At 46.2% G+C, this 53,710-nt stretch overlaps 2 protein-coding genes and 1 pseudogene across 4 annotated transcripts; 2 read left to right on the plus strand and 1 right to left on the minus strand.

The window, feature by feature from the left end:
- Positions 1-5,813: 5,813 nt before the first annotated feature.
- LOC149502757 (uncharacterized) lies at positions 5,814-10,568 on the plus strand. Its single transcript, XM_089728218.1, has one exon. It carries the CDS (start codon positions 7,925-7,927, stop codon positions 9,449-9,451), a length of 1,527 nt encoding a protein of 508 aa, XP_089584344.1. The 5' UTR covers positions 5,814-7,924; the 3' UTR covers positions 9,452-10,568.
- LOC149502758 (uncharacterized) lies at positions 10,267-11,401 on the plus strand (annotated as a pseudogene).
- Positions 11,402-19,543: 8,142 nt separating this feature from the next.
- On the minus strand, positions 19,544-44,697 carry LOC114249943 (synaptic vesicle glycoprotein 2A). Of its 3 annotated transcripts, XM_028183668.2 has the most exons (12): positions 44,280-44,697; positions 37,428-37,481; positions 22,128-22,289; positions 21,889-22,033; positions 21,618-21,757; positions 20,994-21,241; positions 20,699-20,898; positions 20,467-20,599; positions 20,247-20,376; positions 20,013-20,172; positions 19,801-19,928; positions 19,544-19,721 (listed from the first exon to the last, which is right to left on the minus strand). In XM_028183668.2, exons 1-12 carry the CDS (start codon positions 44,293-44,295, stop codon positions 19,663-19,665), a joined length of 1,575 nt encoding a protein of 524 aa, XP_028039469.1. In that variant the 5' UTR covers positions 44,296-44,697; the 3' UTR covers positions 19,544-19,662. The 3 variants fall into 3 exon arrangements, with proteins under 3 accessions (XP_028039469.1, XP_089584345.1, XP_089584346.1); XM_089728219.1 differs by having other exon boundaries at positions 19,544-19,928; XM_089728220.1 differs by lacking the exon at positions 37,428-37,481 and having other exon boundaries at positions 44,280-44,559.
- Positions 44,698-53,710: the final 9,013 nt, after the last annotated feature.

Genomic DNA, 53,710 nt, shown 5'->3' on the forward strand with positions numbered 1-53,710 from the left:
CTACTTTAGTTGTAAGTTTAATTATTACAAGTGATTATTTTTATTTTTACATTATATATAAGTTGACTAATCCCCCCTTTACAGGGATTTAGTGACCGTATCCCCTGACAAAATGTTTGGCATGCGAACTCCGGTGGCAAGAAAGGCCAAGCTCGCAGTAGAGAACGTGGAATCTGAGAGTATACATGCAGTGGAGGCGGGCCCTTCAGTTAGACATAATGAAGAAGAACGGGAGGTTGAGAATGTCAGTGATGCCCAAACCTACAAAACACCCTCACCCCTCAAAAATGCCCCAAGGCAATCTCCTCCAAGGATTAAGTCAAAGGCCAAAATAAATATTCTACAGGAGGCCAGCCCTGACGCTGCAGAAACTTGCTCTTCGCCACTCGGTTCGCGGATAACTCAACCAACTCGGTACATTAACAGAATTTATGAAGCAAAAGCCTGCCTCCAAAAGGTCAAAATGCAGGTGGTGAGCTCTCGCAACCTCAAAAAGGAGATCGCCTATGAGATCACGAAAGCGACAGAGAGGCTTTACCACCTTGTAAAGGAGGCAGAGACAGACGAAAAGAGTCGTGCTGAGCTGAGGAGTACCGCGCAATCAACCAAAACGCTGACCCCATCCCCAGTGGTTCCGACAGACCTTGTGGCGCAGCTTGTGGATTCTCTCCAGAGTCATCACAGCGCTCTGGAGGACTGCAAGCGGCACACGCAGGCTCTGACGGAGCAACTAAAAGAAGCGCCACGCTATGTTGCTGGCCAGGGAGCGACGTTCGCCGAGATCGCCGCAACCTCGAAAAGGCAAATCCGGGAGCCTCTTCACTCGGTGATCGTATCATCTACCAGCGATCAGGACACCGGCGAAGGGGTTATCGAGAAGCTGAGGACGGCGGTCGATGCCAGAAACGAAGGCACGCGCGTCGAGAGGATTAGGAAAGCCAGAGACCAGAAGGTAGTTGTCGGCTTTGGGATCTCGGGAGGAGATGATGAAGGCGACGGAGAGGATCAAGAGGCGGGAAACCTGGTGGTAGAGGAGATAAAGAATAAGGACCCGCTCGTCATCATCAAGGACGTCCTCTCCTGTCACTCGGACGAGGAGATCATCCAGGCTCTGAAACGCCAAAACTACCACCTGATTGGGGATGTGCCTGCGGGAGATGTCAGAATAGCCATCAAATACCGTCGAAGGACGAGGAACACTCACACTTGCCACATCATCCTGCAGGTATCCCCAGCATTATGGCAGAGGCTGACGACGGCGGGAAGACTGCACATTGACCTGCAGAGGGTCCGTGTACTGGACCAGTCACCGCTGGTGCAGTGCACTCGCTGTCTGCGCTACGGTCACACTCGCAAACTGTGCACGGAAACAGCCGACGTCTGTATCCATTGCGGAGACCTCCATCTTCGCGCTGACTGTCCCGCCAGGCTTGCAGCCAAGCCTCCCAGTTGCCGCAACTGTTCTCTGGCAAAAATGTCCAAGGTGGACCACCATGCCTTCGACAGTGAGTGCCCTGTCCGCATCAAATGGGATGCACTGTCCCGCCTTTCGGTAGCGTATTGCTAAGGTTGAGCAAACAGCACCCGGAACAAGCAATCGAGGAAGTCGCCCCAGATCTGACCCAAAGTACTCAGTCATCCAAGCAAACCTTCAGAGAAAAAACCTAGCAACTCAAGAACTTCTAATAGCGGCAAGCGAAAGGAAAGTTGCCTTGGCGTTGCTCCAGGAGCCGTATGTGGGCGGGATCCGAATGATGCGAGACTACCGGGGAGTGCGAATCTTCCAGTGCGCAGATCAAGGAGATGGAACGGTGAAGGCGGCGATAGCCGTCTTCGACCACGAACTAGATGTGATGGAGTGTCCGAAGCTTACCAACAATAACATCACGGTGGTAAAGATTCGTACACGCGCCTGGGAGATCGCAGTGGTCTCCTTCTACTTTGAACCGGACCAGCCCATAGAGCCATACCTGGAGCACCTGAAACTGATTCGGGAGGAAATGGGTCAGTTGAATATACTAGTCGGCGGCGACGCCAACGCAAAGAGCACCTGGTGGGGGGGCTCGATCATAGACGGTAGGGGCGAGGGGGTCTCTGGCAGCTTCGAAGAGATGGGCTTGCAGGTGCTCAACGTCGGCAACACTCCGACCTTCGATACCATCAGAGGAGGCAAGCAGTACACCAGCTTTGTTGACCTCACAGCCTGCTCGGAGGGACTCCTTGGTCTCGTTGAGGACTGGAGAGTCGAGACCGGCATCACGAGCTCGGACCACAACAGTGTTGTTTTCAAAATTAACTTAGAAAAGTCTAAAGGCACAAGCATTAGTAGAACAACCAGAGTATTTAACACCAAAAAGGCTAATTGGAGCCAATTTCATGAGAAATTGGCCCAATTAAAAGCCATAAGTCGTATAAATAGCTTAGATATTAACAAAATCAACAATAAATTGGAACTGGAAACTTTAACTCAAAATTTTAGCAATGCCATAATTAAAAGTAGTCAGGAAAACATACCCAAAATAAAAAATAAAAACCGACTTACCATACCGTGGTGGACAACAGAGCTCGCTGATCTGAAGAAGGAGGTCAACACGAAGAGACGCCGCATACGGAGCGCTGCACCAGTTCGTAGACAGAAAGTCGTCGAGGAGTACCTGCAAGTAAAAGAAAATTATGAGTTTGAAGCGAAAAGGGCACAGGTGCAGAGTTGGAAGGGGTTCTGCGAGAAGCAGGACAGGGAGGGAGTATGGGAGGGCATCTACAGGATCATCGGCAGGACCGCCAAAAGATGCGAGGACGTGCCTCTGATCAAGGATGGATTGCCATTGAGGCCAAACGACTCCGTGCGGATGCTGGCGGAGACCTTCTACCCCAAAGACCTGGAGGAGGGTGAAACCGAGGACCACCGTCGTACCCGTGAAGCAGCCAATTATGCGAACGAGTGGTCGCATGATGAACACCATGACCCACCGTTCACGCTACATGAACTGAAAACGGCGGTGGAAAGCTTCAACCCGAAGAAGGCACCTGGGGCGGACGGTCTCACAGCCGATATCTGCGCCCAAGCCATCCTTCGCGATCCGGGGGTCTTCCTTGCGCTGGCGAACAAATGCCTTGAGCAAGGATATTTCCCTAGGGTGTGGAAGGAGGCAACTGTGGTAGTCCTCCGGAAACCCGAAAAGGACACCTACACCACCCCAAAGTCCTACAGACCTATCGGCCTCTTGCCAGTCCTGGGCAAAATCCTGGAAAAATTGATGGTAGCTCGTCTAAAGTGGCATCTGATCCCGCGGTTGAGTACTCGCCAGTTTGGATTCATGCCACAAAAAAGCACCGAAGACTCCCTCTACACCATGATACAGCATATCAAGGGAAAACTCAGTGAAAAGAAACTGATCACTGTTGTTTCACTTGATATAGAGGGAGCCTTCGATAGCACATGGTGGCCGGTCATCAGAACCAGACTGGCTGAGGAAAAGTGCCCGGTGAATATTAGACGGATGATGGACAGCTACCTCAACGATAGGAGTGTCCGGGTCAGGTACGCTGGGGCGGAGTGCCGACGAGATACTAACAAGGGGTGTGTGCAAGGATCGATCGGAGGCCCGATCCTGTGGAACCTGGTGCTGGACCCTCTGTTGAAAGGCCTTGAACAGCGAGGCGACTACTGTCAGGCATTCGCCGACGACGTCGTCCTCATCTTCAGCGGGGAGACAGCACTAGAGGTCCAGAGACATGCCAATGCTGCCCTCGAATGTGTTCGGATGTGGGGCATCCGAAACAAGCTGAAATTTGCACCACACAAAACACGTGCTATGGTTGTAACGAGGAAGCTAAAGTACGATGTCCCACTCCTGAGCATGGGCGGGGTCGCCATTGGCATGTCTGAGGAAATAAAAATACTGGGGCTTACTGTGGATCACAAGCTCACTTTTAACACCCACGTCGCGAATGTTTGTAAGAAGGCCATAAACATCTACAAACAGTTGTCTAGAGCGGCAAGAGTGAGCTGGGGCCTACACCCCGAGGTGATCCGCAGTATTTACACGGCGGTGGTGGAGCCGGTGATTTTGTATGCAGCCAGCGCCTGGGCGCCGGCAGCTAGGAAGGTCGGAGTGCAGAAGCACTTGAACTCGGTCCAGCGAGGGTTCGCTCAAAAGCTATGCGGGTCCTACCGCACCGTTTCGCTGCATTCGGCACTTGTGCTGGCGGGGATACTCCCACTCGATCTCCGGATACAGGAAGCAGCCGCACTGTACGAGATGAAGAAGGGGGTGACATCGCTGGCCGGCCGTGAGGTGGAACGGGTGGTGGCGTTCGCAGACACGCCGCACCCGGCGAAACATATCACCATGGAGTTCGTGAGCTTGGTGGACCAGTCACATGTGGAAACCCACAACAGCCAAGATGTACGAATCTTCACAGACGGCAGCAGAATCGAGGGCAAAGTCGGAGCGGCACTCTCCCTTTGGGATAGAGAGGCCGAGATCAAGTCCTCGAAACTTAGTCTGCCATCTTGCTGTACTGTCTACCAGGCGGAACTCCTGGCAATATGCGTAGCCACCAGGCAGATACTGCGGCGCAGGGAGGGAACTTTTGGCATCTATAGTGACTCAAAGGCCGCACTACAAACAGTCACGAACCAGAGTGCCCTCCATGCCTTAGCAGTGGAAGCCAGAGCGAACCTCGACATGGCTTTATCCCAGGGCAAAGATATATCCTTGTTCTGGATAAAGGCACACGCTGGACTGGAAGGTAATGAGCGCGCCGATCACCTAGCCAAAGAAGCGGCTCTAAAAAGAAAAGCAAAGCCGGACTATGACCTCTGCCCGGTTTCATTCGTAAGGCGACAGATCCGTTTGGAGTCGCTGGCTGAGTGGAACCGGAGGTATGAAAGCGGAGAAACCGCAGGGGTCACAAAAATGTTTTTCCCAGACGCTGGAGATGCATACCAAATCGTGCGAAAAATAAAACCACGGGGGGTGCTAACACAAGTATTGACAGGGCACGGTGGGTTCTCCGAATACTTGCACCGATTTAAGTGTAAGCAGAGCCCATCGTGCATCTGCGAGCCCAGCGCGATTGAGTCTGTCCCTCACATACTTCTGGAATGCCCTGTTTTTGCGGCCGAGAGGTGCGAGTTGGAGCAGGAGCTGCAGATGGGGCTGAGCCTTAACAGCATAAGCCACATTATGCGAGAAAAACAGGAAAGGGGCATCCTACTGGAGTACGCAACAAAAATAGCAGAACGCACAATAACACGCAATAAGGAAGCCTGACCCATGCTTCCACCTTATTAGAAATAATATGGCCTGGTAAGCATGGGGAACTCTTATTAAAAAATTGTGTACCTTAATAAATTTCTATTTGGGAAGTATGTAGCTTTGGAAGATAAAATTTTAAAATCAAAAATAAATAGACTATAAATATGGAAATAAATCTAAATAAACCTAAATAAGAGCTCTGACAATGTCAGGGGAAACACGAGTAAAAAAAAAAAAAAAAAAAAAAAAAAAAAAAAAAAAAAAAAAAAAAAAAAAAAAAAAAAAAAAAACCTAACCTAACCTAACCTAACCTAACCTAACCTAACCTAACCTAACCTAACCTAACCTAACCTAACCTAACCTAACCTAACCTAACCTAACCTAACCTAACCTAACCTAACCTAACCTAACCTAACCTAACCTAACCTAACCTAACCTAACCTAACCTAACCTAACCTAACCTAACCTAACCTAACCTAACCTAACCTAACCTAACCTAACCTAACCTAACCTAACCTAACCTAACCTAACCTAACCTAACCTAACTAACCTAACCTAACCTAACCTAACCTAACCTAACCTAACCTAACCTAACCTAACCTAACCTAACCTAACCTAACCTAACCTAACCTAACCTAACCTAACCTAACCTAACCTAACCTAACCTAACCTAACCTAACCTAACCTAACCTAACCTAACCTAACCTAACCAGTCTGCTGGCAGCCACCGCCGCGAACGCCACGTTTTTGTGCCGCTCCGCGTCTAAAAATCTAAAAAAGTGAAAAGTTCTATCGGATTACAGTGAAAGTGGTGTTGAAAGAAGCGGAAAGTTGTGAGAAACTCATTAGTGAAAACCGCATGACCCGGTGACCACGGGAACAAAAGTTATCGTGAAAAAACCGAGGAAACCCACGTGGTCACAACACAAAGTGGCGTGCGCCGCCCGATTTTTATCGATGAGGTGGACTTTTTCAAGTGTACTTTTAAAGGTCCTAGTGTCATACACCTTCCACCCGATTTTCAGATTTTTCCAGTGGAAACTGACGGAGTTACACTCGTTAAAGTGGAAACCACGTGGCCATGTGGTCCCCCTTCCACTGGGAGTTGAACGAAGTTAACTACCTCTAAAGATAGCCCAGAGAGCCTCTTCCAAAAGACCGTTTGGACCTTCACCATATCTCACTCCATGACGAAGATATAAAAAATTTACTAAAAAGGTGCGCAATGTCTCAACTTTCGACACAAATAAATCGGGAATAAGATCTGTAACCCCCCCTTTTTCCTAGTGTAGGACGTGGCTGGAATCATTTCCAACACCTCCACAAAAATCCAGATTTTTATTCAAAGGGGTTACTTAGTTACAGACATTTCTTCCTATTCGTGTTGAAAGCGCAACGGGAGTGAAGGAGAAAGGAATATCGTCTATCTCAACGGGTGGCCAGTTATCAACAACAAGGTGGCGTAGGCTACGTCACACAAATCGGAACGCAGCGTAGACCTCGTAGCCGAGCAGCGTAGCGTGGCGTAGCAGCCGTCGTAGCGCAGCCGCCGGTCACCACGAGGAGATATTGCGTGGAAGTTCGCGTGCCGATAAGTGACCGTTTGGGTTTTTGTACGATTAGATGGCAGGACAAAATAAATATAATTTAACGATTGTAAAAAATATTTGAACAGACTACACGCTGCGGCCGCGTGATAGTTGTTTACGCGCAAACCGAGTGACCGGACCGCGCGCTCAAGGTCATTGTCGTTGAGTGTTGTTCTTGTTTGTCTCTTTTCGTGTTTGTTCTGTATAATACAATAATACATATATTTCATTTTTCCAAATTTAAAGATTTTGGCCATTAATTTATTTATTTTCTCAAAATTAATAAAACAAAACTGTGTACCTACTAAAACAGGTTATCAACTTACACGGAATTTCACTTCTCCCAATTTAAACTTCAAAATTATTTTTGTTAATATTGTATTTAGATAGGTCCCCGATAAACAGCTTTAACTATCTTTATTTTATTTATTTATTTTTTTTTTATTTTTCATTTAATCAAGTATTTTATAAAACAAGAACATTTGCGGTCGCGGCGGAAAGGCTGCACTGAAACAAACCCTCAAAATAGGGTGAAAATATTATTGCGCGCAGACGAAAATTAGTTTTTAAGATTGTTTAGGCTAGGTGAAAAAATTAGTGTTTAAATTAGAATTTTAGGACCGAAATTCGATTCGCGATACTCGAAAACATTTTTGTTTACATGCCGGAGCAAGCGCACAACAAAGTTGGCATTGAGATCGCGAATCGAAAATCGACTTTTTAAATAATAAATATTTTTAATTTGTTTTATTAAAACTGGGTAGGGCGAGGTCAAAAACCACCCCCCACGTTTTTAAATTTTTGAAAACACCGCTTGTATATGTAAATAAATCAGGCCTGAACTTAGGAATTTTATCATTCTTTGTTTGTTTTTTGTAAGTCTTGTCTTTATTTTGTTTTATTATTTTTAGTTTTTGACGCTGACCCCCATATACAGGGTCAGACTAACATTGACAATTTTCCCTGTTCTCTCGCATAGCCTATACACACAACACTATACATTCGCGTATACATACAAACAGACATAACATACACACGCCATCACAAACACAAACAAAAAGACTACACAAAATGTACCGCACACCAACGACGTCTGGAGCCGCGACTAAGCCCGTCACCCCTAGCCCTTCTGCAGCACCGATCGCAGTACAGGACGCAGCCAGAACATTCATCCGCAGGCCTGAAAGAAGCAGAAGGTCCCTGGACAACATGGAGACCTACAAGAAACAGCAGGATAACTATGCTGTAATGCTGAGTGATAAACTCCTCCAGGAATTAATGAAAACTTTTGAAGATATTCCCTCAAAGGTTCGCGAATACCCTCAAATGAGGAAGGATATCAAGAACTTCCTGGAGGTTCAGTCGGATAGGGGCCAACGTGTCCTCTACGAGCTCAGCAAGCGGATGACGCGTTTAGAAGCAGCAAGAAAACCACTGTCACCCACAGCTTCGACTTCACCAGAATATGAAGATCACATTCTGGAACGCCTGGGTCAAGTGGAAATAAACCTGCAGACGCGGCTAAACGACCTGGAAGCCAAAATGACCTCATCCTTCGAAGAACAAAATGTTCTCCGCGACGACGGCGGCGCTGACATCATCGACAAAATTATCGACAGAGTCGACGAGGTCGGAGGGGCCATTGACAAAACCGCCGAGAGCGTCAGAGTCATGGTCTGCTCCCAGAACACCCTCGGCGACAAGCTCGATTATATTGCCGCTGATGTCGCGTCAGCAAAAACTGCAATCGACATAGTCGCTCAAGGTGTGGTCACAGGCGAGCAAAGACCTATCTCCAGGTCGTATGCCAACGTCGCGGCCACCAAGTCAGGGCATCGGCCGGCACTACACTCGATGGCGGTCACCCTCGAAGGCAATCAGGAGACTGCCGACGAGGTGCTTGAGAGAGTGAGGAAGGCGGTCGATGCCAGGGGTACTGGCCTGAAAATAAGCAAGGTGCGCAAAGCAAAAAATCAAACAGTTATTTTAGGGTGTGACACCGAAGCGGAACTATACAAGGTGAAAGAAACGATTGAAAGCCGGGGGAAGGGTTTAATTGTTTCCCGCATGAAAAATAAAAACCCGCTTGTCATCCTAAAAGATGTCTTCCTCCCGAGTGACGACCAGGAGATAATTAAAGCGCTTCATATCCAAAACGAGGATATATTTAGGGACTTGTCTCAGGAAGATAAAGAAACGACCATAAAGTTCAAGAAGAGGACAAAAAATCCCAAAACGGCGCACGTCATTGTCCAGGTTGGTCCCGTGGTATGGCAGAGGATGACGGAGGCTGGGGCCCTCTACCTGGACCTGCAAAGGATCAGAGTCGAGGACCAGTCTCCGCTCATCCAATGCACGAGGTGCCTCGCATTTGGACATGGTCGAAAATTTTGCACCGAGAGTGTGGACAGATGCAGTCACTGTGGAGGACCGCATCTGCGCGAGAAATGCGCAGACTTCATCGCAGGGACCGAACCGCAGTGCTGCAACTGCTCACACTCTGGGTTGCGGAAGGCCGACCATAACGCTTTTAGCGCCGAATGCCCGATGCGAAAAAAGTGGGATTACTTGGCTCGCGCTAACACAACATATGCATAACCTAAACGCAGGACATCACACAGCACGTACACACAGACACAAAGCACACAGAAACAAAAACACAACACACACAAACATGAAATACACAACAACACGAACACAAATGATATACAGAATGTATATTGAATATACACGATTATATCAGCACAAAAACACTTACATGAACCACAAACAGTAACTCGAAACAAGATAAAACAAAGTATAAAATCTAAATCGTTAAAGAAATAGTCAATAAATATGTATAAAATTAATATATATATGTTATTGTCTAAGCGAAGCGTGTTTAAGAATACAGAAGGAAAGTACAAAATCAAACATAACATGACAGAAACTCACCAATCCTGCAAAGCGAAAAATTGTTAACAGCAAACATTATAATTAAATAAATATTACTAAATAAATAAAAGTACTTACTGTTGTGCAAATAATAGATATAAGAACAGAACTAAGATAGATATATCAAACGGAAGAATGTTAGAAATAAGAAAATAAGTAAAAATATATACAAATGTAAGATTTATAGATGTAAAAATAAAACTAAGAAATAAGAAATGCTAGAATGTAACAAACATAATGATAAGTATAATAGTTATAATTCATGTAAGCCCATAATTATGTAAATGTACCGAATTTTGTAATGAAAACAAAATAAGTAAGTAGAATAGTAAGGTTAGCATAAGAATATGTAAAGTATAAAAAATTATTGTACACAAAACTGAGGTTAAAAAATAAAACTCTAAGGAACTTTATTTTCCCAAATAAAAGAAAAATATATAAATATAGCATAGAGTAGCGGGAGTCCCACCCGACAAAGAATGATTGATGATGAATGTAAGAAAGACCAAGTATGCGGCTTGAAAGTGCGAGAGGAATACATGTGAGAACTGGAATGAATGAGTATATAGATAAATAAGGACCCGGTGTTCTCATGATCGGGGAAAAGCAGGAAAAAAAAAAAAAAAAAAAAAAAAAAAAAAAAAAAAAAAAAAAAAAAAAAAAAAAACCTAACCTAACCTAACCTAACCTAACCTAACCTAACCTAACCTAACCTAACCTAACCTAACCTAACCTAACCTAACCTAACCTAACCTAACCTAACCTAAACCTAACCTAAACCTAAACCTAACCTAAACCTAACCTAAACCTAACCTAAACTAGCTGTAGGCTGTGAAAGAAATAGACAGACTACGCACGGTTATTAGGAGACACGAAGAGAGAATGATCGACACGGTGCAAAACGAGAAGGGGCATAGTGATGGAGAGCTTCTGGCGGAAATACGTGAGCTCAAGCGGCTCACACAAGAGGCCCGGGTACGGACCAACGAGGTGCAGGGGGTAATTCCCTCGTACGCGGAGATCCTGTCTAGCGCCGCTAGAGTGGAGGAGCCGAAGTTCTCCATCATCGTGGGTTCCAAAAACGTCATAGAAAAGCTGAGGGGGGCGTATGCACGGCGTAGCAGTCTAAGGATGGAGCGTCTCCATAGGGTACGCGATGGGAAGGTGGTTTTGAGCTGTGTGAGCAGGGAGGAGATGGAGAAGTTGTCCGCGCAGCTCAAAAATGAAAAGAACCTTACCGCCGAGGTTGCTAGGACAATACGGATGACGACATCCGAACGACACTCGTTAACAAAACCAGCACGTGCTGGAGGATATTTCGACCGACGAAGCCGCCGTAGGAGTAAGGTACCGGAAGTGTGTACATTCACCTCCAGCATGTGAGGGTGCAGGACCAGTCACTGCTGGTGCAGTGTACCAGATGCATGGCCGGAAGCAGTGCGCGGACGATGTGGAACTCTGCAATTATTAAGAGTTTATGCACGCAACTGGCGGCCGCCCAGGCACCGAAGTGTATTGCTGCACCAGGGCCAAACTGACTGAAACTGCCCATACGGCTGACCTATTAGGAGAAAGTGGGATGCACTGGCCAGGGCAGCAATATCCTATAGCTAGGGCTGCTCTGGCTGACCGCATCTGGGTGATCCGCGGACCCGATGATGTGGCGGTCCCAAATACTCATGACTGAAAGATTTTGTTGAAAAATTTATTTAGTTATTAAATAAAACCCCCTGGAGTGTACAAAATATATTTTTTAAGAACATCTGTATGTAGAACAAATATAATTGAAAATGAAATATTGAATAGTGAACAATTAAATTGAAAACTGTAAATAGAAGTATGGTAAGGAAATAGAAATATATTGATACTGTCTAAATATGAAAAAAAAAAAAAAAAAAAGGGTAGTCATCATTCCAAAATGAGAGCGAAGAACGCGGTCCCCGGCCCTGAAGGCGTTCACGGCCGGGTCTGGAGCTTGGCCTTCGAGGCCCTAGGGGACCGGCTCGGGGGGCTATTCGAAGCGTGCCTCGAGTCGGGACGGTTCCCGTCGAAATGGAAGACGGGCAGACTGGTCCTTCTGCGGAAGGACGGGCGCCCCGCGGACTTACCCGCGGGCTATCGCCCCATCGTGTTGCTGGACGAAGCGGGCAAGATGCTCGAGAGGATCGTCGCGGCCCGCATCGTCCGGCACCTGACCGAGACGGGTCCCGATCTTTCGGCGGAACAATACGGCTTCAGAGCTCGACGATAGATGCAATTCTGCGCGTGCGTGCCCTCTCCGACGAAGCCGTGTCCCGGGGCGGGGTGGCAATGGCGTTATCCTTAGATGTAAGGAACGCCTTCAACACCCTGCCCTGGTCGGTGATCGCGGGGGCGCTGGAGTATCACGGCGTCCCCGCATACCTCCGCCGACTGATCGGCTCCTACCTCGAAGGCAGGTCGATCCAGTGCATCGGACACGGTGGGGCGATGTACCGCTTCCCCGTCGAGCGCGGTGTTCCGCAGGGGTCTGTCCTGGGCCCCCTGCTGTGGAACATCGGCTACGACTGGGTCCTGCGGGGCGTCGTACGGGGTCCCCTCCCCGGGCTGAGCGTAATTTGTTACGCCGACGACACGTTGGTCGTGGCTCCGGGGAGGGACTACCGGGAGTCTGCCCGTCTGGCGTGCGCAGGCGTGGCACACGTCGTCACAAGGATCCGACGGTTGGGGCTCGAGGTGGCGCTCGACAAAACACAGGCCCTGTTGTTTCACGGGCCGGGACGAGCTTCGCCTCTGGGTGCCCACCTCGTGATCGGAGGCGTCCGCGTCGGGGTCGGGGTGACCGGTCTTCGGTACCTCGGCCTCGAACTGGATGGTCGGTTGAACTTCCGCGCTCACTTTGAGAAATTGGGCCCTCGACTGATGGCGACGGCCGGCTCTCTGAGCCGGCTTCTTCCAAACGTCGGGGGTCCCGATCAGGTGGCGCGCCGCCTCTACATGAGGGTGGTGCGGTCGATGGCACTATACGGTGTTCCCGTATGGTGCCACGCCCTGACCCGCAAGAACGTCGCGGCGCTGCGACGTCCGCCCTGGGACCTGGAGGCGGAGGCGCTCGCTGCCGATTATTGCATAAGATAGCTGGAAGGGAACCGACGGCGCAGTGCCACCACTGCGCGGACCGCGACGAGGAAGACACAGCGGAACACACATTGGCGCGTTGCTCTGGATTCGACGAGCAACGACCTCGTAGGAGGTTCAGCCCTCTACAAGAAAAAAAAAAAAAAAAAAAGGTAGTCTTCATCATCATTTCAGCCTATCGCCGTCCACTGCTGAACATCATAGGCCTCTCCAATAGAATTCCAGTGCGACCGGTCCATTGCCACCTGCATCCAACGAGACCCAGCGCTTTTTACTAGGTCGTCGTGGTTACGTGGTCGTTACTCCAGAATCTTTCTGCCCCATCGACCGTCCTCTCTTCGTGATATGTGGCTGGCCCATTGCCACTTCAGTTCACTAATTCTACGGGCTATGTCAGCAACCTTCGTTCTTCTACGGATCTCCTCATTTCGGATTCGATCACGTAGAGAAATGCCGAGCATAGCCCTCTCCATAGCTCGCTGCGCGACTTTGAGCCTTCTAAAAAGATCCCTAGTGAAGCACCACGTCTCCGAGCCGTAAGTCATCACTGGTAACACACATTGGTTGTACGCCTTTGTCTTAAGGCACTGAGGTATTTTGGACGAGAAGACGTTGTACAGTTTACCGAACGCTGCCCAGCCGAGTTGGATCCGTCTACTGACCTCTCTCTCAAAGTTGGACCTACCTAATTGGACTGCCTGTCCTAGGTATATATATTCGTCAACAACTTCAAGAGTAGAGCTCCCAACAGTAACTATGGTGGGTGCAACATGGACATTGTACATGATTTTTGTTTTGTCCATGTTCATTTTAAGACCCACTTGTTGAGAAACCCTACTGAGGTCACCGAGCATACGCCCTAAATCTTCCAGCGACTCTGCCATGACCACGATGTCATCGGCAAACCGAAGATGAGTGATGTATTCGCCGTTAATATTGATACCAAGACCTTGCCATTCCAGAAGCTTGAAGAAATCCTCCAGAGCAGTGATAAACAGTTTCGGAGATATCACATCTCCCTGTCTCACTCCTCTCTTTACAGGGATTTCCTTCGTGCAATGCTCCTGTACTCGGACTGACATGGTGGCGTTATTATACAAACACTTCAATACTTCGATGTACCGGTGGTCAATACGGCACCGCTGGAGAGATCTAAGGACCGCCCATGTTTCGACGGAATCAAAGGCTTTCTCATAGTCCACAAACGCAAAGCATAATGGCCGATTGTACTCTTCGGTCTTCTGTACAATCTGCCGCAGCGTATGTATGTGGTCTATGGTACTGTAGCCTTTTCGGAAACCGGCTTGTTCGGTAGGCTGGAAGTCATCAAACCTGCGTTCGAGACGCTTCGTGATGACTCTCGAGAACAGCTTGTAGACATGGCTCAGCAGTGCTATGGGCCTATAGTTCTTCAATAAGGTTTTGTCACCTTTTTTGAAGAACAGGATCACCCCTGTTCCATGCCTGTGGCGGTTTTCCATCGAGCAAAGAGGAATTGAAGAGCTTCTGAAGGACTTTCAGTACCGGCGTCCCGCCCGCTTTCAGAAGCTCCGTAGTAATTCCATCCTCGCCCGGTGCCTTGTTATTAAGCTGTTTGAGAGCCATCCTAATCTCGTACAGGCTGATGTCCGGGATGTCTTCGGTGTAGTGTCGGGTTAGCTTGGCTCTAGGGTCTGCAGCTAAACCTTGCGGTTCAGCTGAGACCGAGGTAAACAGCTACCCGTAGAACCTCCCTATCTCCCGCAGGACCTCTGACTTATTCGACGTTACACGTCCATCTTCAGTCTTCAGCTTCGTCAGCTGGCTTTGCCCAATAGAAGCGTCTCTTGCGAACACTTTAGAGCCTTGGTTTCGCTCAATCGTCTCTTTAATACGCTGAGTATTAAAGGAGCGTAGGTCGTGTCGCAAGGACTTCATGATATGTCTATTGAGTTGCCTATATGACTCAGCGTCCTCCGAAGTTTGGAGCGTCATCAAACGTCAACTAGCCATGAGGTTTCGGGTGCGGTCGGATAGTTTCTGAGGTCTATTCTTACGGTGGGTTTTGAAAAATTTGGACCCTACCGTACGGAAAGTCTCTACCAGCCTGCTGTTTACATCGTCCACTGATGCGCAGCTGTTTAGCCATTCGAAGCGATTAGCCAATTCGAGTTGAAAGCTCTCGGGGTTTTGGATTTGTGCATTCGACGGTCGAAGCGTTGACTTCATCAGACGCGATCTTTCCAGTCTGACATTGATATTCAACATGCCTCTGACGATTCGGTGATCACTTCCTGTTTTAACACTGTTGATGTGCTCATGATGAAGTCAATTTCATTTCTTGTTACACCGTCGGGACTCAACCAGGTCCATTTCCGTTGTGGCGGCTTCTTGAAGAAAGAATTCATCATAAAGAGTCGTTCCTTCTCCATAAAGTCCGCCAGCATCTGTCCTCTGGGACTCCGCTGCCCAAATCCAAATGGCCCCACTTTCAACTCATCATCGCCTCTACGGCCCAGTTTTGCATTGAAATCTCCCATAACAACGGTAAAATGTGATTGGGAGTTACGTATGGCCCTACTAATGTCCTCATACGTAGCTTCCACTTCATCGTCTGGATGTGACGTCGATGGGGCGTATACCTGTACAATCTTCAGCGAATACCGCTTTGAGATTTTGAGGACAAGGTATACTACCCTACTAGACACACTATCGATGGTCACAATGTTGTTTATGAGAGATTTGTGGACGATAAACCCAACACCACCTTGGGACTTCTGTTCTCCCTCCCGGTAGTAGAACAAGTGGCCGGACTGTAAGGTTTTCGTATCCTCCCCCTCCTCCGATAAACCAATAACGTCCTAGCGCAACTTGTTCATTTCCAGTTGTCGTTGTGAAAGGGGGTGGTAGCCGGATCTCTGAAGGGGATTCTTAGCACCCCTTGCCCCGCCGTTACCATGGCCGCTACCGTAACCAGGAATAGCGGGGCCGCCGGGGACTAGGGGCCTGGTTCTGCGGTGTGCAATCATTTTGGAGGTTTATTAGCCTACTGGTACCACGCTGGCTAGACGGGTTGGTACAGGGTTTAATTTCGAGTTTTCCTTCTCTCACACTAGTAAATATTGTTTGTTATGCTTTCCCTTTTGTCGCCTCTTACGACTCCCCTGGGATGGTAATGGGGGTGGTGACAAAAGTATTCTAATGCCATCACCACACGGCCAAGGCAGGGTAGTAGGTAGGTACATTGCAGGGAATACAAATAGAAAATAGAAAAGGGATACCTAAACATAACAGAACATAACGTAATAGGTTGGGGAAAGTCTTTTCGCATTATAGTATGTATGAACTTGTAATAAAATCTCTTTGGCTATACTATTTGTATCTGGCTGGTTTTGGTATCATTCAGTTTCAATTTTAAAGAAGATAATTCCAAATTCTTTTAGGAAAATGTGTGATTTTTACTTATTTTTCGTACTGTCAAGATGAGTGAATGTAAGAAATTCGATTTTAAAATTTTACTACAACAAAAAAATCCAACGCAAGCCGCGAAAAAAATTTCCGATGTTTATGGACTTGGTGCAGTCAGTGTCTGTGAGAGTAGCACTAGTTTGGTTTAAGAGTTTTCAGTCCGGAAATTTTGATATCAAAGATGCACGTCGCTCTGGTCTGGCCATTTTTGAAAAAGTGGAGCAAGATCGGCATATCAGTAATTACGACGTAGCGGCAGAACTGGGAATTGACCACAAAACAGTTTTGGCGCATTTGAAAAAAACTATAGTCCTGACCTTCAGATTTCCACCTGTTTCGGTCTCTTCAGAATTCTTTAGGCAGTGTTAGGTTAACAAAATTCAAATTCAAAATCATTTATTTCAACTTAGATGTCAGTATAACACACTTGTTGAATGTCAAAATATAAATAACCATGTTAACTCTACCACCGGTTCCAAAAAAGTCACAGTCCTGAGAAGAACCGGCGAAACAAACTCAGCGGGCTTTTTTTTTTGTTTTTTCTCAAATACATTTCTTTTTTTTTTTAAATAAGTAACAATATTTGCAATAAACGAAAAAACAAGTCAAAAAATACAATTACAAAATAATAATAATAATAAAAAATGAAATGGCCAGGAGCGAAGGCCTCATTCCCACGTAGTGCCATCTAGTAGATAATCCTTAACTTTATAATATGCCTTGTTGCACAAACGTTCCTTGACAGTTTTCTTAAATCTATGAACATGTAGGGATCTTGTTGAAAAGTTGTACACCCAGCCCCCTAAAAGAGTTGCTTATTTTCTTAATTCGAGCCGCCGGCAACGCAAGCCTATGTTTGTTCCTAGTGTTCACATTATGCAAATCGCAGACTCTGGGGAATTCTTCTATGTTTTTACGCACGTACAAAAAATTTTCAAAAATGGATTGGGACGCTAAAGTTAGAATTTTGATTTCCTTAAACTTGTCCCTCAAGGATTCCCTCGGGTGAATTTTATAAATAGCACGAATAGCCCATTTCTGCAGGATGAAAATCGTTTCGACATCGGCAGCATTGCCCCATAGCAAAATGCCATAGGACATAACACTATGAAAATAACTGAAATAAACCAGACAAACATTTTTTTTTGCTTAGATGGTTGGACGAGCTCACAGCCCACCTGGTGTTAAGTGGTTACTGGAGCCCATAGACATCTAGAACGTAAATGTGCCACCCACCTTGAGATATAAGTTCTAAGGTCTCAAGTATAGTTACAACGGCTGCCCCACCCTTCAAACCGAAACGCATTACTGCTTCACGGCAGAAATAGGCAGGGTGGTGGTACTCACCCGCACTGACTCACAAGAGATCCTACCACCAATGATTACGCAAATTATAATTTTGCGGGTTTGATTTTTATTACACGATGTTATTCCTTCACCGTGGAAGTCAGTCGTGAACATTTGTTAAGTTTTTTTTATTTATTGCTTAGATGGGTGGACGAGCTCACAGCCCACCTGGTGTTAAGTGGTTACTGGAGCCCATAGACATCTACAACGTAAACGCGCCACCCACCTCGAGATATAAGTTCTAAGGTCTCAGTATAGTTACAACGGCTACCCCACCCTTCGAACCGAAACGCATTACTGCTTCACGGCGGAAATTGGTGGGGTGGTGGTACCTACCCGTGCGGACTTCCAAGAGGTCCTACCACCAGTGACGTACCACCACCACCACGTATTTCATTAGAAAAATTGGTACCCGCCTGCGGGATTCGAACACCAGTGCATCGCTTCAACACGAATGCACCGGAAGTCTTATCTTTTAGGCCACGACGACATCATGAGAGGACTACCAAAACCAATTGTCGCGGTATTTTGATCAGAAGCCCCAAAATTTCTATAGCAATGGGATCATATCCCTACCTACAAGATGGCACAAAAAGTTGTCGAACAAAATGGTACCTACATACTTTAATATAATATAATATAAGCCTTTATTAACAATCTAATTTAAGTTACATTTTTAATACACTTATTATCTAGTTTTATTATTCGACACCGGTTTCTTGATCGTCTTGCTGTACAGCATAGGCCTCCCCAAGGGTTCTCCATAATAATCTATCCTGCGTTTTTCTCATCCAAGTCATTCCTGCCACTTTTTTGATGTCATCTTCCCATCTACGTTGCTGTCTTCCTCTATTTCGCTTTTTATATCTAGGACACCATTCTGTCACTCCTTTGGCCCATTTTTCTGTTTTATCTCTAATTAAATGTCCAGCCCATTTCCATTTCAGTTGTTGGATTCGGTATTTTATATCTATGATCTTTGTTTGTTTTCTTATTTTTGTTAACCGTATTTTATCTTTTAATTTCATGTTTAACATACTTCTTTCCATTCGGTGTTGACAAATTTCTAAAGATTTTATGTTCTTATATTTTGTCAATCCCCATGTTTGGCATCCATAGGTCATACTTGGAAGAATGCATGTATTAAATATTTTCTTCTTTGCCTTAACAGGTATTTCTGAATTCTTCATGACATCTTTTAATGCCCAGTACCTTTTCCATCCTATATTTATTCTGTTACTGATTTCTTTTGCTGTGAGGTCTTTGGGGGATATGATTTGGCCGAGGTATGTATACTCATTTACATATTCTAATTTAGCTGTGTTGTAAGGTTTGATAAGGACTTTTTTGTAATTTGTCATCAGCTTTGTTTTGTTTGTGTTCAATGATAGTCCAACTTTTTCACTTTCACATACAAGTTGCTCAATTATTTTTTGTAAAGTTTCTGGATTTTCGCTTATAAGTATGAGGTCGTCGGCAAATCTCAGATGATTTAATAACACTCCATTAATATTAATACCGTAATCGTCCCATTCGACCTACATACTTTAGTTAAATGTAAATGAACTATATTAAAAAATGTTGAACTTATTATTTATGAAGCAAACTGGTTCGTGATGTCTATGGGCACACCACAAACTGAACACCGCCGCACACCCCGAGGCTACTTCGCGTCAGGAACAGGTACCTACACAAATACGTGTATCACCATGAATCGTTTACGAGCACTTAATGATTCTCCAGCTCATCAGTGCTCACGACAGGAAGGACAGTGCCCGGATAGGAATAGGAGGGACAACATCATCATGGTTTGTGCATAAGTGCGCACACAGATGAAATGGATTATAGTTTTCAAAATAGTTTATTTGTAAGGTAAAGGTACAAATAGATAATAAAAGTCATTATAAAGGTAGTATACAATAATTATATTATAATTGATAATATAAAGGAGAGGCAGCGCTGGATCACTGAGGCCGCTCCGGTCGCGTGCTCTTCGGTAAGATGATGCACAGCAGCCCGCTCGCTGCAACACAGAGAGACGGCGTTACTGAGCGTGCACAAGCGCGTCGTGGCACTGCTGCGCGGGACGTGGCGGCACTCACTGATGAGGAGGGTGCCGAACATGTAGATGGGCACGATGCAGTGCTCGTCGACCAGCGCGCCGAACACCACGTTGCCGACGATCGCGCCCACTCTGCCGCACATCACCGTCACCGCCATCGCCGTCGCCCTGTCCGACAGACGGGCCGCGTCAGTACACCTGCCCGCACGCGCACTCAGCACGACACACTCTGCATGCGCTGCACACACTCACGCGACTTTAGTGGGAAAGATCTCGCAGATGACGCAGAAGAGCACGGCCTCCGTGCAGCTCACGATGGCCTCGAACACGCACGACAGGATCAGGTTCTCGAGCGACGACCGCACCAGGTTAAGTCCCAAGGCCGCCAGCCCGGAACTTATCAGCATGATCACTGCAACATGTCACCCCTCATTCTTCCACTGAACTTTGAGAGGAATTGGGCGCCATGAAACGAGCCCCACTCACCTAACATGAGTTTCTTGCCGACGATGTTGATTGTGAGGCCGACCCAAAGCGCGGTGGGGACGCAGCTCAGCGCCACCACCAGCGTGTGGATGTACACCTGGTCGTGCACCGGCGACATCGTGCTCTGGATCTTTAAATACATTGAAACGGTCTTAGAGCTCTGTTTTCCGAAATATAGTCACCAGACACAAGGCTCTTTAGACAATAGAAGGATACTCACTGGTATGTCGGTCGTGGCATTGGCGACGGCCAGCGAAACCTCGCAGACTCCGGCGGGCTCGTCTCCGTACAGCGACGCGAACTGGCTGAACCGCTCGAAAAGGTCCGGGAACCACATCATTAAAGTGTAGTAACTAAAAAAGGGAAACCACTAATCACCTTCCAAAACCACAAAATATCACTACACAAATCGACACTCATCCCATTGTAGCTTTTGTTGTTCTATCTCTCACCTGAACATGAGGCCGAAGTCCACGAAACAGCACAGGACTAACAGTCCGATGTACGGGGGCGTAACGAGCATCTTCTTCCGGATCCAGAAAGCGTCCCAGCGCTGTCTCCAAGTGAGCGGTGCCTTGGTCTCGTTGCCGTTGTTGTCGGCAGACACCACCTCCTCCTCATCGCCGTCCCCCGCACTAATCATCGATTCGACCTAGAGAATGTCGATCACAGAAATATTAAAGTTATGGAACAAGCAGGGCGACCGCGCCGGAGGCAGGTGCCGGGTAGGTAGTGTAGAACAGTCACCGGGAAGTCTTTGGCGTCGAGCTTGGTATTGACGACAAAGATCCTGCGCAGCACGTGGAGCGCCTGCTCGGCGCGATTTGCGTGCAGCAGGTAGCGCGGGCTCTCCGGGAACGGCAGCAGAAGCAGCACCACGAGCAGGCTGGGCACGCCGCACGCCGCCACGAACACGCGCCACGACGTGTACTGGAAGTCAGCGTCGGCCGCCGTCAGTGTGAACCGCTTGTCCGGGATGATCAGAAACGCGATCCCTGCCGAGTGTTGACGCTCTGTACAATCTGCACGCTGTGTACACTCACTTGCCGCCACGTGTACTTTTTTTTTTTTTTAAAACATTTATTTCAAAAAAAATCCATAAAATAATAATAATACAATAGTCAGCACACAAACAGTTCAACAATACAAATAGAAAATGAACAATATACTAATTCAATTAATTAAATATACAAAGGAAATGAATTAGAAACACATAATTATATCAATACAGTAGTAACCACTCTATGTCAATATTACTGCTCGCTGTTTGAAATAATGAACTAAATAGCGGTACAGAACAGGTCATGTAAATTGTTTAATTTGGTATTTCCTAGTCTTATCATTTGTATTAGATCAGTCAGATTCATCTACCTGGCAATAGTATAGTTCCCACGGTCCAAAACACCTCGAGCCTGCACAGCATCACGTCTCTGTGCCTCAACGACAGAAAGTCACCGAAGTAAGGGAAGATGAGGCCCGTGGCTCCGATGATTCCGAACCCGGAGAAGAACCTGCATCACACACAAGTCTACAACCAATAGTTAGGCCGGAGTCGGAGCAACTACGAACAAACACTCTTTTGAGTCGGAATAGTTGTCAACGTGAAGTAAAGTTGAACGTGATCATATCCTGTGATAAATACCTGCAAGCCAGGAACCCGGAGAAGGACTGCACAACGCTGGACAGGAACGCGGCCAGAGCATCCAAAAGTAGAGCTCCAATGATGGCGATCTTTCGGCCTCGAGCGTCCGCCAAGTTACCCCAGAAGTACGAGCCGACGCACATTCCTGAAACCAACAGGACCACCGTAATTAAATACTGAGAATTCACAAACCCAAATCGAACAGTCCATCAGCAACAAGCTCCATCAGCAGCGCTTACCGATGAGCGGCGTGGCGGTGAGGCGGCCCTTGTCGGAGGACGACAGCTCGAAGTCATTCTTGGTGGCGGGCAGCACGAAGCTGAGCGTGGTCGTGCTGAGTGCGCAGACGGCGTACACGGCGCCGCAGGACAGCAGCAGCAGCCACTGGAAGCATCCGTAACCTGCGCCACACGGGCACCGCGTGAGTCAGCGTGTCGCCGCGAACTGACGCGAACCGGAGCGGCCGCGCCGATTGATGTTGATGAGCTCAAGTGATTTGTATTAGTTGATGTCAGTGAGAAGTGATCGATCGCGACAGATGCAACGCACTGACGTATCATTATTGCTCGACATTGATGGGTTGACGGGTTGATGGCTTCTATTAATGTAGATTTACAACGCTCCTCGTCGAATATTTTTATTGATTTGTATCGATGTAGTTGTTCCTAAATAATGCAAGTCATTGGTGAACAGTCGAACGCGTGTCAGTCACGTAATTAATACTAACTCCGTGCGTACTCGTGCGTGTAACGTAGGCATAGTGTTTGGATATGTTGGAGGTTGCCATTACATGTTGCGCGAGTTATATTCTACAAGGAAACGCTCGTCCGCGCCCAGTACTCCGTCTTGCCCGAGGAGCCGAGAAGAAAAGAACAGGAAGCGAGTCTGAGAGGAAGCTCTTATCTCTCTGAACCGATCCACCGCTCTGAAGAAGGATTTATATCCGTCTCTTTTGCCCTTATCAAAGCCCTTAAAGACATTCGGGTTTTCTTTGACGCGGAGTTAGATTGCGACGCCGGCGAGCTCCAGCGGCCCGGCCACCGCTCCTACTTCCTTTACATGATAAACTTTTTTGGAGTTTACTCCTTTAGAATCGATTTACATATATAGGCCCGGGGTATGAAAATTATGGGGACCAAAATCGTACTAGCATGTCACACGAAATGCGTTATGCGCCTAGCATGTCACACGAAATGCTTTATGCGCCTGATTGGCTCCTGATTGCGTGATGCGTGCGCGCGCCAATCAGGAGCCAACGCGCGGCCGCGTTATCGCAGGTGACGCCGGGCTGCTGCGCCGGCAGTCCGCCACAAAGCCTCGTACTGATCGCGCGTTTCTCTCATTATGGTATTTTCATATATTTGTTAGTCGTTTGTTTTGTGTCTCGTTAATTTGTTAATAATCTGTTGTGTATCGTGTTGTCGTAATATAGAACTATTTCTCGTATTGTTTCGTTTAATTTTTTATATCCAGTAAACTCCAGTCGTGCGTCGGAGCGGACACACACACTTTTTTTCTCCTACCTACGCCGAAAGTTTGGTTTTCCTTCCGCTGTACAGGGAAGAAAGTATAACTTTTCCTCCCTGGGTACTGACAAGTGCGCATGCGAGTTAGTGTCTACGTCTGCTCTCACGCACCTAAAATTCTCCACCATTGGGTAATTTGCAATATTGTGTTTAGTGTTAAAGTGAAATAAACAAAAGGCAATAACATTTAATAGTGAAGTATTAAACAAAGATGAGTTCATCAGACAGTTCTTGTTCAATTAGTATTTAGAAATTAAAAAAACAGTGAAATTGTTTTTTTAGGAGGGGGGGAAAAAAGTAGGACATTTCCTCCCGCGTTTGTGGCAAAAAAATAACAACTTTACAACAATGTACTATTGCCCGGAGTTTTATATCAACGTATGACGTTCCATGTTCCTTGTTACTCATAACACACATAGATCACTAGACGCGCCCCGCGGTTTCGCCGGTGTGACATCTTATCTTGTCTTATACCTTTAAACGAGCAATTCCTGTATATTAATATATACTTATATAATCTGAACCTCGGAAACGACACCAACGATTTTTATAAAATTTAGTATACAGGGGATTTCGGGGGCGATAAATCGATCTAGCTATGATTTATTTTCAGAAAATGTTGTTTTATTCCTGTTTTCAATAATCAACTCTTCCCGACATCTATTGGCGAATAATAATACTATTTTTCTTAATTGAGGGTAACTAACCGCTTTAAAGACACAACAAGAGGGCGTTATAAAAAAAAATCATCATCTAGTGGTTGTTTAAGAGGAAAGAAGCACGATACATTTTTTTCAGGATAATGAGTTGCTTGTCTCTTGTCTCTGCTCCATAAACTGGATTCTATAGGAACGGTTACCACGGCAACTTGTGCTGCGCGGATGCAATGATGTTATATTTACGATGAATGCTTGAATAAAAAATCTATATCTATACTAACATTATAAAGCTGAAGAATTTGTTTGTTTGAACGCGCTAATCTCAGGAACTACTAGTCCGATTTAAAAATTGTTTGAGTGTTAGATAGCCCACTTATTGAGAAATGATATACCATCACGGTAAGACTAATACAAGTGGAGCACCAATAAAGAATGTTTCAAAATAGGGGTTTAAATGGCTCCTTAACATTCTATAATACAAAAATATTTTCACTTTCTACGTAAATGAAGTGGGGCGTAACATTTAGCGTTATGCCAAAGCAACTATTCCACGCGGACGGAGTCGCGGGCAAAAGCTAGTAAAAAATAAAAACATCCCGGATAGAACTTACGTATAATCGTTAGTGAGAGATGTAGGCGTAGAGATGTAGATTCAAGTCGTCGTGGCCTAACGGATAAGACGTCCAGTGTATTCGTGTTGAAGCGATGCACCGGTGTTCGAATCCCGCAGGCGGGTACCAATTTTTCTAATGAAATACGTGCTCAACAAATGTTCACGATTGACTTCCACGGTGAAGGAATAACATCGTGTAATAAAAATGAAACCCGCAAAATTATAATTTGCGTAATTACTGGTGGTAGGACCTCTTGTGAGTCCGCGCGGGTGGGTACCACCACCCTGCCTATTTCTCCCGTGACATGAGACCTTAGAATTGGAACCTCAAGGTGGGTGGCGCATTTACGTTGTGGATGTCTATGGGCTCCAGTAACCACTTAACACCAGGTGGGCTGTGAGCTCGTCCACCAATCTAAGCAATAAAAAAAAAGGCGAGATCGGAAGTTCTCGTGATGAATGAATAGTGTTTCGCCTACAGTTTGGAAGTGGCTTATCAGACACAGAAACGAAGTATTTTTGTTATGTCATCATATTGATTAGATCCTAGTTCAGCGCCAAAGGCAATGCTAAAAAAGGATGGTCTCTGTTTGGTGGTCTAGTGCCAGTACAATGTAACAGATCTTCTTACGAAGTGTCACCAGCATTACTGCGCATGAGTACTGAGAGAAAATGTACACAACCAAGTAGAAGATCTAGAACATGAGGCCAGCCTTTTTTGATCTCTCGTCCCCGCTGCTCCTACAGGACAACGCTCGACCTTATGAGGCACCGAATACTTTCTAAGCCGCAAGAGATAAGATTAGAAGAGGCAGTACAAAATGACTTTGAAGAATTTGATGGTTTTCGTAAGCCTGATTTCTTCAAGAGGGGCCTTAAAAAATGACCACTGCACTGGCAGTGATACGTCGATACCAATTTAATTGATAGAAATAAAAAAGTAGTTTTTCTATACTACGCGGCAATTTCGGAGGTAAAAACCTAATATTGCGCATTAAAATTTATAATTTTCTCGACGTATACTTTATTGCTCATTGGTGTTAGCATAGTTGCAGATCAGATGCAGATAGATCCTCCTGTCCTCTATTTGTCAAACCATTTTTCTTCTTTTATGTTCAACACTATTTATTGTCGAGCTTATTGTTATCAGTAAACTTTTGGGAAAACTTTTTTTTAAATGGTTAATAACAATTAAAAAGAGAAACTAAGCGTAAGATCAAATGTCGATAATAGGGTAGACACTTTTTTTTTTTTTTACCACAGGAGAAAATCGCCGGATCCCCACCCGCACGGCAGGTGGGGTATGTGGGAGTCGAACCTCACTAAAAACTCCTGCCGCTCACAGCCGGCGCCCTACCCCGGACCGGGCGGAAACCCAGTCGGAGCTATTGAGACGGCGGGACAGGGTTTACGCAGAGCACATTACATCCATCCCGCCGTCCCCCAGACGCCGGACCGGCGGCCGCCAGCAACATGACCGCCGGTTCCCTCGGTCGACGGGCCCAGAGCCCGATTGATAGTGCCGCGCTACACCTTCCCCCGGAGCGGTCGGGGGAACGCGACCTACCACGCCGCCCCACGCCTAGGTTCCTCCCCGCACAAAGCGGGTGGAGCCCGAAGCTCTTAGGAGGCCGGGTTACGGACGGGACCCCGGTCCCGACCCCCTGCTTGGCGGCGGCGGGTTTCTGCATAGTGAGGAGAGCTTTGCCTCACTCGCCCCGCCGCCTCCTTCTGCGAGATGGTGCACTCGCAGAAGTCGAGCATAGCCTTCCAAGACTCGTCGCCGCCAAGCATCGACGCCACGACGCTAGGCAGCGACAAGTCTGGTCCTATCTTTGCGACAAGGACACGGCGCTGCACCTCCCAAGCGGGGCAGACAGCGAGCGTATGCTCCGCCGTGTCCAGGTCGTGTCCACAATGGTGGCACCTCGTCGTCGGCTCAGCTCCTATCCGGTGCAGGTACTTCCCGAAGCATCCGTGCCCAGTCAGCACCTGCACCAGACGGAAGGTGAGGCGTCCTCGGCCACGATTCACCCAGTTATAAAAGACTGGGTAAACTGCCTCGACAGTCCGTAGACCCCACGTGGGGTTGGCTAACCGCCTCGACCACGATTCGAGCACGGACTGCCGAGAATGGACCTTCCGCGCCCGCAGCTCACTTTTGGAGGGACGCGCCACGCCCAGAGCACGAAGGTCACTGCGCCACCGGTAGTCGGCAGCGAGCGACTCCGCCTCCAGCTCCCATGGCGGCGTCCCCGCCAACACACACGCCGCCTCGAATGAGACGGTGCGATATCCACGGATGACCCTGATAGCAACGGTGCGCTGCGGCCGGCGCAGGAACCGAGCCATAGTAGCCCGATTGCGCGGCTCAGCCCATACAGGCGCACCGTACAGGGCCATCGATCGCACCACCCCAGCGTAGAGGCGGCGTACAACCTGATCCGGCCCCCCGATATTCGGGAGCAGTCGGCTCAAAGAACCTGCTGTCCTCATTAATCGGGGGACCAGCTCCGCAAAGTGAGCACGAAAAGCCCACCGGTCGTCCAACACGAGGCCGAGGTACCTTAACTGCACCCCGACCCCTATCCGGACGCCCCCAACCACGATGTGGGCGTCGACAGGTGGCGCTCTCCGCGGCCCGTGAAACCACAAGGCCTCGGATTTACTGAGCGCCACGTCGAGGCCCAGTCTCTTTATCCTCCCGACGACGAGGGCCACTCCCGCTGTGGCGAGACGGGCAGACTCTCTATAATCATCCCCCCGGGCCACGACCAACGTGTCGTCCGCGTAACAAATAACGCGGAGACCCGGGAGGAGGGCACCCCTCAGCACCCAGTCGTACCCGATGTTCCACAAGAGGGGTCCGAGAACGGACCCCTGCGGAACACCACGCACGACCGGAAAACGGTGAAGGGTCCCACCGTACCCGGTACATTCGACCGACCTGGCCTCCAAATAGGAGCCAACCAGCCGGCGGAGGTAGAGGGGCACCCCATGCCTCTCCAGTGCTCCCCCTATCACAGACCAGAGCAGGCTGTTAAATGCGTTGGTGATGTCAAGAGACACCGCCAGCGCCACCCCACCCCGTGAGACAGCCTCGTCCGAGAGGGCCCGCACGCGAAGTATTGCATCCACGGTCGAACGGCCCTCCCGGAAGCCGAACTGCTCCGCCGACAGGTCAGGTCCAACCCCGACCAGGTGCTGAACGATGCGGGCAGCCAGAATACGCTCCAACAAATTTCCCGCCTCGTCCAGCAGTACGATAGGACGATACCCGGCGACTGTATCCACCGGGCGCCCCTCCTTTTTCAACAGCACAAGTCTGCCCATCCGCCAGAGCAACGGAAACTGTCCCGACTCCAGGCAACCATTAAATAGCTCCAGGAGCCGGTCCCCCAGGGAGGGTAGACACTAGCAGCTAGTGAGTGGCAATTTCAAACAAGCCAGAAATGTCCAAGTCTAAACACGAGCATAAACCCGCAGAGGAAGACATGCAATCAATCTACAGGACGTGGTTGATGTAACTATACATTGTCTATGAAAACATACCTGCTAAATTGGGCGTAAACATTTAACATGTATAGTACATACATATTATTAAAAGAACACAGAGTTATTACCGGGGACAACACGCACAGCCGCCGCCATCTGCTCTCTCTCTCTCTTCCTCTCTCTTTCTCTACACACGCTCATGCCATCTTTATATTGTGTTTGCAAACTTTTGTTACGAAATTTACAAAGAAAAAAGATATTTTGATACAACAAACTTTAACATTTTTAAACTAAAATAAGTAGTTCTGTGTGTTTGATTTGTTAGTAATGCAATATGCAGATGTCGGTGGGATCTGCTCATGCGGCAAATGCATACGGATGCCGTCAACACGAAATCTAATGAGAAAATAAACATTTAAAGAAGACAGATTAGATTTACGGCACGCCTGCGCCGCCTTTAATCAAACGTGGAAAATTTGTATGTTCGCGTAATAAGGTTAATGGGTGCCGCGATAGAAATAGAAGGACGGGACGCACCGCGAGACGCGGCCGCCTCACCCGCCGCCGGCCGCCGCCCGGGACACCCGGGGACGTGTCCGCGGCGCCGGCGTTGGTTACGAGCTTAAAGGAAAACTCCCGATGGACGTCCGGACTCACCACTCCCTCCGTGTCCGTATACACACGCTACACGTTTTTTTTTTTTTTTTATGATTTAAGGATTACTGGTGGCCCGGAGGCCTTTCCAGTTTCACCAGGACAGGTGGGCGAGCAAAGGCTCAGCTAGGAGGGGTGGGATTTGCTAACAGCTACCCGAGCGCCTCCGAAGGAGACCTAACAGCTCAAGAGCAGCTGCTTCGCGAATGAATCTACTACCGGATCGGAATCGCGACCCGCTGAGAAGATCCGGCGAGAAACTCAGCGAGCTGATTCATGGGTTAGGTTGCACGGCGAACTCTTTGTCGAGTTCGACGAGTACGGTTACCGAGGTCCCTAAGCCTGCTCCTAGAGCTGAAGGCGTCTAGTGCAAAGGTTATTGGATCTGAGGGATCCGTAAGGACGTGTCTAGGGCGTCGACGGTGACTGGCTCCTGCATGATTAGGATTCGGGGAGTAGTCAGCGGCGGCTACGATAAGGCGATTATCATGACGCATAGCCTTATCGAAGTACCGTTCCGACGCTGACTTCATGTATTTCTGGATAGATTCGAGGCCCAGGTCGTCGTGTAGGTCAACGTTCCTCACGAACCACGGAGCTCCGACGGCTAACCTGCAAAAGCGGGATTGTAGAGATTGAAGGGTGTGTATGTGTGTGCGGGCCGCGTGAGCGAACACCACACTCGCGTAAGTCATGACGGGCCTTATGCAAGTTTTGTAAAGTGTCACCTTGTTCCGAAGGGACATTTTACTCCGCTTACAGATCATGGGGTAGAGTCTACCGAGAATAAACGCGGCACGGTCACGGACTGATTTTATATGCGGGCGGAATGTCATCGATGCATCCAGGGTAACGCCCAGGTACTTGACCTTCCTGGCCCAGGGTATGGATTGACTAAAGAGAGTAATCGGGGGTGTGAGATTCCTCCTCCTAATACGGGAGGAAATCCGTGTGGAGCTTCCCCTCTGAAATAGCACCGCAGTACTTTTCGCTGGGTTGATGTCTATGCGCCATTTTCGGAACCACTGTCCTAGGGCTAGGGCTGCGCTCTGAAGCTTCTTCGCGATTAGGGACTTGTTTCTACTGGAATAGTAAACAGTCGTGTCGTCGGCGAATAAAGCTAAATGGGTCGGCGGCGACCGGGGAATATCGTTAACGAATAAGCTAAATAGGAGGGGTGAGAGGACAGAGCCTTGCGGGACTCCAGCTGTGAGAGGTCGTGGGGAGGAGCGGGTTCCCTCGACTCGATATCGAAAAGAGCGGTTCGACAAGAAGTCCCGTATGATGAGCACGAGACTATCCGGCACGCCCATGTTGAATAGTTTGAAAATCAAACCGTTGTGCCAGACTTTGTCGAACGCTTTTGCGACGTCGAAGAAGAGAGCTCCCGTGTATAACGGTTTTGGTCGATTAAGCCCCACAAGAATGTGCTCCGTGAGGCGGTGCACCTGTTGAACGCATGAGTGATTTGTACGGAATCCGAATTGTTCATCGATGAGAATGCCCTTGGATGAGACGAAGTCTCTGAGGCGTTTGTAGAGCAGACGCTCATACAGTTTGCCTAGAGACATGAGGAGGCTAATCGGGCGGTAGCTCGTCGGATGATTTTTTAGTTTACCGGGTTTATGTATGCCGATAACGTCCGCTTCTTTCCACACCGCGGGAAAGATACAGTTCGCCATAGCGGCATTGAAAATAGATGCCAACATCACGATGAGTTGGACGGGTAGAAGTTTAATAACGCGGTTGGATATACCGTCGGAACCGGGAGCCTTGCGAGGACGTAGGTCTTTGATCAAGTCTTTAACTTCCATCGGGGTGAACGCTACACGTCCCACGTTACCGTCCTACGTTATCGTCCTTCGTTACTGAACATTTTTTTTTTTTTTTCAATTCCTTGATAAGGTTTACTTATAATTTTCATTAAAGATGTTAAATGAAGCCACATAGCTCGTACAAGGTATATGTCTTGTATGGGACAAAGAAGCTATTCAACAATCACTAACTGAAATATTAGTAATATGTTCATTGGCGCGTGTGAAGGGCCGGCGGCGGACCTGCACCTATCTGAAACAAGTCTGCGTCTCGCGGTGGCTGCCGCTGCAAGCGACTGTGGCGACACTAGATCCTCGCAGTCAACGGACGATCTCCTGTTGACCTAAGTGCTCAATGTACTCCGAGTATTCTGAAGAGCAGCTGTTACATCAAACGGGATGAGCTGATACCCTTCGGAGTGATGTTCCTCCTTAGCATTGAACATCCCCGGACAAGACTCACAGGACCTTTGTCGCGGCCTTTGTGGCGATAATATTTTCATGAAATCAGTTTGTTTTACTAAACCAAATGAAAGCACCACTTGAACTTGTATGATTCACGAGCGACATATGTCCGTGGGCACTGGTGTACACTGTACGGGACAGTACTCACGCGAGCAGGCGGCGAGCAGAGCAGGGAGGGGGCGGCGGCGCTTCCATCGAACTGTCCGATCACAACAACAAGCGGCCTGTGCTCATGTGTCAGTCTTATACCGGTCACTCACATTCGCACGAATACGCAAACCCGCAAGTGTAGGACGACATTTGCAAATGATTATGCAAAGTTTTCGCTGCATTCGTGGTTTTTTTTATTTTTTATTGCCTAGATGTGTGGACGAGCTCACAGCCCACCTGGTGTTAAGTGGTTACTGGAACCCATAGACATCTACAACGTAAATGCGCCACACACCTTGAGATGTAAGTTCTAAGGTCTCAGTATAGTTACAACGGCTGCCCCATCCTTCAAACCGAAACGCATTACTGCTTCACGGCAGAAATAGGCTGGGCGGTGGTACCTACCCGTGCGGACTCACAAGAGGTCCTACCACCAGTAATTACGCAAATTATAATTTTGCGGGTTTGATTTTTATTACACGATGTTATTCCTTCACCGTGGAAGTCAATCGTGAACAATTATGAAGTACGTATTTCATTAGATTGCGGGATTCGAACACCGTTGCATCGCTACGAATGCACCGGACGTCTTATCCCTTAGGCCACGACGACTTCGTAGTCGACTTCGTAGGTTTTCCAAGCTGTGTCGGTTTTTTAACAAACATAAAAGCGCACGAACCGCGATCCTTCGCGTAGTCTCCCACACATTCGTGTGACTACAGTTGCGCCCAGGATTGCGAAGGCAACGGACGTTTCGCTATTTTCATGGATCGTGACGTCTACTGTGTAGCGTATCTTCATCAAAAGAAATCCCATAAAAACAGCATGGCTGTTAATGATGTCTGGGAAAGAATTCAAAACTCTTTTTCTCTTCAATGTTCTATTGACGAATTAAAAAGGAGGAGAAATTCGTGAGACATTCGTAAACAAGTGTAGGAGGAAGCGCAAACGGGTTCGCAAATTGAGTACCGAACCCATTTGCACAGCCGCTAAGTTTGCGAATGAATGTGGCCGGCATTAGAATCACACGTACGATATGAATGTAAAACTCAATTCATAGTCACTTTTACAAACAAGTTTTGATGAAAGGTTTTTAAAGAGAAGAGAAGAAAACTGTAATTGGAATGAAATCCATAAATTAATATTACATTATACAATCTATATGAAAGAAATCAGCCCCGGGCTTGGTTTCGAGGACGCCTCTCTCGGCGGCGGCGCGGCGGTGACCGTCCCAACCCGCCTCGCGACTAGTGCGACGCGCGTACAGTGGGTTAGATCCCTAGTCAATCCTGAGTGCACTAGCTGCGTCATGGTAAAACCTAAAACTTTTTATTTAGGTCTTCTAATAAAATATGTAAAAAGTACAAATATTGTTGAAAGACAAACATAACGCTCACAGAAATATTACATGTGGTAAATGTATATAATTTTATCTATACATATCAATAAAATTGGAGTGTCTGTTTGAAATATTAACATAACCGCTTTTTACTACATGCATATGAATATATATACGTACCGTATACAGCAAAATAACATTTTTTACAATTTTTGTCTGTCTGCCTGTTTGTTTGTTCCGGCTAATCTCTGGAACGGCTCGACCGATTTTGACGGGACTTTCATTGATAGGTAGCTGATGATATAAGGAGTAACTTAGGCTACTTTTTTAGACTATTTTCGCCCCGCGGTACGACAATAACCGCGGAGAACATCGCAGGACTCAGCTATCAATAATAAAAATGTTTCCGAAGCGAAGCGAGAGCGGGTCGCTACTTAAATATATAAATTTAACAAAAAAAAATGTTAACACAACCACAGCCATATATTAGTTTAAAAGCGTTTATCGAAGGTTGCTGCTAGAAGGTGGTTGCAGTATACCCCTGCTCCCTGCGCACTGTCTTAGCCAGCCCCGGCCCGCACGCGCGGGTTGTGGCCGGCGTCGGCTCTGCGCGTCTACAGCCGAGTCCCCCTATATCTAATGGAGGCATTCATAATATGAAGGCTCATAATTTGCATCAAGTGTTCAAAATTATAACAAAAACAATAAATATAAAATTTGTTGATTCTGAGTACACATTCTCGCGTTTGTAGTCAATTGTATAGATGAAAATATATTTCTCAGTCGTACGTAGAAGGGAGCGTGGTAATATTGACCGGCTCGAGGGAGAATGGGGAATTTCCATGACGGGAAACCCGTGAAGAGTAGCCATGTGTCGCGCGCGTATTCACACACACTTGTACTCAGCGAGAGGGAGGTCAGAGGGTGGAGGGAGTTGACAGACAATCATAATATCTGGTTTGTAAAGTTACCAGTAAAATCCATCTTTAATTCACATTTTAATAAATAAAGAGTAATTTGAAGGAAAAAATTCCATACAAATCTATATATATAAAAATGAATTACTGTTCGTTAGTCTCGCTAAAACTCGAGAACGGTTGGACCGATTTGTCTAATTTTGGTCTTGAATTATTTGTGGAAGTCTAAAGAAGGTTTAAAAGGTAGATAAATGAATTAAAATGCTCGGAATTAAATAAAAATAATTATTTTATTTTTCCTTTGATGTGTCCCGCGTCGGACAAATTCCTTTTGTTTGTTTTGTTTATTTTATACAAAAGCTTAGGTCTTTTATTTATCGATTGAGGCACTAGTCTGACGGGTCAGCTAGTCATTTATAATTTTATCTTAAAAGGATTGTGCTATTAATATTCCCGTAATAAACAGTCCTGAGTTTCTGTCCAAATATCATCACACGTAGTCGTGGTTGAGACTCTTGAGGGAGAGAGTGTGACAACGCGCACGTCGCCGCGTCGCACCGCGCCGTGCCGCGTCGTGCCGCGCCGTGCCGCGTCGTGCACAACATGTCTGAGCATGTATTGAGAGCGCTATTAGCGGCCGGTCGTTATTCGTGATGGGCTTTTAGTGAAGTAGAGGGCGGCGGCCGTGACGTCACGCGCCCTGTGAAGGTTGCGCGAGCGAGGCCGCGACAAGACTCGTCCTATCGACTACATTACATCAGCAGACCTAAAATAGATCACGCTCCAGTTCCTCCCTCTACGAGTCAGTCGGTAGCCCCTCGTCCTCCGTCAATACTAGCTCGTCACAATTGTACTCCCTAACAACATCTACACATATGTACCCGATTTCATTTTGTCATTAAATGAAATTTGAAAAACTTAAATTTGTGATGACAATTACCGCGATATGAATCGCCTTAACTAAGCGAAGTGCCCGGTGCCTTGTCTGTGCTTGTGTGCGGGTGCGTGTGTGCGTGTTTGTATGTGAACATTTCAGAGTTTAGAAGAAGTTCAAACGAAACAATAAACCCCGCGCGGGCCGGCCGAGTTCTTTGATCGCAATGACAACGTTTATTTTGGCAAATTTATTTTTGGTCGACGTTTCACGGCCGCTCGCCGCAATCGAATGAACAAGATGGCGGACTGCATCATTAAGCATTTCATTGTAATCGCCATCTGTTATCGTTTATTCCATATAAGGAACAAGAGTTTGGTCAGTCAGTCTGGTCGTCAGCTGCGGGAGCTGGAGCGAGGGGCGCGGGAGATCCAGTCGGAGCTTACCGTGTCCACAATAAAACATAAATTAGTTTGACTCGGCTCGACTTGACGTCAGTTCGTGGACAAAACACATAAACTGAGCCTGCATCGTCGTAGAGGTGGCGCCAAGAGAACTTGCCTAGTTATCGTGTCTACCCATTATTACCTTAATAATTAAGTGACTGTTTCAGTGATGTCAAAGCTTATACTGAGTCCAGTTCCTTTCTTATGTTACTACCTAATTGTCCCAATTAGTGTTGTTTTGCCTAACATTGCAGAAGAAGTTGAGACGTGGTAGCCGGAACCCACCTGTGGGAGGTGTACCACCAGGCCTAGGCACTCAGGTACTCGAAGGTCGGAACGTTTCAGTAAATACCATAATGCAATGTGCAGACACTAAATATTTGTGCATGGTCCTGGACTCTGTCTGTGAATTTATCTAAACTATCCATAATGTTTAATTAAACTATTGTTGATGCACAATCATTCAGTAATTGTCCAACCAGTGTCTACCAGAGTCTATCAGTAACCAGGAGTCTACCAGCAATAAGGATCGAATAGAATGGCGGCTCGCCTCTCCGCTTTAAGTTTTTCTTTGCATTATGTCTATAGTTATTTGTTAGGATACCGGAAGTGCTGCGTGCGCTTGGACTTGTTTAAGGCGAGGCACTCAAACAGGATACAGAAATAACCTCTAACAAAGGAAGAAATACAGGATACAGAGGATAGACAATGCGTCTGCTCCCGACATCCTATCATCTGTTTTCAGTCTACCAGTGTCAAATAGCTTTGATATGGACACAACAGAAGGAGCGACTTGAGCACTGTTAAAGCAGAGTCTCGCCCGGAGCATACTACTGTTGAATGTGTTTAGGGAACAAACAGCACAGCACAGCACAGCACAGCACAGCACAGGGGGACGTGCCGGCTACGGTGAAATCGGCGGGTACTATTCTATTCTTTATTTTATTTTTTATTTATTTAAATAAGTACTGCCACATCACAAACATCTAACATTGAAAATAAATTTAAACTATTTAATTTATGGCCTGATGCATGTGACAACAATGGCGTACATAGCATTGGCAATTCATCGGCTCGGCTATTCTGTTTTATATGCGGTACGCAGCGGCTTGGCTCTGCCCCTGGCATTGCTGAAGTCCATGGGCGACGGTAACCACTCACCATCAGGTGGGCCGTATGCTCGTCTGCCTACAAGGGCAATAAAAAAAAAATTCTTTACATTTCAGATGACTGACGAGCCCCGGGCCCTATGTCCACCTGATGGTAAGTAATTACAGTAGCTCATAGGCATCATCATTGACAGGGGCACAGTCAAGCCGCTGCCTCCTGCAAAGTTGTTTATTGTCATTGAGCATTTGATTTAGTCGTTGTCCTCGGCGGATGAGTCGTGCGCCGTCCGCTACCGGCAGCAGACGCATGCCAGACAGGAAGATATTTAGAGAAGTTCACGTGTACTCGCAGTAGGACGCAGTGTGAAGGCGAGGCGGCCGGCTCGGCTCGGTGCAAACAGCCGCGCCTCGAGGTCACGCACCCGCTCCCCTTTTACCAGTAGATTTACTGCCACACGACCCCGTCGAGCCTTCTCTCGCGCGGCACAGAATACGGCTACCCGAGGTATACAATCTACTCCAGACGAAGACTGGCCTAATACGTACTTGTCTCCTCGGGAGGGACACTACCCGCGCCACGAGCAATCAATAAAAGCGATGATGACAAGCCTCCGGACTCTGTTAATGTCCACTGAAACAACTCGCATCATGAGCAACAATACTACAATACTACTAGACACGAATAAGACAAGTAAAATTAATTCACAATGTATCTACAATTGGTTTGAACTTGAGCCTTTATTACTCTGTAGAAGCCGTTCAATGGTTATATTGATTCACAGAAGTAGTGCCGCAGCATACTAACGGCTAGCTCATCTGAGTATAGTATAACTAGTCGTCCGGCGACTCGTATCTACCGGCGTGATTGTGTCGGTGTCCGAGCCCCGCAGGCGGGTAACAACCTTTCTGCTGAAGTCATTCGATTGACTTCCACAGTTCCACGGTGAAGGAATAACATCATGTAATAAACATGAAACCCGCAACAATTTTAATTTGCGAAATTACAGTGTGTCTTGTGGGGGCGCGGGCGGGTAGGTAGCCAGGTAGGTAGCCAGGTAGGTAGCCTGCCTATTTCTGGTGTTAAGCAGTTACACTTTACGGTTTGCAGAGTGGAGTATCGGTTATAATGTAAAAACTGAGACTTAGACGGTTGGCGGTATTTGCTTTGTTATGTACAGATATGAGCTTCGGTGACCACTTAACACAGGGTGGGCCGCAAGCTCGTCGACCCATCTAAGCAATAAAAAAAACGTGAGAGTCGCGGCTACGTTATGTGTAAATTAACGTAGACATTACCCTACACATTATCTTATCGTTGAAATGTCCACTTTTCTTATTCTCGAATGATTAATGGCTCTTTTTAAGTGGCTGGCATTGTGTTGAGGTTATGGTACTGATGAAAAAGTAAAGTGAACATCAGGAAGGTCGTGAGCTAGCATTGAAATGAACGTAAAGGTGTAATGATTAGTTAAACTGACCGGCGTGATGCAGCGCGGTCTCGAAGGGCGCCCTCTGCACTCGATCTTTGCTCTCTGCGAACAAAAATAGAAATTAGTCGAAACTGTGCCAAGTGTGCGACACAGCGACACAGCGACGCGGCCACGGCGCAGCCTCGACGCACTCCGCGGGCCTGCGCGACCAGCCCCCACCGGCTGCAGCGGCGTGAGGCGGGTGAGCAAGTCCTCACGTCTCGCGAGTAGTCATCGCAATCCGGGATTTTTAGACACGCAGACGACGTCTTCAAACAAACACCGGCAAACTTCAATTTGAAAAATCAATTTATTCAATGCCCAAATTCTAGCAGGTAGGATTCGCAGACGGCAACCACAGTTGTAAGTTAAGATGTAATTGTACTTGCCCGGCCAATACGCGAACACACCAGGCCGCGTGCGTCTTACCCATTAGGCCACGGTTGAGTGTATAATTACTATCGATACAAAGAACTCTAACTAAACAGAATCGACCTCTCTTATCTAACAAACAATCAATGGACACGTAGATATGTGTTCTATAAATACGTGCAGTCACATTTCACAGCGGAGCATGTCGTATTTATTGTTATTGTCAATGTCAGGCGATCGTCTAGAGCCTCGTCTTAAGAGATTCGATGCTTTCAAATGTATTGTGTAATGTTTGAGATCATTTCCGTAGTGGTCACATCATTATTTTACACACGATTATTTAATTGATGGCATTTCCTTAGATATTTTTGAATGTAATATCTCCTCAGTACAAGAGAGTGCAGTTGTGTCGACGTGTGCCGGATCCGGCGCGTCGGCCGGGCCCTCGCCCCGCGCACCCCGGCCTCCGGTTAGATGCATCCATATTATTAATATTATGAATGTTTTTGTTTTTTGTTTTTGTGCTTTTGAAGTAAAACTTATTTAGGCGCATTGAATAAAATTTAACTCGCGACAGTTTCGTTGCTGCTAAAGAGAAAAGCGCGAGAGTGAGAAGATGACACAGCGTCTCGCGAACCAGTCGACCGTGGAGAGAGGGAAAGAACAAAGTTAGCTATGTCGTTTCGCTAATACACAGCCTTTCCTATTATAAGAGCAATTTGATTTGAAGCTGAAAAATGAAGAAAACCACCGAACTGAACACGCAAAAGAAGTTTCACGTCTGTCCCGTGCACCAAGTTGCGCGCGCAGCATTTATTTTGTCCTGTCACGTTTTCACGTCGCAAACCATGCAATGAATTGCCATCGTTTTAAAGGTCTAGAGAATGACATATGTTACACCGTTTATAGTAAAAAAAATCTCATTCCCACGGGTACTATGTTTTATTATCTTTAGAAAAATTACGTGATTTCAATTTAAAGAAAGTATTAACAATACTGCGGCTGCTTTAAAAAAATATCTTATTCATGAGAGAAACCATGTATTACAAAAACACTTGATTTTCTCCATCTTTCACGTCGAAAAGTGACAATATATCATTAATTGTATAGTATTAGGTCCTTACATATGAAATTAGCGTTTTGTCGCACTGACCACTTTGATCTTTTTTTTTGTTGCCCTTATAGACAGACAAGCATACGGCCCACCTGATGGCGAGTGGGTACCGTCGCCCATGGACTTCAGCAATGCCAGGAGCAGAGCCAAGCCGTTGCCTACCGTAGAAATATCTCCTGAAATGTCTCCGTATCTGAAATATCTCCTCTTTGGTCAAGAATTCCAAATTGAAATTTATAAATTAATTTAGCTGCATGAAGTTTTCAACGTTTTCGTTTTGGAAATTTCGACCTTCAGAACCAGCCCCATAGCCCCATAGACGGCCGGAGACCAACGTGGACAATCAACAATTATAGGCTATTGTGGAAGCGGATCCATTACAAAGCATATAGCTGCAGGCTTCGGGGTAAATGATAAAACTGTATTAATCCATGTGAAGCAAATCGGGAAAGTAAAAAAACTTGAACGATGAATGAGTTGAGTGATTCGAATTTGCAAACGCGCGTCGACTGCTGTGTTACTTTGCTCTACCGACACAACAATGAAGGGATTCTGAATCGAATCATGAACCCTGAGGACCCAGCCATATCCTGCCCTAAACGACAATTGACTCAGATAAAAGTTACTTGTGAGTGTTTGGTGGACTAGCGCCGGTGTCGGCACGGTACAGCTTTCTAAAATCTGGCCAAACGATTACAGCAGATATCTATTGTCAGTAACTGCAAACCATGAAGGAAGAACTAGCTACTAAACAACCGAGATTGGTGAATCGCTCTCGGCCCCTGCTGCTTCACGACAACGCAAGACCACACACTCCAAGAGGCTTGTGGAGAGTATTAAGCGGTAGGTAGCGGCTTGGCTCTGCCCCTGGCATTGCTGAAGTCCATGGGCGACGGTAACCACTCACCACCAAGTGGGCCGTATGCTCGTCTGCTTACAAGGGCAATAAAATATATATATATATATACTGCACTACAAACAACCACTAACTTAGATGAGCTACAATTGCAATGTCTGCGACATCTATCGCACTCCCCGGAAAACAAATTACCATTTTTTCAGGGATTTGGACAACTTCTTACAAATAAAAAAATTCAACTCGGATGCGACAGTCCAAACCGCTTTCAAAGCGTTTATTGAGTCTCGCCGCCATGATTTTTTTGGTAAAAGGATCAATGAACTACCTATGAGATGGAAAAAGTGCATAGATAACAACGGTACATACTTTGACTAATTAAATAAATTTCACAAAAACGAAAAAAATGACTTTATATTCCTCTCGTACAAGACGCCAATTTCATATGTAAGGACCTAATAATTATATCAGTAGTGATTTTTAACTCATTGACACTTCTCTGACAACGCCGGCGGAGCCGCAGGTAGCACCTAGTATATTAGAATATCGTATACACACACACATTATGTGCTGAGCAACGTCACGAACAGTTGTACTTGTATAACCCGCCCCGCCCCGCCCCGCCCCGCGTCGCGTCGAGTAGTCGAGTAGTCGCAACCTAAACAATTGTTCGCGTGAACAAATTGATCCGTCTCCGGAGAGTTGGCTGATGTGTCTCCACATTCGATATGTCGCACGCTAATTACTGACGATCTGGAACATTCAGCGCCGCCACTCGCACTCGGCTGTACTATTTAATTAATCCGTCGTTCGTAATCAACACCAATAAAATGGATGCAGTGCGATCGTAACAGAGCCGGTCAGGTCGCGTCCGGCGCGGACCGCCATAATCTGATCGCATGGGATTCTGTAATGGTATGTGATTGATTCGCATCGACTGTAATGACGCTCGTCAGAAGATCAATGCTGGCTAAGTTTATCGTTCACACCGAGCATAGTCATGTGTAGCCAGTGGTGGAACGAGCGTACGTGAGTTACTTTCCGCTTGTAACGCACTATAACTAGTTCCTGGTGGCAAGCAGCAGACGAGCGAGCCAGCTCCGGACCCCGAGTGTTGAACGTTCACTGGACCCTGCGACTGGACACAGCGACGCCGCCCCGGCTGCCCGCCTTGGAGTACTTGGAGAGTATAGATATTTGAAATATGCCCAGTGTATTTGATGTCACATTGCGGGTGCGCAGACACAGGCGGCAGGCGGCGGCGTGGCGCGGCTCCGCGAGTGGGTTCCTGCCCCGCCTGAAGGCTGACAGCGGCGCGGCGGCGGCGGCGGGTGTCGGGTGTCGGTAGCGGTTTATCTATGTAATAACACGTCCACTACACGGAACAGATAACGTTCCCGATATTGCGCGACCGACGTCACGCGCCGCGCTCAGCGCTTAGCGCCTTATTACTATATAATTGCGCAGATACAGGGCCGAGGCCGCACGCCGCACACTGTACGCCGCACACTGCTTGCCGCACATTGCACGCCGCACACTACACGCCGCACACTGTACGTGACACTCTTACAGATCACCATGGAATATAGTAATCTTTTATTTAGAGGAATTCTAATCAAAATGTATTAAGAACTTAAATATTATTTATTGTAATTTAAAGAATCCGTCCGTTGGCGTGGTCAGCGCGCGCCGCGGCCGAGCCGACGCCGCGACGTTCTAGTCCCGCAGCCGGTAACAACTGTTTAAGTAAACACTGATCTAGCACGTGTTTTTTTTTTTGCTTAAACGTTGGTTGGACTAGCTCACAGCCCACCTGGTGTTAAGTGGTTACTGGAGCCCATAGATATCTACAACGTAAATGCGCCACCCACCTTAAGATATAAGTTATAAGGTCTCAGTATAGTTACAACGGCTGCCCCACCCTTCAAGCCGAAACGCATAACTGCTTCAAGGCAGAAATAGGCGCGGTGGTGGTACCTACCCGCGCGGACTCACATGAGGTCCTACCACTAGTAAAAGTGTCGTGTTCACAAACCATCTTCGATGAGGGAATAACTTCGTGCGACAAAATGAGGCTCGCAAAAATATAAAAATTGCTAATTCTGGGCAGCAGAGTGCTTGTAAGCTGCACGGGTGGGTAGCACCAACCCTGTCGACATTTGCTGTGAAGCAGTCGTTCGCTCCGCTCGGAAGGATCAGATGTTGTTCGAGTGAAGTCACGGCCTGATGTTTCAATCAGCTCCAGGAGTACCCAACTCCAGCTCCTCCGCTCATCCACTACAATCCATGAACACGTCCTTCTGAGCGACCGATTGTACTGCAGAGATGCGCAACGACTCCTATTAATGATCCTCATTAACCGCAGCGCTGTTCAGTTCTGCACAGCGCCCCCCACCCTGAGCGACTCTGCCTCTGCGACATACAATATGTCTGTTTGACGCTAGTATACATTAAAATTTCGTAAAAGTCCGATAAGAGTCCGGTGAGCGACGCGCGCCGTCCCGCGCCGTCCCGCGCCCTATCAGCGCACGCGCCTCTCCACGCGGCGGACTGCGCTCGCGAGGTCTGCCGCGAGCTGCTGGCGTGCACGGCTATTGTAAACAAACACGTGCCCTGTCTAATCTATGTACATATATAATTTATGTTACAGAATTAACATTTTGTTTTATGTATGTAAAATAAATAAAGACCTCTCGTGAAATTGAATAAATATATATATAGTATGTGTGGTGTGTGTATGTGTGTGTGTGTGTCTGTGATATAATTGATGTCGCTTCTTTGGCTGTGAGCTTGATCTAGGAGCGTCACAAGGACTCAAGAAGACCAGTACATGTATTTGACTGCGCGCCAGTATACTCAGGGAGTCGTTCGGTTTGTATGTAGTTAATTTCAGAAGGGGAAAAGCTAGTGACGCCAGATATTAAACAGAAACCAGCTTCAAGTTCAAGTTCAGCCTTATGTGAGATATCGCGCAGCGCGGACGTTATCGCAACTACGAGTATAATATATTATGTACTGACTACATGCTCGTAGTACAAGTTCGGTTGTGTCCTCCCTGCTCCACTTCACACACAACTCAACTCAACAGAGACTATGTTAGTGACGTGTTGTCACTAGGGACACGTGTGAGTGTGTAGGCCGTAGCCGCTCGTAACCCGTAGCCCGTAGCTCTCCGTAGGACCCCTCTACGACGCAGCGGGAAGGTCTTCATTTTTAGGAATACCAGGTTATTTGATATTAATTTAAATAGTAAATAAAAGTAATACGTAAGATGACCCCTGATCGCCTCAAATCAGAATATTTATTTACACCACGATAAACCGATCTTGACTGACATTGACAGCATCTAATGTCCGAAGCGTCCAGTGCCGGAGCCGCAGTATCCGAGTCGTGAGCGTGCCGAGGGTGCGCCGTGTACCCGACGTCGCCAAGATGCATGTGGACAACACCAACAGATGATCCTCGTCGAGCATCCCTCACAAGCAACACATCTCACAGAACATAAATACTGGAACAGTACGCATCGCTACTTCTAAAAACCTCTTGAAAATGATGTTCTAGTAGTGGTAGTTGTGGCAGTAGTAGTATTAGTTTAATGTTATTGTTTAATTTCATTTAGTGAACTAGAGTAATTTCATCGACAAGAATAAAACAAATTACAATCTGCACTCGTACATAATATTATTGTAATGTCGGATGTCATTAAACAAACGACAAGACGTCGAGTGCCGCGACTGTTGCCGCCGTCACCCGGCTCCCAATCAATAGCGGAACGTTCTAGAATAGTCTGTTAAGTCTAGAACGGTCTTTACGTATGCTGCTAGAACACATTCCAATTATTGCAGCAACACTACAAAAACATACCGAGATGTCGTCCAAATATGAGAAACTACCCTCCGCGGGCCTTATTACGTTTATTGCGAACCTAGCACTGATTCGAGACTCGGGTCTCTCGTACTGTACAGGGTTTACAGAGTGTCGACGACCAAGGATACAACTTCTGTCCGAATATACGGTCATTATTGCGATTTACTAGAAGTCAACAGTGAATCCACCAATCCACCTGCCTAAATAAAGCAACAGAAATAACGACGAGGGGTTATGAACAAATAGTTATCATTATCAAAATATGCAAGCAGGGGATTCAAAGAACTTTCTGTTGCAATTACACCTACGTACGAATCTCATAAGAGTGAGTGAATGAGTTTGTTGTTTTAATTAATTTAAAGGAATAGCAGGTTATAATTAGAATTCTCATGGGTACACGGTGCGCGGGGCGAGGGTCGGGGGGCGAGGTGGTCTCGCGGTTGCAATAGAATATTGTTGTGCTACAATAATAACATCATGTAAATCTAAACATGACGAGGTCTGGCTCCGCTCGTCCGGTCGCAGCCAGGGGCGGCCGTCCACACGTCCCTCGACAGTACACAGGCCACTACAGGCCAGTACACAAGCAATCTGTTGCAGGCCTACGTTAACCTAGACGTGTGAATGTGAATGTAATATAAGTCATATTTACCTCCGTGCTCCTCCATGAGTGCGACACTGATTATCACAAGACACCAAACCTAATTAACAAATTGTAACTTACAACTAATATCACACAAAGATAGTATTTCTCGTAACGGCCGCGATACACTCTGTTTGTCTGTCCGCTTTATCCCATTTGTATTAATTGACAGAATGTAAGATATTAAAACTTTAATTTGACTCGCGAACGATATTTTAACGGCATTTATCGAGGAGTGAATGTCGCGTCTCGACTGAACGTGCGTGCGGTCGCGCGGCGCCGGACACTCTGCGACTGCTGACTACTGACTGACTCGGTGAGTGTGCGTGTGTGTGTGTGTGTGCGCGATGCCGCGCGCGATGCGTCGCAGCGAGCAGTCCGAGGGCCGGTGACGAGTGGTGACGACCACCAGCGACTGCCAAGTGCCAACACTCATGTCCATAGAACCACCGCGCCGCAACACACACCACATGAGCGAACCGGATCGCGCCCATTGCGTCATTAAAACTGCTTCCACTGATAAATTCATTCAAGAACCGAGAAGGGTTTTTATACTAAAAGAAGTACTCATCTACAGTTTCGAAGAAATTACCCCCCGTCTTGAGGTGTCAACTTACTCGTTATAGAAATTATGTATGAAAATTATAAAAAAAAGGTATCAGTGTGAAAATTCTGGTATGAACTGTGAGACTGTGAGCTGAGACAGCACAGTTGAGCACAATTGAGCACAGTTGAGCACAGTGGACCGTTACAGCGTCACCCCGTCACACGTATGTCACGCCGATGACATTCTGTACAAGTACGCGGTATGTTAGTGTAGGTAGGTACATATAGGTTGTACATATTTGAGGTGAGCGAAATGTAGCTATCAGTAACGGTTCCGTTACTTTAATTAATTCTGAATATTAATGGCTCTTAATTCCTAAACGTATGTTCTTGTGTTGAACGTAACTAGCAGTCGCGGAGGGGTTGACAACACTCAGAGTGATCATGTATTTGCTCAAATGAGACAACGTTCAGAGCCTCGTCCTCGGGAGCTTCCATCCCTGTGCCTCGAGGAGTCAGGCGGCGCCTTCCCGCTACATTATAGCTCAGTGAGTTATGTTTGAGGGTACGCGTTGTCAGTCCGCCCGGACCGCCGGGCAGTACACTGCGAAGAGTGCGCCGGCTATTCAATACTCTTGAAATATTGAGGTCACGATTCAAGGTCACGTGGTCATGACCATGGACACTTAGCGCCTATCTAGTGCAGAAAATAGATAAAAAACAGATTAGGTATTGACAATCAATATCAAGTTTGAAGTGGGAGTTTAAGATATGTCCTTTCAACCCGTACAGTCATAAACATATTTGTAATTTCATGAATGAAGTAGGTAAAATGTTTATTAAATAATAAAGGGTTCTGTGACGGCACTAGACCTCAGGCGCTAGTCACCAGAGCACGGCGCCTGGATCAGTTGTCGCCGTGGTGGCGCCGCCAGCACCACACTTCTTCAAAATGTTGTGCTTACGACGGACGAGCGACCGACCTACAAGCCGCCGCGTTCGCCTCATCGCGCTCAGTGCGCTCTCGTCCGGCTACGGGCAACTACAGGCCTGCGCTAATAATGCTGAACGTTCTGAAGGTCACACTCCGGCTTCGTCTGATCTTCGACTACTTACAAATTTTCCTTCCCATATTAAGAACTTCTAAACGACCGGAACTCAGTTCTGAAACCTCGCGGCAATCTGATAATGAAAACTGAAAACACAAACATATCGTTTGAGAAAACATTCTTAACATAGACATTAGTATAGTGTGTTTCTCTGTTAGCACGAGCGACAGAAGTTATCGAGGCGATGTGCGCTTGCTCTGGATAGCGAGAGATAGGATGTCTGGCACACTCTATTTATTATTACTACTTGTTGCTACACAAAAACACAAAAAATAAGAGCAACAGTCCTGCCGGTCTAAAAAATTTAACGTTTCTTTAAAAGTAAAAAAGTTTCCTAATCAATTAGTTCAATACTTACTCGTACATATTATTATATACACTGGAGCCCGTTTGTATATTGATGATAAAAAAACCCCGTGGCTCATTACAATCATAATTATATCCTGTTTCAACAGACAAACTTATCTTTCTTGACGGGTTTTCGTGTTCACTGCGAAGAATGACCCCTTTGTCATGACACCTGTATTCCAAGGAGTAGCCGCCGGAGGGCTTTGGGATTCTTGAAGTCGATATTACGAGCGGTGTGCTGAATATATATTTTAAGGCCTTTGTAGGCAGACGAGCATACGGCCCACTTGACGGTGAGTGGGTGCTGTCTCTCATGGACGTCACCAATGCCAGCGGCAGAACTAAGTCGCTGTCTACCACTGAATACTCTCCCCGAGCTTCGTTGGAAGCAGGACATGTCATAGCGCTCTGGAAACCTTGAACTGTAACCCAAAGTGACTTCATGTGAAGAAAACCCCCACAATGCGTCGCTGCGTTTATATGAATACCTACATGTATGTGTAGGTGCGTGTCGAGCGGCTCCACGTGGGCAGCGCGCGGGCTGGCTGCGGCGCCACGGCCACGATAAACTTAATAAATACTGAGCAGTACCAGAGTGTGACGTGTCGGACGTGTGCGGGATCGCTGTGGAATTAGTTCTCGTATGTGACGTCATCCTCCGTCTAGACGAGAGGCACCTCCTCAGAGTGACGTGTGTGCTCTCGCCCAGGCAACAGCTGATCTCATTCGACTCCACTATAATCGATAGCGACTGAACGTTACTGATGAATCGTATTGTATCGATCTGTATGGTATTGGTTCTGTGTTTGCAAATTAATCTCAGCAGCAGCAGCAGTAATAGTGAGGTCGAACCACTCTAACGGCTCCAACTTGACTACGAACATCCGTGCAGTATCTATCTGTATTGACATGAAGCCTCGCACAGCAACAGAGCGCAGTGCCGGGTCCGACTGCGCGCTCCTGGTGTACGCGACGAGGTGGAACCCGCAGACCGGTCCCGCCCCGAGGCCACGCGGCGGGCATGCCGGGGCCGCGTGCGGAGTCCACAAACAATCAACTGTTGTCCGGCTTCTTGGACAGCACCCGCTGACGTCATCGCAGGGCTGACACCGATTTGCACTACAGAAAACAGTATTTTTCTGAAACTTTCGTTTACATAATAATATAGCATCAACTGGGCTCGAATATCCTTGGACCAAATGAATTAGTCCCCTGCTGTTCCCGTATTTAATAATAGGACTATTCGCCGGTACATTTTTCCAAATACTACATATTTTATAAACTTCTACGGAATCATTTTCCACCAGAACAGCTTAGTGTAAATAAAACACGCAAGGATGATCATTGACAGGATGCACCCCCGCTTTACGCATCTGCGCTGTGTAGCAATGGCCGCCGCCACCGCGCCGTGGGGCGGCAGCTGGGAACGTGACGTGCAGGTGAACCCTTGAGAGACATTGAGGAGATCGCGGGTCATGTCACGGTAACCATGGGCTCGGGTAGCAAGCTAACTCGTTCAGAGCAAATAAAGCATATATTTACCAGTGGCTCGTCTCGCGTGAAGCCTGGGACAAAATCATTTGTAGATACATACGTCGTGTACGAGCGATATGTACCTACTTGTAATGTGACCTCATTCTTTGGTAAACCTTAATTATTGTCTCTACGCTTGCCTGTTGTATAATTTAGCTTTTGTTTTACGTATGTAATTTGCATACAAATAAAGAATTTCTAACAAATTATAATAGCGAATAATAAATACACAACTCCGGGAGTATCTTGAGGATCGCCAGCTGACCAGTGACCGACAGTACAGCTTCCGTCACGGTCGCTCAGCTGGTGACCTTCTTGTATACCTTACTCATAGGTGGGCTGAAGCCTTCGAGAGCAAGGACGAGACTCTTGCTGTGAGCCTTGATATCGCAAAGACCTTCGGCAGGGTCTGGTATAGGGCACTTCTCTCGAAGCTACCATCTTACTGAATCCCTGAAAGTCTCTGCAAGTGGATCGCTAGCTTTTTGGATGGGCGAAGCATCATGGTCGTTGTAGACGGTGAGTGCTCTGATACCATGCTTTTCATCCTGTATATCAATGGCATGCTGTCTATTGATGGCGTGTATTTCTATGCGGATGACAGCACGGGGGATGCGCGATATATCGGCCCGCAGAGTCTCTCTCGGAGGATGGTGCAAGAGAGACGATCAAAACTTGTGTCTGAAGTGGAGAACTCTCTGGGGTGAGTCTCCGAATGGGGTGAATTAGACTTGGTTATAGATACAGATCTCCATACCGATCTGTTTGGAACGGAGTAGAGTTCATCCATACTACCTGGAGCCACTGCGGTCATCCACAGTGCGTTTCCAGAGGTCTTTTTTGCCACGTACCATCCGGCTATGGAATGAGCTCCCTTCCACGGTGTTTCCCGAGCGCTATGACATGTCCTTCTTCAAACGAGGCTTGTGGAGAGTATTAAACGGTAGGCAGCGGCTTGGCTTGGCCCCTGACATTGTTGAAGTCCATGGGCGACGGTAACCACTCACCTTCAGGTGGGCCGTATGCTAGTCTGCCTACAAGGGCAATAAAAAAAACAAATAAAATAATGTTGTTATCTACAGAGAAGCAACAGATTAAAAACAAACAACTAGTGAACTAATCAACCTGGGACTTAGCACTGCCACTCAAATTTACTAACGTCTACATAATTACAAGCAGAGAGGTCTCATTTTTTTTTATAATTACAAAATGACTCGTAAAGATATAATTAGGGATGTAAGTCCTGACCCTACGACATACCGACGATGTAGTATGTATAACCTGACCGAGGGCAACCTCATGTCGGTCGAAGGTCTCATCAATAAAGACACGCATAAAATGTCTCAAATAATTTCTAAGAAAAAATATATTATTTATTTTGTTTTATAATTTGCTCCGAAACTGTTATCTATGACGTGTCTTGTGACCAGCGGAGAGTAAACATCAGACATCTGAAGGTCGGCGGTGCGCTGCCACTGCAACTGTGTAACCGTGACAGTTTGACGGTCCACACTAGATGTCAGGACTTTCTTTACCTACGAGATTGCCGTTAAGTAGATATACAAAATATACATGTAATTTTTTTTCAGAAATATTTTTTATTTCTATCCATCAAAATATACACATGGCATCGAAGCATCTGCCAGCAGCCAGCGCAGTGATTAGTTGTCAATACCCTTCTTGAAGTCATGTGTACTCTTCAAAGGTATTTTGTACTGCTTCTGAGGTATTGAATTTTTTTCAACAAGAAGTTTTTCAAACTCTGGACATAGTAAAGATTTGAGACTGTGTTGTGTGTTGTTCTTATTTAATTTTGTAATACGATTCTATATTAATGTACAAATTACGCACTGCGCACTTATAACCATTTCACTTATCTATATATATAAAAATGAATTGCTGTTCGTTAGTCTTGCTAGAACTCGAGAACGGCTGGACCGATTTGGCTAATTTTGGTCTGGAATTATTTGTGGAAGTCCAGAGAAGGTTTAAAAGGTAAATAAATATGAAAATGCTCGGAATTAAATGAAAATAACAATTTTGTTTTTCCTTTGATGTGTCCCCCGTCAGGACGGATTCCTTTTGTTTTTTTTTTAAAGTTTATTTTATACAAAAGTTTAGGTATTTTATTGATCGGTTGAGGCAGTACGAAGTCTGCCGGGTCAGCTAGTTAGTAATAAAAACTGTTAGCCCTGTAACAATCAATCTATACATATAAATAAAATTGGAGTGTCTGTTTGTAATATTGAAATAACCGCTTTTTACTACATGCATATGAATATATATACGGTGTACACCAAAATAACACTTTTTACAATTTTGTCTGTCTGTCTGTCTGTCTGTCTGTCTGTCTGTCTGTCTGTCTGTCTGTTTGTTCCGGCTAATCTCTGGAACGGCTCGACCGATTTTGACGGGACTTCCACTGACAGGTAGCTAATGATATAAGGAGTAGCTTAGGCTACTTTTTGTAGACTAGCTTCGCCCCACGGCGTCACCCGCGGTACGAACATAACCGCGGGTAACATCGCGGGACTCGACTATCAATAATAAAATTTAATGTTCCCGAAGCGAGGGAAGGCGTGTCGTTAGTATTAATATATAATATTAATATGTAATCATTTCACTTGTACATACAGACAGACTTCTGTTAGGTGCACTTTGACATCAGCTTAGAAAGTTCGAGATATACGAGTACGGTATAGGTACTCGGTATAAATATATATGGATATACATATATACAAACGAACACCAAAAAAACATAATCGTAGTATGGGGAGCCGATGTCCCCGCGGCGTCACGCGTCACGCGTCACGCGTCACGCGTCACGGCGTGACTCCGGTGCTCGTTATCAGCGCCGTCCCCGCCGAGCAGTCGGTCGCGTCCGGGGCGTCCACTGCTGGAGCATTACTCGTTGACCAAGTTTTAGATGAAGAAATCGTTTGGCCGACATCGAACGCTACAACGCCGGCCTCGTGCGCTCTGCTCTTTGAAAATCACACTATTATTTTCTTTTTGGTATTTCGAAGTAGTGGGACGATTAAAATAAATATACATTGAGGCACGTGACGTCATCCAATAGTACCAGTGGACCTGTAGCTTGGGAATATTGACGGAGATTTAGTGTCGGACTCATTCTTAGACACATATAAATCTGAACGTCACTGGGAAGTAATATTTAAAATTAGAATGATTGGAATTTATGTGCGAAACACATTACAATAAGCATTATCATTTTTCATGACATTTACCTCACATGGAACTCTCTGCGCACCCTTGATGGACTGGCAGAGAATGCCTTGAGTATTAAGTCCGCTTACGTATCTATAATGATTAATGCTTAAATATTAGTAAATTATAAGAACAAAAATTACTATTTTGATTTATTTATTAATACGCTTTTATTATTATTATAGCCCCATACGTATGTTAGTATGTATCGGAAACTTTGAACTTGATTTTGACCACCTTCAAAATGTTGTACTAGATCGAAATTTGGCATAAACATAAAGGACCGATGACAATTAAATATTTTAAACAGTAAGTCCCGTTAGGTATCCCACGAGGATAATCAATATTAGCAATGTTTTGTTGCGACTAGCTCCCAATTTTAAAAGCTCTTCCACCAAATCAACAAATGTTATCGAGTAACAGTTTCGGCCTCACACAATATGTGAGCCATTTACGAACTAGTTCAGGTACATCCTAATGATTAGGAAATATACAGAACTTATTAGTTTTATAATATAATTAATAATTTTATAATAAAGTATAGTTGATTCATCTTATACCTTTAAACGAACAATTCTTGTATATTAATATATACTTATATAATCTGAACCTCGGAAACGACACCAACGATTTTCATAAAATTTAGTATACAGGGGATTTCGGGGGCGATAAATCGGTCTAGCTACGATTTATTTTCAGAAAATTTTGTTTTATTCGTGTTTTCAATAATCAACTCTTCCCGACATCTATTGGCGAATAATAATACTATTTTTCTTAATTGGGGGTAACTAACCGCTTTAAAGACACAATAAGATGGCGTTATCATCTAGTATTTCTTTATATATAATAAATTCATTTATTACATTTCAGGTACACAGTGATAACAACACAGAGCTCCGCTCCGTTCGACTGCTCGGACCGGAACGTTTTGTGCGTTTTTTTTTTTTTTTTTTTTTTTCCTACCTAAGCTGATAGCCTTGAGATGCTATGTCAGCGTAACCCTAACTTTAGTAGGTGAGCTCACGGGGCTCAACCTGACGATGTTGCTAACACGAACCCTAGCAAGAGCCGTGCTTCGCAGAATCTACCACCGGATCGGAAACGCGACCCACTGAGAAGATCCGGCGAGAAACTCAATGGGCTGTGTCTGAGAGTTAATTTACTCGTCGAGCCCTTCGTCGCAAGCGACGGGTTCGACGAGAACGGTGACCGGTGCTTGAAGTACCTAAAAGCACCGTTAGTGGATCGGGAGGATCCGAGATGACGTGTTTTGGGCGACGTCGACTGCTTTCCATTCTGTCCGCAGGATCGGGAATGGTTTTGTGCGACAATGGTCACTCGTATTTATAGTAGAAAGGGGGGGTAGCTTTTTCTTGAATACCGTCTTAAACAGCTGTTTAACTATTTTTATGTTACTAAATAGTAACGTTGCGCCGACATATAGGTACATATGTATTATACTTAGTCTGGCCATAAATACTGTTACAATTAAAAATAAACAAAATATTACGTTTGAATTTGGAATCTGTCATTTTTATATTGAGTTTTCTCATTTTGGCGCCAATACATTGTACAATATTTTACGGTATTAAAATGGAATGGGGTGATAAAGAGAACCGAATCGCTGTGATTGCATTACACAAAGTAGGTATGGAGCCAAATGCAATTTTTAAAACTCTCCATACGCTTGGTATTAGTAAAATGTTTGTGTACCGGGCTATTAATAGGTGCAATGAGACCTCCTCTGTTTGTGACAGAAAAAGATATGGCCGTTCACGTAGTGTTCGAACGAAAAAGGTGGTCAAAGCAGTAAGGGAAAGAATTCGAAGAAATCCTGTCCGAAAGCAAAACATTTTATCTCGGGAGATGAAGATAGCACCTAGAACCATGTCGCGTATTTTAAAAGATAACTTAGGACTTGCAGCCTATAAGAGACGTACTGGTCATTTCTTAACTGATAATTTAAAAGAGAATAGGGTCGTAAAATCGAAACAACTACTGAAGCGGTACGCAAAGGGAGGTCATAGAAAAATTTTGTTTACGGATGAGAAATTTTTTACAATTGAGCAACATTTTAAGAAACAGAATGATCGTATTTACGCTCAAAGCTCTAAGGAAGTTTCCCAATTAGTCGACAGAGTGCGACGTGAGCAGCTATGAAGGAGTGACTGGGCCTTACTTTTGTGAAAAAGGTATCAAAACATCGGCACAAGTGTATCAAGATACCATTCTTGAGAAGGTAGTTAAGCCCCTTAACAACACCATGTTCAATAATCAAGAATGGTCCTTCCAGCAAGACTCGGCGCCAGGTCATAAAGCTCGGTCTACGCAGTCTTGGTTGGACGAACGTTTCGGACTTCATCAGAGCTGAAGACTGGCCGTCGTCTAGTCCCGATCTTAATCTGCTGGATTATGATTTATGGTCAGTTTTAGAGAGTACGGCTTGCTCTAGACGCCATGATAATTTGGAGTCCCTAAAACAATCCGTACGATTGGCAGTGAAAATTTTTCCCATGGAAAGGGTGCGTGCTTCTATTAATAACTGGCCTCAACGTTTAAAGGACTGTATTGCAGCCAATGGAGATCACTTAGAATAAGCTTTTTATACTTTAAATTGTTTTATATTTATATATTAAACTAACACACTGTAAAAGTAATAAATGTTATTTGCAATAG

Source organism: Bombyx mandarina, chromosome 06, assembly GCF_030267445.1.
Source record: "Bombyx mandarina strain Sakado chromosome 06, ASM3026744v2".
Lineage (NCBI taxonomy): Eukaryota > Metazoa > Arthropoda > Insecta > Lepidoptera > Bombycidae > Bombyx > Bombyx mandarina.

Coding starts and splice junctions, on each gene's coding strand:
- LOC114249943 (XM_089728219.1), bottom strand. Junction 22,034..22,127: donor CACCGCCACGCCGCTCATCG/GTAAGCGCTGCT, acceptor TGTTGGTTTCAG/GAATGTGCGTCGGCTCGTAC. Junction 20,377..20,466: donor ATGCCACGACCGACATACCA/GTGAGTATCCTT, acceptor ATGTATTTAAAG/ATCCAGAGCACGATGTCGCC.
- LOC149502757 (XM_089728218.1), top strand. CDS start 7,925: ATGTACCGCACACCAACGACGTCTGGAGCCGCGACTAAGCCCGTCACC.